At 35.8% G+C, this 72,089-nt stretch overlaps 7 protein-coding genes and 3 non-coding genes across 10 annotated transcripts; 4 read left to right on the top strand and 6 right to left on the bottom strand.

Annotated features, from left to right (window-relative positions):
* The first annotated feature begins 510 nt into the window (after positions 1-510).
* On the top strand, positions 511-673 carry LOC126024829 (U1 spliceosomal RNA). The gene has a single exon (XR_007500929.1). It is a non-coding gene; the product is annotated as a U1 spliceosomal RNA (small nuclear RNA).
* Positions 674-14,372: 13,699 nt separating this feature from the next.
* LOC126024579 (trace amine-associated receptor 6-like) lies at positions 14,373-21,883 on the bottom strand. Its single transcript, XM_049785014.1, has 2 exons — positions 21,842-21,883; positions 14,373-15,428 (listed from the first exon to the last, which is right to left on the bottom strand). The coding sequence occupies exons 1-2, from the start codon at positions 21,881-21,883 to the stop codon at positions 14,373-14,375; spliced, it is 1,098 nt and encodes a 365-aa protein (XP_049640971.1).
* An 809-nt stretch (positions 21,884-22,692) lies between these two features.
* LOC126024745 (trace amine-associated receptor 6) lies at positions 22,693-23,730 on the top strand. The gene has a single exon (XM_049785210.1). The coding sequence runs from the start codon at positions 22,693-22,695 to the stop codon at positions 23,728-23,730; it is 1,038 nt and encodes a 345-aa protein (XP_049641167.1).
* Positions 23,731-33,359: 9,629 nt separating this feature from the next.
* On the bottom strand, positions 33,360-34,373 carry TAAR5 (trace amine associated receptor 5). The gene has a single exon (XM_049785012.1). The coding sequence runs from the start codon at positions 34,371-34,373 to the stop codon at positions 33,360-33,362; it is 1,014 nt and encodes a 337-aa protein (XP_049640969.1).
* A 6,122-nt stretch (positions 34,374-40,495) lies between these two features.
* Positions 40,496-41,593, bottom strand: LOC126024741 (trace amine-associated receptor 4-like). The gene has a single exon (XM_049785204.1). The coding sequence runs from the start codon at positions 41,537-41,539 to the stop codon at positions 40,496-40,498; it is 1,044 nt and encodes a 347-aa protein (XP_049641161.1). The 5' UTR covers positions 41,540-41,593.
* Positions 41,594-46,956: 5,363 nt separating this feature from the next.
* Positions 46,957-48,002, bottom strand: LOC126024742 (trace amine-associated receptor 4-like). The gene is given in 2 exon segments (XM_049785205.1): positions 46,957-47,175; positions 47,178-48,002. Coding segments are annotated over 2 exon segments (1,044 nt in total).
* Positions 48,003-53,469: 5,467 nt separating this feature from the next.
* Positions 53,470-54,501, bottom strand: LOC126024748 (trace amine-associated receptor 3). Its single transcript, XM_049785213.1, has one exon. The coding sequence runs from the start codon at positions 54,499-54,501 to the stop codon at positions 53,470-53,472; it is 1,032 nt and encodes a 343-aa protein (XP_049641170.1).
* A 2,920-nt stretch (positions 54,502-57,421) lies between these two features.
* Positions 57,422-57,483, top strand: LOC126025344 (U7 small nuclear RNA). Its single transcript, XR_007501354.1, has one exon. It is a non-coding gene; the product is annotated as a U7 small nuclear RNA (small nuclear RNA).
* Positions 57,484-64,926: 7,443 nt separating this feature from the next.
* LOC126024766 (trace amine-associated receptor 2) lies at positions 64,927-65,916 on the bottom strand. Its single transcript, XM_049785239.1, has one exon. The coding sequence runs from the start codon at positions 65,845-65,847 to the stop codon at positions 64,927-64,929; it is 921 nt and encodes a 306-aa protein (XP_049641196.1). The 5' UTR covers positions 65,848-65,916.
* Positions 65,917-69,329: 3,413 nt separating this feature from the next.
* Positions 69,330-69,436, top strand: LOC126025047 (U6 spliceosomal RNA). The gene has a single exon (XR_007501096.1). It is a non-coding gene; the product is annotated as a U6 spliceosomal RNA (small nuclear RNA).
* Positions 69,437-72,089: the final 2,653 nt, after the last annotated feature.

The raw sequence follows: 72,089 nt of genomic DNA, 5'->3' as shown, positions 1-72,089 counted from the left end.
CAGAAAAGAGAGAGGAAAAGAAACCTTTAAAAGTGGCTACTCTTAGAGTTACCAAATTTTATTTTCATGACCTGATACATATAGACATAAATTTTAATCTCAGAATATTGAATAGATATATTCAAAGTACATTACTAAATTTCAACATAAAATTTTTACTTGATTTCTATAGTATAAAATTGATTACAATTTGTTGAATCTAATATGAATTTAAATTCAAGTAAATCTAGTAAAATATCATAACAAAATGTTTTTTTCTTGCCATTTACAGGGCCTCTTCTATTACCTGTCTGTGATACTTTGGATATTCTTCTCTGTGAAAGTCAGAGAGAGATGTGATCTTCAATACTTGCTCAGAGCCTTTTGAAAAAACACCTTAGGATGTAGAATTATATCCCATATCGAAAATTATCCAAAGTGGAGTCCCTGCGGTGCTAGGTGTGACAAAGAAGAAATTTGCAGGCAATAATCATCACGAAAGTTTAATTGTTTTGAGTAGAATAGGTTCAAAGATGAACCTGGCAGGGGAGATACCATGACCACGAAGGTGGTTTCCCCAGGGCAAGGCTTACCCATTGCACTCCGGGTGTGCTGACCCCCTGCGATTTCCCCAAATGTGGGAAACTCGACTGCATAATTTGTGGTAGTGGGGGACTGCATTCGCGTTCTCCACTGAAAAATAAAAAGATGAACTCTAAGTGGACCTCTAGATAAAAAAGCAAATGAGAGAAAGTTTCCCTCATAAACAAAAATACTTGAATATATTGTTTACAAATCAATACCTGCAAAAAAAATAAAGATGTGTATGAAAGGAGTCCATGTCAAGAACAGAAGTTTGCTTTAATGTAATAAAAGTTAATATGCAACTAATTAGAATTGTCTGATATATTTGAATTGCAACAAATTACTTAATAAACTTCAAAATTTATTCTAATACAAGAATATTTGTAAATTATCAGAATGTATATGCCAAAATAATCCTATAACCTCTGATACATTGAGATGTTAAATATGTTAAGTATGTTAGCATAGTCTTATTTTTATATATAATTTCTTTCCTTAGGCACCGTGGTCACAAAATTGTTCATACTTGAGTTTCAGTCATAGAATGTACACCAGCAAGGCACATTTCCCACCACCAATGGGTTCTCCCTCGTCTCACATTTTTCTTTTTTTCTTTTTTCTTTCTTTTTTTTTGGGGGGGGGGTCACACATGGCAGCATTCAGGGGTTACTCCTGGCTCTATGCTTAGAAATCACTCCTTGCAGGCTCGGGGGACCATATGGGATGCTGGGATGTGAACCACCGTCCTTCTGCCTGGAAGGCAAATGCCCTACCTCCATGATATCTCTCCAGCCCACAGTTTTTCTTTATTAATGTCTTTATTTATACAATTTCATTACAAACATGATTGTAGTTGGGTTTCACTCATATAAAAAACACCCCCTTCACCAGTGCGACATTCCCATCACCAATGCCCCAAGTCTCCCACCTCCCTACCCACCCCCACCTGTATTTGAGACAGGCTTTCACTTCCCTCATTTATTCACATTCTTATGTTAGTTGTCAGTGTAGTTATTTCTCTAACTGCACTCACTACTCTGGTGAACTTCCTATCATGAGCTGGACTTTCTAGCCCTCATCTCTATTGTCATTGATAATTATTACAAAAATGTCTTTTATTTTTTTAAAACCCATAGATGAGTGATACTATTCTGTGTCTATCTCTCTCCCTCTGACTTATTTCACTCAGCATAATAGATTCCATGTGCATCCATGTATAGGAAAATTTCATGACTTCATCTCTTCTGAGAGCTGCATAATATTCCCTTGTGTATATATACCACAGTTTCTTTAGCCATTCATCTGTTAAAGGACATCTTGGTTGTTTCCAAAGTCTGACTATTGTAAATAGTGCTGCAATGAATATTGGTGTGAGTAACAAAATTTTTAATTGTGTTCTTGCACTCCTAGGGTATATATAGTTGGATCATATAGCTCAATTTCCAGTTTTTTGAGGAATCTCCATATTGTTTTCCATAAAGGCTGGACTAGATGTCATTCCCACCAGCAGTGAATGAGAGTTTCTTTCTCTCCACATCCTCTCCAGCACCGATTATTCTTGTTCTTTGTGATATGTGCCAGTGTCTGTGGTGTGAGTTGATTCCTCATTGTTGTTTTGATTTTCTTCTCCCTGATGATTAGTGATGTGGAGCATTTTTCCATGTGTCTTTTGGCCATTTGTATTTCTTCTTTGAGAAATTGTCTGCTCATTTCTTCTCCCCATTTTTTGATGGGATTAGATATTCTTTTCTTGTAAAGTTCTGTTAGTGCCTTGTATATTTTGGATATTAGCCCCTTATCAGATGTTTCTATTTATTAGGGTAAACACATTCATTGTACATTTACAGGCCTATTCAGATTTCTCTCTTACTCTCACTAAATTTCTATATTTGTAGGTTTTACTTATTTAATGTATGTACCAAAATATATTAGTACAGAATTTTTAAGTTTCATTTATGAGAAGACATGAGATTACCACAAGAAATTCAAGTACAAGACAAAATTTAATGTAATATATGTAAGATTACAGACTTTAAAACTCATTTATGTAAATAAGAATATTCATTATATTTTATTAAATGACTTGAATTTTCATAGTTATATAGATTTAATTCCTATAAGAACCAATCATCACAAACTGGCTTTTACTGATTAATTATCTCATAATCCTAGTTGCCAATTTTTTTTAGTTGAGTTTTGATCATACAATGTCCCAACATCCTACCTTTCAACAATGTTCATGTCCCATCCCCAATGCCAACCTGCCTTTATGGCAGACAATCTTCTTTTTCTCTTTTATTCCATGTTTTTTTTTTCTTTTAGCCACTGTGCTTTGCAACACTGATACTAGAGGGATACCATTATATCACTTTACTTTCTTTCAGTTTCCAGTTTCTGTCCAGAGTGATCATTTCGAACTATTATTGATATAGTGGCCCCTTCTATTTTTTTATTTTGTTTAAACACCTTGATTACATACATGATTGTGTTTGGGTTTCAGTCATGTAAAGAACACCACCCATCACCAGTGCAACATTCCCATCACCAATGTCCCAAGTCTCCCTCCTCCCCACCTGACCCCCACCTGTACTCTAGACAGGCTTTCCATTTCCCTAATTCATTCTCATTATTAGGACAGTTCAAATTGTAGTTATTTCTCAGACTAAACTCATCACTCTTTGTGGTGAGCTTCCTGAGGTGAGCTGGAGCTTCCAGCTCTTTTCTCTTTTGTGTCTGGAAGTTCTTATTGCAAGAATGTCTTTCATTTTTTTCTTTTTTTTTCTTTTTTCATATCTTTTTTTTATTTAAACACCTTGATTACATACATGATTGTGTTGGGTTTCAGTTATGTAAAGAACACCACCCATCACCAGTGCAACATTCCCATCACCAATGTCCCAAGTCTCCCTCCTCCACACCTGACACCCACCTGTTCTCTAAACAGGCTCTCCATATCCCTCATATATTCTCAATATTAGGACAGTTCAAAATGTAGTTATTTCTCTAACTAAACTCATCACTCTTTGTGGTGAGCTTCTTGAATGAGCTAGAACTTCCAGCTCTTTTCTCTTTTGTGTCTGAAATTTATTATTGCAAGAATGTCTTTCATTTTTCTTAAAACCCAAAGATGTGTGAGATCATTCTGCGTTTTTCTCTCTCTGACTTATTTCACTCAGCATAATAGATTCCGTGTACATCCATGTATAAAAAAATTTCATGACTTCATCTCTTCTGACAGCTGCATAATATTCCATTGTGTATATGTACCAGTTTCTTTAGCCATTCGTCTGTTGAAGGGCATCTTGGTTGTTTCCAGAGTCTTGCTATGGTAAATAGTGCTGCAAGGAATATAGGTGTAAGGAAGGGGTTTTTGTATTGTATTTTTGTGTTCCTAGGGTATATTCCTAGAAGTGGTATAGCTGGATCGTATGGGAGCTCAATTTCCAGTTTTTGTAGGAATCTCCATATCGCTTTCCATAAAGGTTGAACTAGACAGCATTCCCACCAGCAGTGGATAAGACTTTCTTTCTCTCCACATCCCCTCCAACACTGTTTATTCTCATTCTTTGTGATGTGCGCCATTCTCTGTGGTGTGAGGTGGTATCTCATCATTGTTTTGATTTACATCTCCCTGATGATTCGTGATGTGGAGCATTTTTTCATGTGTCTTTTGGCCATTTGTATTCTTCTTTGTCAAAGTGTCTGTTCATTTCTTCTCCCCATTTTTTGATGGGATTGGATGTTTATTTCTTGTAAAGTTCTGTCAGTGCCTTGTATATTTTGGAGATTAGCTCCTTATCTGATGGGTATTGGGTGAATAGTTTCTCCCACTCAGTGGGTGTTCTTGTATCCTGGGCACTATTTCCTTTGAAGTGCAGAAGCTTCTCAGCTTAATATATTCCCATCTGTTAATCTCTGCATTCACTTGCTTGGAGAGTGCAGTTTCCTCTTTGAAGATGCCTGTAGTCTCAATGTCCTGGAGTGTTTTGCCTATGTGTTATTCTATATATCTTCTGGTTTTGGGTCTGATATCGAGGTCTTTAATCCATTTGGATTTTACCTTCGTACTTGATGTTAGCTTGGAGTCTAAGTTTAATTTGTTGCAAGTGGCTATCCAGTTGTGCCAACACCACTTGTTGAAGAGGCTTTCCCTGCTCCATTTAGGGTTTCCTGCTCCTTTATCAAAAATTAGGTGATTGTATGTTGGGGAACATTTTATGAGTATTCAAGCTTATTCCACTGATCTGAGGGCCTGTCGTTATTCCAATACCATGCTGTTTTGATAACTATTGCTTTGTAGTAAAATTTAAAGTTGGGGAAAGTAATTCCTCCCATATTCTTTTTCTCAATGATTGCTTTAGCTATTCTAGGGTGTTTATTGTTCCAAACGAATTTCAAAATGCCTGATCCACTTCTTTGAAGGATGTCATGGGTATCTTTAGAGGGATAGCATTAAATCTGTAAAATGCCTTGGGGAGTATTGCCATTTTCATGATGTTAATCCTGCCAATCCATGAGCAGGGTATGCGTTTCCATTTCCACGTGTCCTCTCTTATTTCTTGGAGCAGAGTTTTATAGTTTTCTTTGTATAGGTCCTTCACATTTTTAGTCAAGTTGATTCCAAGATATTTGAGTTTGTGTGGCACTATTGTGAATGGGGTTGTATTCTTAATGTCCATTTCTTCCTTATTACTATTGGTTTATAGAAAGGCCATTGATTTTTGTGTGTTAATTTTGTAGCCTGCCACCTTGCTATATGAGTCTACTGTTTTTAGAAGCTTTTTGATAGAGTCTTTAGAGTTTTCTAAGTAGAGTATCATGTCATCTGCAAACAGTGAGAGCTTGACTTCTTCCTTTCCTATCTGGATTCCCTTGATATCTTTTTCTTGCCTAATCGCTATAGCGAGTACTTCCAGTTCTATGTTGAATAGGAGTGTTGAGAGAGAACAGCTTTGTCTTGTGCCAGAATTTAGAAGGAAGGCTTTTAGTTTTTCTCCATTGAGGATAATATTTGCCACTGGCTTGTGGTAGATGGCCTTAACTATATTGAGAAAGGTTCCTTCCATTCCCATCTTGCTGAGAGTTTTGATCAAGGATGGGTGTTGGACCTTATTAAATGCTTTCTCTGTATCTATTGATATGATCATGTGGTTTTTACTTTTCTTGTTTTTGATGTTGTGTATTATGTTGATAGATTTACAGATGTTAAACCATCCTTGCATTCCTGGGATGAAAACTACTTGATCGTAGTGGATGATCTTCTTAATGAGGCATTGAATCCTATTTGCCTGGATTTTGTTGAGGATCTTTGCATCTGTATTCATCAGCGATATTGGTCTGTAATTGTTACACCCCACTCAGGAAGGGCACACACCAGAAGTGCTTCTTAGCCTTCTTAGGTCTAGTGCACTCCTGAAAAAGTATTATTTGCCAAAAAGGCCTGCTTAGAGTAGTTAAATCAGTTGACCCTTTGCATGGATTGTTTGGCTATAATTCTAAACGTGGCTGTAACTATCTCTCTCTTTATTTCTGACCATTATTAGAAATCAGGCCTCAGTAATTCTTTGCAACAAAGGAGTACAATATCAAATCCCGCCAAAAGTCTCCCACTGTGATCTCTGCTACCTTGGCACCAAGATCATGTTTTTTCCCAAAACTTAGCTCATGAGTAAAGCAATTTTCTGTTTTCCCCAAAACTTTAAAACATTTCTCTCTTCCCACTTCCCTGAAAATTTCCTGGTCTCTCCTGCTTACCCAAAACAAAGCTAACCCACAACAGAACTTCTTTTCACCTTTAGTATTGGTTCTTTAATATACAGATTTTAGCCATGGCCTTTCATTCTCTTTCCCTGACCATCTCCCACTTTCTTTGATCTACAAAATTACACCCCGCATTCCAGAGCTTACCCCTTAAAAGTTACCCAGCTCAAAAAATAAATTTGTCTTCGTCTTTCTAGACACAATTCCCCATGCATTGTGTGTGGTAATTCATTTCTACAATATTGTTCCATCTTTCCGCCCATTTCGTGTTCCCACTCTCTCCCCGTGAAGGTTTCCCGGACTCCACAAAGAAGCTGCTTAGAGGCGCTAGCATCTGCAGCATGTAATTTTCTTTTTTTGTAGCATCTCTGTCTGGTTTAGGTATCAAAGTAATGTTGGCTTCACAAAAGCAATTTGGAAGTGTTTCCATTTGTTCAATTTAATGAAAGAGTCTTGCCAGGATTGGTAGTAGTTCCTCTTGGAAAGTTTGAAAGAATTCATTAGTGAATCCATCTGGGCCTGGGCTTTTGTTTTTCGGCAGACATATGACTACCGTTTTAATTTCATCAATGGTGATGGGGGTGTTTAGATATGCTACATCCTCTTCTTTCAACCGTGGAAGATTATAAGAGTCCAAGAATTTATCCATTTCTTCCAGGTTCTCATTTTTAGTGGCGTAGAGTTTCTCAAAGTAGTTTCTGATTACCCTTTGAATCTCTGTCATATCAGTAGTGATCTCTCCTTTTTCATTCCTAATATGAGTTATCAAGTTTCTCTCTCTTTCTTTGTTAGTTTTGCCAGTGGTCTATCAATCTTATTTATTTTTTCCGAGAACCAACTTCTGTTTTCATTGATCTTTCGAATTGTTTTTTGGGTTTCCACTTAGTTGATTTCTGCTCTCAGCTTTGTTATTTCCTTCTGTCTCCCATTTTTGGGTCCTTTTGTTGAGCACTTTCTAGTTCTATTAGCTGTGTCATTAAGCTACTAAGGTAAGCTCCTTCTTCCTTCCTGATGTGTGCTAGCAAAGCTATAAATTTTCCTCTCGTACTGCTTTTGCTGTGTCCCTTAAATTCTGATAGTTTGTGTCTTTATTGTCATTTATTTCCAGGAATCTTTTGATTTCCTCCTTGATTTCATCTCAGACCCACTGGTTAATGAGTATGATGCTGTTTAACTTCCAGGTGTTAAAGTTTTTCTTCTGAGTCCCTTTGGATTTCACAAATAATTTCAGAGCCTTGTGGTCAGCGAAGGTAGTTTGCAAAATTTCTATCCTCTTGATATTATGGAGGTATGTTTTATGTGCCAGCATGTGTCTATCCTGGAGAATATCCCATGTACATTGGAGAAGAATGTTTATCCAGGTTTCTGGGGATGGAGTGTCCTATATATATCCACTAGGCCTCTTTCTTCCATTTCTCTCCTCAGGTCTAGTATATTCTTGTTGGGTTTCAGTCTGGTTGACCTATCCAGTGTTGAGAAAGCCGTGTTGAGGTCCCCCACAATTATTGTGTCGTTATTGATATTATTTTTCAGAATTGTCAACAGTTGTATTAAATATTTTTCTGGCCCCTCATTCGGTGCATATATGTTTAGGAGAGTTATTTCTTCCTGTTCTACATACCCCTTGTTTAATATAAAATGTCCATCTTTGTCCCTTACAACCTTCCTGAGTATAAAGTTTGCATTATCTGATATTAGTATAGCCACTCCAGCTTTTTTATGGGTGTTGTTTGCTTGGATAATTTTTCTGCAGCCTTTTATTTTGAGTCTATGTTTGTTCTGACTATTCAGGTGCATTTCTTGTAGTCAGCAGAAGGTTGGATTGAGTTTTTTAATCCATTTAAGCCACTCTGTGTCTCTTAACTGGTGCATTTAGTCCATTGACATTGAGAGAATTGTCTTGGGATTTAATGCCATCTTTATATTGAAATTTGGTGTGTCTTTTGGTTAGTCTTGTCTTAAATTAGGTCTTTCAGTGTTTCTCTTAAGACTGCTTTTGAGTCTGTAAAGTTTTGAGCTGTTTTTTGTCTGTGAAACCATGTATTCTTCCATCTAACTGGAAAGTGAGTTTTGCTGGGTACAGTATTCTAGGTGAAGCTTTCATTTCATTCATCTTGTCACAACACCCCACCACTGCTTTCTGGCCTTGAGTGTTTCTGGTGACAGGTCTGCTGTAAATCTCAAGGATGCTCGCTTGAATGTAATTTCCCCTTTTGATCCTGCTGTTTTCAGAATTCTGTCTCTATCTGTGGGATTTGTCATTGTGACTAGGATGTGTCTTGGGGTGGTTTTTCTGGGGCCTCTTTTGGTTGGTACTCTTCAAGCATGCAGCATTTGATCACATATATTGTTTAGCTCTGGAAGTTTCTCTTTAATGATGTTCTTGACCGTTGATTCTTCCTGAAAATTTTTTTCCTGGGTCTCTGGGACTCCAATGATTCTTAAGTTGTTTCTGTTGAGCTTATCATAGACTTCTATTTTCATCTGTTCCCATTCTTTGACTAATTTTTCCATTGTCTGTTCATTTGCTTTAAGTTTTTATTCCAATCTCTCTTGCTGTATAGAATTGTTATGTATCTCATCTTCCACAGCACCAAATCTATTCTCAGCTTCTGATACCCTGTCCCAGAGATTATCCATTTTGTCATTCACTTCTTTTACTGAGTTTTTCAGGCCTGTTAGTTGACATGTTATTTCAGTTTGGAGTTTTGTGATTTTTCTGTCTTCATATTTTTTTGGTTCTTGTTAGTGATCTGTTCAACTCAATCCATGGTTTCTTTGTGTTCTTTGAGCATCTTCCATATTGCTTGTCTAAAGTCCTTATCTGAGAGGTTGATTAGTTGGTTGGTCATTATCTGGTCATCAGAATTGTCATCTTCATTCTCTATGTCTGAGCTGGCCTGCATTGTTTCCCCATTGTCACACTTGTGGGCTTTTTCTACGTGTTGTGGTGGTATTCATTGGCTATATGATGCAGGCGGCACACTCCTCTGGCTCCGCCCTTTCTGGATGGACCGATTTGCCTCTAAAGGGGGGAGTCCTCCGTGGATGAAGCCTCACACAGGATCAAATCTTAGGCCCAAGCACGCAGCAGAGAAGACAGTCCGGAGAGAAATGCTTGCTTCTGTGATCCAGCACAGTTCTTAGTGTGATTTTTTCTTCTTGTTGTGATGGTGTTCTTTTCTTAGAAAGAGAGCTGGGCTGCATCACGTTATGGATTCCCGCCCTGGAATTGGCCTCTGGGAGAGCGAGTTTCTGGAGCCTCTTTTTGGTCCACTCCCAAGAGGTTCACGCAACAGGATAGTAGACAGACACACACAGGCAACACTCACAGTTTTTCACAGTCGGGCCCCACTGGGCAGGTGTTCCCTTCTATTTTTTAATTGCAATTCCCATCCAATGTTTTTATTGTATTTGGGTTTTATTCTCATACTGTGGGTTTTGATTTTGTTATATACCACACCACAGGTGATTGTGATCACTCCATGTCTGTCACTCTCCCTCTGACTCATTTCACTCAGCATGATACTCTTTATTTCTATATAATTATAAATGTTATAATTATAATAACACAATAATAATAATATAATTATAAATAATTTATTGTTTACATAATATATTAATTATAATATAATCATAATTAGAAATAATTTAATAACTTCATTTTCATAATAGCTGTGTAGTGTTCCATTATGTAGATTTACTGTATTTTTTATCCACTCATTGGTTTTTAGTTACTTGGGTTATTTTGAGGTTCTGGCTATTATGAATAGTGCTATAATGAACATAGGAGTGCAGGTGCCTTTTCTTCATTGTGTTTTTGGCCCCTAGGTATATTTTCAGAATACTTGCTGGATAGAAATAAATCTCATTTTCCAGATTTTTTTTTTTTGTTTTTGGGCCACCCAGGGGGTGCTCAGGGAATACTCCTGCCTTATGCTCATGAGTCTTTCCTGGCAGTGCATGGTGAACCATTTGAGATGTTGGGGATCAAATTTAGATTGGCCATGTACAAGACATATGCTATTACTCCAGCTCCTTCTTTTCTATTTTTTTAGGAAAGTTTATATTGTTTTCAAAAATAAAAGTCAATAGTTCCACCATTTTTTTATATTTTTTAAGTTTTGTTGGAGCAAATAATAGAAATAAACTTATGGGGCTGGCGAGGTGGCGCTAGAGGTAAGGTGTCTGCCTTGCAAGCGCTAGCCAAGGAAGGACCGCGGTTCAATCCCCCGGCGTCCCATATGGTCCCTCCAAGCCAGGGGCAATTTCTGAGTGCTTATCCAGGAGTAAACCCTGAGCATCAAATGGGTGTGGGCGAACCCCCCCAAAAGAAATAAACTTATTAAGTGTCTGCTAATGGATAGGCTGTCTGATGGGCATTGGAGCAGAGAAGGTCACACTGGTGGTGGGATAAGTTGTGGAATATTGTCTGCCTAAAACATCTCCATTATAAATGATTTTTCAAATTGCTGTGTCTTAATAAAATATATTTAAAAATAATTAAAATTTGCTTTAACCTTATAGTATCAATAATGTAATCCAGTTCTCAACAAATTAGAATTTTATGATTATATGTTGAATTGTAACAAAATACTTGATAAAGTTCAAATTTTATTCATTTCTAGAAAGTAACAAAATACAAGCATTTCTCTTATGAAGAATATATGTCACAAAACATTTATCACATTTGATATGCTAAAATGCTAAATTTTGCATGCCTTATAAAGCATATTAAAAGATAGGAATTATATAATCATAAAATCTTTATAATATCAATTCTTAAAAGAAATTAGTAAGCCAAGTTGAAATCCAGTCATTTGTGTACTGGGTCATAGTATATGATCTTCTTGATGTAAAATTATTGGAATAGGTAGAAATATTGCAGGTAAAATATTTGCTTTACATGAAACTGATCTGATTTTGATCTCCAACATCTAATTCTCTAAGTCCTGCCAGCAGTGGTTCCTGAGCCTACGTAGGGCCAAGAGTAAGCTGAACATCTCTGGATGGGACTAAAAACCCAAAATAAATGAAAAAGTAGTTTTCACTAAAAAAATTTCAGGAATTCATGGAACCAACATTTACCTGTATTTATAAGGTTTCTACTTGTGTAAGTATGGAAGACACAAAGTAGAAAGAAAATATTTATGCTCTTTGGTGGTATCTCCATCAGTGTGAGAGAAAAATGGAAGCTCATGAATAAAAGAACTAAACCCAGTAAGACTAAAATTCAAGTAAATCTGTTGGGAATTTACTTCTGCCACAGATGATTTCTCTCCTTATCATTTATCAAGCATCCTTTATGTTTCTACATAGTGTACAGTTAGAACTGACTCAGAAAATATTCTTGGGATGAAATGGAATTTATGTTTCAGGGGTTAAGACAAACTTTAAAGGGATCAATGGAAATGTTTGGGGTAAAGAACTTCAAAAAGTTTGAGTAAATTATGTTGCAACTCTTTTTGTTTGATTTGTTTTTGTGTGTGTGTGTGGGGGGGGGCACACTGGTGGTACTCAAGGGCTACTCCGGCCTCTGCACTCAGAAATCGCTCCTGGTTTGAGGGACCATATGGGATGCTGGTAATGGAATCTGTCTGTTCTAGGTCAGCCGCGTGCAAGGCAAACACCCTACAGCTGTGCTACCACTCGGCCCCTATGTTGCAACTTTTACATCATTAAAGGTTTTATCTCTGGGCAATCACCCCTTTAATAATAAGACCACTGTAGGGAAGGTCCCCTAGGCAAAACAAGTTTAGTTTAGTTAGAAATGAGAGCTACAAATATATCTCCAGGAGGGAAGAGAATAGGAGATATGACTTTAATGACAGATATTAAAAGTGCTCGCTAATAGTTGATTTGCCTATGGCCACAGCTATGTCTCCGACTTCACTCTCAATGTGCCATTAACTTTTCTTAACAATTCAATAGTTCACATGCCTGAAACCAGGGAGCCAAGTGATGGAGGGAAGTGTTTCCAATAAATTACCTGCTTATTCCCTTGTTCAGAACTGTACATACAAGTCTGTATATACAAGTCTGCCACCTGGACAAGCAAGCCATCATGTCTACTTCATTCTTATTACTGATTCCGTGTGTCAGTACCAAAGGTGCTGATCCAGCTGATTTTCACTGGTTTTCACATTTACCCTATGAATAGTGCATGGATCAAAAAACACAAATTCCACATTTACTGTAAAGTCAGACTCATCAGAGTACATTTTTTTAGTGTTTTGTAACTGATCTTTTTGTTTTGTTTTGTTTTGTTTTGGGGCCACACCCGGCATTGCTCAGGGGTTACTCCTGGCTGTCTGCTCAGAAATAGCTCCTGGCAGGCACGGGGACCATATGGGACACCTGGATTCTAACCAACCACCTCTGGTCCTGGATCAGCTGCTTGCAAGCCACTGTGCTATCTCTCCGGGCCCTTGTAACTGATCTTTAAGGGTATCATGAATTCCTCTTTCATCGCAGGCAATAAATTTATGTTAATTTCTTTGAGTGTCCCAGTCTGCACAAGGGCAGAATGTACAATACAGAATGTAATGAAATTAATCCAGACTGCACATAAATAGATTTGCATTGTCTTCCTAGGATTATTCTAGTATGAAATGGCATAATGGAAAAAAAAGTTTTCATCTGAAACTCTATAATGTACTTAACAATAAGCCCTCTCGTGGCCACAGAAGAGTTAGGAATCTGGCAATTTCTTCATTGTGTGCTCCTGTCCATGCATGCTTTAGCTATATCCAGATTTTTGGTCAGTAATATCCATGTGCCATGGTCAGTCTTTCTTAGTGTAAATTAGTGTAAATTAAGTCAACTTCCTTGAGAATGAAGAATTATTTATGCAGTTAAATTTTTTCCATTTAATACAATTGGAAGTTTATAGACTGTAAAATTGTAAAATTTTACAGAGAAATTGATAGACTCTGTAAAATTTCCTTTTCATTATCTAGTGCAGTTTGTCTCTTACTATTTTGCAATAGGCTTTTCTATGTAAAAGATATTAAATTTTCTTTCTTCAAAGACTGCCAGTTATCCTTTCAAATGCCACTATTTCTTCTTAACATGGTTGTATTATCTTCAGTACAAGAAAATATTTCAAGACTTTGAAACCTGGGAGAAGGCATCACCCACCTGTCTCCACCACACCACACTACCCTTGGTAAGTTTCTATTTTTGCAAACGGTATACTGAATGAAGGACTTGAAATCAGTACAGCAGAGAGTGTGTTTGACTTGCATACGAATGACTCAGGCTTCATCCCTGGCATCCCATATTGCTCCCCTGAGTAGTCTAGGAGTGATCTCAGAGTGCAAAGCCAGGAGTTAACCCTGGACACTACTAGATGTGCCCCCACAAACACTCCCAAATTTAAAAAAAATTTAGAAAAATGATCCAAAGAACAACATACTACATCCACCTCTTGAAATAAGTGGACTTTTTCCTAATAATTTACTACAAATTGTCACTTTTGTCAGTGACAAAAAAAGAAAAAGAGAAAATTGCCCTCTGTCATGACTGTCATGAATGTAAAATAAAATAAAATTATTTGCTTTTGTGGGATAAGAAATCATATTAAAGGGCAATAATTATTCTACAAATTCTGGTAGCTACCCAAGGTCATTCCAAAATTGGAATAATCTACAAAAATATAAAATATCAATCCTTTCTACACATGAAATGACTGATCTATGTAGCTCAAATATATCTTAGAAGCTACAGAAAAGAAAATGGGGCACCATGAGGCAAGCTACTCAAAATAAAAGCAAATTATAATGAATTTAAGAAAAGAAAAATAAATTTTTAACCAAAGACCCTTTGAAAGTGGCAGAAATTGAGAAAGCAGGAAAATAAGCAGATTTAAGGAAACAAAGCAAAGTCACATTTCAAACATTTTTAAATGACTTTATATGGTCACTTAAAGCATAAAGAATGTCAAGCATAATGTTGTGATACTAAAAGAATTACCATGTCTCCTCCCAATAGAAGTTTTACTTGCTTGCACTTATATTTCATGTAAAAGTCACTGAACCATGCATACTTTAGTTTGAAATAAAAGTGTGTTTTGAAAATAAATTCATGGTTGATGAGCTATCTCTCAAGATTTTTCCCGTTATAGTAAAGGTAATTGCTTTCCTAAACCAAGGGTAAAACAAAGCATAAATTAAAGGATTTAAAGCAGAGTTGTAATAAGCCAACCAGCAAAGTATTTCATAAACATATGAAGGTGTTATATAACCCATGAAACAGTCAATGAATGAATCAATTATATAAGGTAACCAGGAGACCAAAAATGCTATCACTGTGATACTCAGGGTTTTTGCTGCTTTTCTTTCTCTCTTAGTCACTTTGGGTTTGCTAGTCCCTGAGAAAGCTTCTGCTTTGCTGCTAAGGCTTTCTATCACTTTAGCCTGCTTATTAGCCACAAAAAAAATATTACTGTACAATACCAGCATAACAATGGCAGGTATAAAAAATAGTAGTGAATTTATCAAAATGAATAATTGATTTATAACAGGTTGACAACCTCCTACACAGTTGATAGCACTAGATAATTCCTCTAGCCCATCATCATTGGCACCCGTGTAGAACACAGATCCACTGTACACCAAAGCCAGGACCCAGGAAACACAGATACATATCCCTGACACATTCTTAGTGAACTTGGTAGGATACACCAGAGGGTCAGTAACAGCAATATACCTGTCTATGGAGATAAAGCATAAGTGGAATAAGGAAGACAAACAAAATGCAATATCACAGCAAGTGTGGAAAGTACAAAAACTTCTCCCAAAGTACCAGCAGCTCTCCACAGACCTGACCATGCTGAAGGGCATCACAGTCACACCCACCAGAAAGTCTGCACAGGCCAGAGAGGAGATGAGGAAATTGGTTGGAGAATGAAGTTGCTTGAAATGAAGTATTGAAATAGTAACCAGGAGGTTCCCAAACACTGCCAGGGCTGCACCAAAACCAAATACTGCGTAGAGGATCACCCTGGGTCCAGGAGAGTAGGGAGTTTTCACACAGGATCCATTCACATTCTCATAGCAGAGCTGTGGGGCTGCAGGTGAGGATGAGTTGCTGCTCATGATGCTGTGATAAATAGCCTGGAAACACTCAGAGAAGATCTACCCTTTGTCAATCACCTCGAACAAAGCGGATCATATATCCTAAAAGGAGAGCAAAAAGATCCTTTAAAGGTGAATAATGTTGGGGCCGGAGAGTTAGCATGGAGATAAGGCGTCCCATATGGTCCCCCGTGCCTGCCAGGAGCAATTTCTGAGCATGGAGCCAGGAGTAACCCCTGAGCACTGCAGGGTGTGACCCCCTCAAAAAAAGTGAATAATGTTAGTTACCAAATTATCTTCATAGTCTTTTAAACATGAACTTTATTTTGAATCTCTGAACAGATGCTATAATAACATATTAGATTTGATTATAAATAAGTCATACCCGACATCATTTATTAGCATATTTATTCTCATTCTGTGGACTATTATTGAAAATAGTTTCTAAGTCCAGTAAGAATTTAAATATAAGAAATCTCTTGCCCTCTTTGAATTTAAATTCTTACTGGGCTTAGAAAACAAAGAAGTTACTATTTCCACAAAATATTTTTTCATATATCAAATACCCTCTATGACTTGGTCTTCGTATCCTGATTGCACCTCTTTGTGATGTTAGTGAGATCTGCATGATCTGTTACTTATCAACAATCTTTTTATCCATACCCTTCTCAACACTAGCTAAGTAATTAATGACCAAAACCCACAGGACACACAGCAAATTGCATATCCAAAATCATCAAAAGTGTATTCCCTAAAGTTTAAGGTAAGAACAAGGAGAAGAAACTTACATACAATAAATCCCAATTAAAATTTCTTATATCAGCAGCCAGAGAGATGGCATGGAGGTAAGGTGTTTGCCTTGCATGCAGAAGGATGGTGGTTCGAATCCCGGCATCCCATATGGTCCCCCAAGCCTGCCAGGAGCGATTTCTAAGTGTAGAGCCAGGAGTAACCCCTGAGCGCTGCTGGGTGTGACCCACCAAAAATAACCCCCCCAAAAAACTCATCTTATCATAAAGAATTTTATATCAATATAATTTCTGGAAATGGAAAATGAAAACACCCTTCACTCAATATAAAAATACATAAGCAAGGGGCCGGGAAGGTGGCGCTAGAGGTAAGGTGTCTGCCTTGCAAGCACTAGCGTAGGACGGACCACGGTTCGATCCCCCCATGTTCCATATGGTCCCCCTAAGCCAGGGGCGATTTCTGAATGCATAGCCAGGAGTAACCCCTGAGCGTCAAACGGGTGTGGCTCAAAAACCAAAAAAAAAAAAAAAAAAACTTAAGCAAAACGTCTTTTTATTATAAAATCCTTAAGCACCATAATTACAAGTATGATTGTAGTTGGGTTTCAATCATAAACAGAACACCCCCTTCACCAGTGCAATATTCCCACCACCAATGCCCCCGCCATCATCCTTCTCTCCCACCCCGCCTGTATTCGAGATAGGCATTTTTTTTTTCTTTTTGGTTTTTGGGCCACACCCAGCGGTGCTCAGGGGTTACTCCTGGCTGTCTGCTCAGAAATAGCTTCTGGCAGGCAGGGGGGACCATATGGGACACCGGGATTCGAACCAAACACCTTTGGTCCTGGATCGGCTGCTTGCAAAGCAAACGCCGCTGTGCTATTTCTCCGGGCCCGAGATAGGCATTCAATTTCTCTCATTCATTAACTTTGTCATGCTAGTTGTTAGTGTTTTCTGTTGAGGTTTTCTTCTTGGGTCTCTGTGATCCCATTGATTTTTATGTTGTTTCTACTAGGTTTATCACAGAGTTCTATTGTTGTCTGTTCACTTTCTTTGAGGATTATTTTCCAGCCTTTTCTTTTGTATGGAAGTATTATGCAGCTCATCTTCTATATCATTGATTCTGTGATTCTATGGCTGTTTTTCTGTTGACAAGACTATCCAGTGAGGATTTCATGTCACTTACCAAGTTTTTCAGTCCTGCTATTTCAGTTTGAAGTTTTCTCAATTCTACTCGAATATTCTTTGGAGTCTTCTGGGCTGTCTGTTCCATCATTTCTCTATGTTCGTTGAACATTTATAACATTTCTTCTCTAAAGTCCTGATCAGAAATGTTATGTAGGTTGCAGGTGTTGCTTGGGTCTCCAGAACTAGCTTCTTTAGTCACAAGGTGTGGTGGGATTCTGTATCATTTTCCCATAGTCAACTTTGATGCATCGTACTCGTATTAAGTGTTTGGTACAGTTCCTTGGCTGGAAGAAATGTGCAGCCATGGAGATAAGCAGAGTCATTCCATTGTTGTTGACCTCACTCTGCTGAGCTCAAGGTGGGGATTGTTCCTTTTTAAGCTTTACAATACTGTCTTGGGTGCTGCCAAATAGATGAACCTTTTTGCCTCAGTCCTTGGTGGTGTTATTTTGTTTTTTATGCCACACCTAGGAATGTTAAGAGTTTTCTTCCTTCTGTTTCTGCACCCAGGAATTTCTTCTGACTTCAACAGTGTACATTTCCTACCACCAATATTTCCAGTTTCCCTCCCACACTCTACCTCTCAGCCTCTATGGCAGACACTCTCTCTTTCTCTCTCTCTCTCTCTCTCACTCTCTGAGTGCCCATCCATTTTTAGTGATCATATTTATTTATCATTGTCATAAAGATCTTTTCTCTGTCCTAACTGCAGTTGCCCACACCCCCCCATACCATTTGTGTCAAGCTTCCTACCATGGACCAGTTCTCTTTGCCTTAATTTTAATTGTCTTTTGTCTATTATTCTTATACTTTTCTTAATATCTCATATGAGTCTATTCTTCCTATAGATTTCCTTCTCTCTGACTCATTTCACTCAGAATGATACTTTCCATGTATAAATATATACATATATATGCAAAATTCATGACTTCATTTTTCCTTATGGTTGTGTAATACTCATTGTGCAGATGTTCCTTTATCCACTCACCTGTTCTCGGACACTTGGATTGTTTTCAGATTCTAGCAATTGTGAATAGTGCTTCAATGAACATAGGAATGCAGATGCCTTTTATGCTTTATGCTTTGTGTACCCCTAGAGTTTATTCCCAGGAACATTACAGCTGGGTCATTTTGATAAATGTCCATTTAGCTGACATTCTAATAATCAATGAATTAAGTCCCCACATCCTGGCCAGCAAATGGATATTCTTGTTATTTTTGATGTGTGCCAATCCCTGTGATATGAGGTGATGTTTCTCTCTCTCTTGTTTTGATTTATATATCCCTGATGATTAATAATAATATGGAGCACTGTTTCATGTGCCTTTGGCTATTTATATTTTTTCTTTAAGGAAATTTATGTTCATCTTGTCTCCATTTTGTTATGTTTTGGATATTTTTTTTCTTGTAAACTCTACAATATACAAGTCATTGTATATCTGTAATATTAATCCCTTTATAAAATGTGTATTGGATAAATAATAAATAATCTTTCCCACTTGTTGGATTACTGGTCCACCCTAGGATGTGATCTGGTGATGTGATTATTGGATTATTCTTACTTGGTATTTCTCTCCCACCCTAAGGTATAGCCTGGTTCTTGTCAATAAAAGCAGGGGTCTGAGGAAGGCAGGTTGGTCCTGTTTGGTCCTCTTCCTCTAAGCTGCATTCATTCTTAGGAGCAGAAAGCTTGTGTGGTTGAATTAATTGCCTAAGTGCTGGATTTCCTGAACCCATTCTTGTACCTTTTTGCTATGTGGATTATTTCCTGTGTAATGATTGCTTCCAGATCTCATTTAGGAGCCCTGGGTTCCACTAGCACCATTCCGTAGGCAATTTAAGTATTCTGGTCATTATTCCCTTTGAGGTACAGAAACTTCTTAATTTAATTGTAGTCATATTTGTTTATCTATGTTTCACTTGCTAATCAGTATTGTTTGATTAGCTGTTTGAGGGTAGAGGGAGTATATTATTCCATAAGAATTTCAAAAGTTCTGGTCTAACTTTGAAAAATAGAACTTTTACCTTTTTTTTTTTTTCGGTTTTTGGGCCACACCTGGCGGTGCTCAGGGTTTACTCCTGGCTATCTGCTCAGAAATAGCTCCTGGCAGGCACGGGGGACCATATGGGACGCCGGGATTCGAACCAACCACCTTAGGTCCTGGATCAGCTGCTTGCAAGGCAAACACCACTGTGAACTTTTACTTTTATACGTTACATTCATTTCACATTTTCTAAACTTTTACTTTGTGACTACCTACATTACAGTGTTTTTTATGGAATCAATATATATTTCTATAGAAATATATAAGAATACATTTCTGGCAATGACTACACCATAGTTTTCTAAAATTCATACTATTTTGCATTCAAATACAAATATTATTACTTACTACAGGATAAAGGATTTTTAGATGTTTTCTATAAACACATTAATGATTTTGACTTTTATCCAGATATATTTGGAAAAAGTTTTAAAAATAGTAAATTAATACAAATTGTATAGCTTCACGAGATAGATTAATGCTAAAAATAAGGTAACTAATTAGAGAAGCCAATATGTGTAAATTCTTAGAGATTGGGTAGGGCAGATATTAAGATTTATTGAGTTGATATTAAAGGTATCTTGTGAGGCCAGTATGAAATAATAGTAATGCCAATACAAGGTTAAAATTGATCTTATCTTTGGCCAACAGGCCTATGAAAAAATATTCATTGCTATTTATAATTAGGGAAATGAAAATAAAAACAACAAATAAAAACACCTGTGAGAAAGACAAATATCAAAAAGTCTTGAAACAGACAATGTTGTCAGGACTGTGCTGAGCAAGGATCCTCATCCACTGTTGGTGGTTATATTAACTGTTTCAATCTCTAAGGAAAGCAATGGCGTTCTATTCACAAAGATCTTATTTCTTTAGGAACAAAGCTACCATATTACCCAGTGACACCACTTCCTGGTTTCTATCCCCCCAAAACAAAAAATTTATTCAAAAAGACACATGCACACTTATGTTCATTGTCACAATTAGTGTAAGAACAAAGATGTGGAAACAACTCAAACGCCGAACTACAGATGAGTGAATAAAGAAGTTATGATACACACACACACACGCACGCACACACACACACACAGAAGAATATGTTGAATGAATACAGTAAAAAAATAAAGTAGGGGGCTTGAGCAATAGCACAGCAGTAGGGTGTTTGCCTTGCACATGGCTGACCCTGGACGGACCTCAGTTTGATCCTCTGGCATCCTTATGGTCCCCTGAGCCAGGAACAATTTCTGAGCATCTATCCAGTAGTAACCCCTGAGCATCACCATATGCAACCTCCCCCCCAAAAAAAAGTAGAGCCAAAGTGATGGCACAAGTAGGAGATTTACCTTACACACTGTGGACCACAGCTTGATCCCTGGCATCCCATATGGTTCCACAAGTCTGCCAGGAATACTGGTCCATCCTCCCAAAGAAAAGTAATAGATATAGACTCATCTTTCTCATATGTGAACTTAAAAATACACAGCAAAGTAGCAACAAAGATTCAAAAGAAACACAATTAGACTGTGAGGAAAGGAACAGGCAATGAAGTTCTTGAGGGGAAGAATGTGAGTGCTGAGTATGTGTTGTGAGTGATGAGTATGGTGTTGGTTTCGTAAATGGCAGAATTTCAAAAAAAAAAATGAAGAATTGGAACAGTTTTGTAAACTGCAGAATTTCAAAAAAAATGAAAAATTGGAATGGTTGTGACAATGGTTGTGACATCAGTAGAAATGTAAAAAAATTCAGCTATCATGAAAAAATGTTTTGGTTCCTCAGAAACTTAAACCCATGATTACCACAAAATCCACAATTTTACCCTTAGGAAAATACCTAAAAGAACTGGCTACATGGGTCCAAACATTTATGCACTGTGCTCAGAGCACTTGCTTTCACGACACTAAAAAGAACTCGGGGCCTGGAGAGATAGCACAGCAGTGTTTGCCTTGCAAGCAGCTGATCCAGGACCAAAGGTGGTTGGTTCGAATCCCGGTGTCCCATATGGTCCCCCGTGCCTGCCAGGAGCTATTTCTGAGCAGACAGCCAGGAGTAACCCCTGAGCACCGCCGGGTGTGGCCCCCCCCCATAAAAAAAGATCGAAAAAACTCAAAGTCTGTTAATTAATAAATATATGAACCAAATGTGGTATATGTATTCAATATAACAGAAAAGTTAATGAAGGACTGACAAAGTTACTATTTTCTTGTCCTTTCCTGAATATTAACTCAATCTAAGAATTCCATTTTGCTTTTGTTTTCTGTTTCTTTCAGTTTGTTACAATCATCTTTTCTGTTCAATCATTAAAAGGCATTTGTAGACTCTCTGAACACACTTCAATGGTCTTCTGATGTTCTGCCAAACTGAGATCCCATTTTAACTCTTCATTAGAGTCCTCTAGTGTCATTCATATCTATGACTCTAAGTTCCATATTAGAAAACCATAGCAATGCATATTATTAATATCAAATTGCACCCAAGTATATTTCTGTTTGTTGGTAGACATAGTGTAGATACAAAAATTATTCTGAAGAGGAGAGAAAATGCTGTACAGTTTTGCATTTTAGTAACGAATATCTATTATAATTGCTAAGTCAGAAAAGGAGAAGTATCAAGTTGATATAAGAAAAACTAGTTCTTTAGCCCAAGTAACATAATGATTAACGTAATTAGATTCAAAAGGGTTGTTTTGTAGTATAGCTGTCCTAATGAGCACTCTAGAAAATAGTTTTTCAAATTCACACCTTGACCTGTTGGGATTTCATCTGGGGATTTCCCATTGATTTATCTATAAGAGTAAGTGACTTGCTTATTGAGTATATATAGTAGGTCAATTGTTACAGAGAAAAAGTGATGATTAAATACATATTCACAACTGGTGAATGTTGCAAAAAGAAATTATGGAGGTAAAAATAAAAAAATAAAAGCATATACTTCTTAAAGGAGTTATATATAAAGGTAATCATGAATTTGTTGATTGAAAACAACCATTCTTGTCCTATATGACTTTTACTAGATTTTATTTTATTATAACAGAGTTTAGGGAGAGGTACTAAGATAATGATGAAGGAAAGTAGTATGGGAATGAAACATTTTATACATGAAAACTATCATTAATTGTATTATTAATCATAGTGACTAAATTAAAAAATATTTAGCTATTAAGATCTGTGATATAAATGGAAAAAGAATGTACTAGTAATTACATTTGACCATTTTCTCAGGTATTATTATTTTTCAGGTGTAATGAAAATTGGATCTTCTTTTGCTTTAAGATAATTAAGAATAAAATTTTCAAATGCGAATAGAATCATCATGAGCAGCAACAACTCATCCTTCCCTGGAGCCTCACAGCTCTGCTATGAGAATGTGAATGGATCCTGTGTGAAAACTCCCTACTCTCCCGGACCCAGGGTGATCCTCTATGCAGTGTTTGGCTTGGGGGCTGTGCTGGCAGTGTTTGGGAACCTCCTGGTTATGGTTTCAATTTTTCATTTCAAGCAGCTGCACTCTCCAACCAACTTCCTCATCTCCTCTCTGGCCTGTGCAGACTTTCTGGTGGGCGTGACTGTGATGCCCTTCAGCATGGTCAGGTCTGTGGAGAGCTGCTGGTACTTTGGGAGAAGTTTCTGTACTTTCCACACTTGCTGTGATGTGGCATTTTGTTATTCTTCTCTCTTTCACTTGTGCTTCATCTCCATAGACAGGTACATTGCTGTTACTGACCCCCTTGTGTATCCTACCAAGTTCACAGTGAATGTTTCAGGGATATGCATCAGTATCTCCTGGATTTTCCCCCTAGTATACAGTGGAACTGTGTTCTACACAGGTGCCAATGATGATGGGCTGGAGGAATTATCTAGTGCTGTCAACTGTGTAGGAGGTTGTCAGACAATTGTAAATCAAAATTGGGTTTTGGTAGATTTTCTAGCCTTCTTTCTACCTTCACTTATTATGATAATCCTCTATAGTAATATTTTTCTAGTGGCTAGACAACAGGCTAAGAAGATTGAAAATACCAGTAGCAAAACAGAATCATCAGATAGTTATAAATCTAGAGTGGCAAGAAGAGAGAGAAAAGCAGCAAAAACTCTTGGCATCACCGTAATAGCATTTATGATTTCATGGCTTCCATATAGCATTGATTCATTAATTGATGCCTTTGTGGGATTCATAACACCAGCCTATATTTATGAGATTTGTGTCTGGTGTGCTTATTATAACTCAGCCATGAACCCTTTGATTTATGCTCTATTTTACCCATGGTTTAGAAAAGCCATATACATTGTTGTGAGTGGTAAGATTTTCAAGGACAGTTCAGCAACAATGAGCTTATCTTCTGAACAAACATAAGCAATTACTTTGAGGAAGATGAAGATATCTTTAGATTCTGAAAATAAAATTTTAAAAAATATGTAAGATTTTTTAATGAAAACTAATCAAACTTCTTCAAATTTAATGATATAAAATGTTTTTCAATCTCTTTATAATATCTACTTTTTATCACATCTCAAAAATGCATACTTAACTAATAACAAAGTTTAAATTTATAATAGTTCTATCTGCTTCAAACATTGCATACCTTTAAAGATATTTCTTCCCCAATTTCTCTAATTCAATTACCTCTTTTTTTGACTCCGGTATGTCATCTGAAAACATTGTTTTTTCTTAGTGACTTTCATCTTTTCTTACAATATAGTCTGTCAAAAGTTTCACCTGCATATATTTTCCAGATTATTGATTAATATTTCTTTATTAAAAGTCCCAGGAAATGCCTTTGGGAAATAATGTATTGTGCTTAACATCTGAGGAAAGGGAGCTAGAATATCTGTCTATAAACTTTTAGCACAACTATTATGTATAGCTGAAAACCAGGAGAGATCTCAGTATATGAAATGAGGTGAGAGTATTTACAAATGTAAACGACATTTTATGAATTTTGTGATAACCTACCAACTTATTCTTATCCTAAGTAACATTTTTCCCACTTCCCATACAAGAAGTTATTGTTCATCTAGAATTCATTGTAATCTAAGGGTGATTATTTTTTTGACTTTCTTGCTATCTTTTGCTTTTTTTAGATGTAAGCATGCATAAGTATATCACATATTTTATACATACACAAATTCATACAAGTTGTGAAAATATTAGAGCATGAACAGAAGATCATCCGGTATCAAATCTAGACATTGAGACCTCTAAGTAATCTGTTCTACAAATTGAACATCCCTAGCCTCCTCCTCTTTCTCCCTTTTCTTTTCTCGTCTTTTTTCCTCTCTTTCTTTTCTTCTTCCTCTTTCTCCCCCTCTTCTTGTTCTTCATCCTCTTCCTCCTCCTCCTCTTCTTCTTCCTCTTTTTTCTCACAACCTTTTTTGTGTGTGTGTGTTTGTTTCTGGGGCACACCTGGTGACACACTCAGGGGTTACTCCTGGCTAAGCACTCAGAAAACGCTCCTGGCTTGGGGGACCATATGGGACTCCAGGGAATCGAACCATCCTAGATCAGCGTGTGCAAGGCCTGCCACTTGTGCCACTGCTCCAGTCCCTCCTCCTCCTCCTCCTCATCATCATCATAATCATCATCATTATCATCATCATCTTCTTATCTTCTTTCTTTTTCTTCTTCCCATTTTTCTTCTTCCTCTTTTTCTTTCTATTCTTCTTCCCATTTTCTTCTTCTTCCTCCTCTTCCTCTTCCTCTTCTTATTTTCTTCTTCCCCTTCTTCTTCCTCCTCTTCCTCTATTCATTCTTCCTCCAAGTCCCCTTATTATTATTCTCTTCCTGGGTCCCTGGGAGCCAGTGATTCCTATATTGTTTCTGTTGAGTTTATCAAAGACTTCTATTTTCATCTGTTCACAGTCTTTGAGTAGTTTACCCATTGTTTGATCATTTGCTTAAAGGTTCTTTTCCAATCTCTTCCACTGTATGGAGTTGTTCTGCATTTTGTCCTCCAGCTCATTGACCCTGTCCTCAGCTGCTGTTACTTTGTTGGAGAGGATTTCCATTGAGGTTTTCAATTTATCTACCAAGTTTTTCAGAACTGTTATTTCAGTATGAAGTTTTCTGATTTCTATCTTTATATTCTCTTGATTCTTATTTGTGTTCCATTCAATTTGATCTATGCTTTCTTTGAGCTCCATGAACATCCTCCATATTTTTTCTCTAAACACCTTATCTGAGAGGATACCTAGCTGGTTGGTATTTTTCGAGTAATCAGAGCTGCCATCTTCATTCAATATACTTTGGATTGTCCTTCATTGTTTTCCTATTGACACACTTGTAGTGTGATTTTCACTATGTGTGGGTTTGGGCCCTGAAAAGATTATGTTGGCTGGCTTCTTCTTGGCTGCCTCACATAGAAAAACAGGCAGAGAACAAGGCTGCAGTCTTTTATAATGGCTCTCTTGTGCCCAAACACATGGCAGGAGTCAGCACCCACCTTTATTTGGTGGGGACAGCTTACCAGGTTTGGACCTTGAAGAGATTATGTTGGCTGGTACCATCTTGGCTGCCTCATGCAGAAAAGCAGGCTCCTATCTTTATTTTTTCTCAGAAAATATTTATAGCTAACATATCATATTATTCTGTTAATAGACATTGAATACTACACGTTTCAGGAAGCTAAATATAATACATACTCTCAGCTTTTCTTTTTCAAAAACAAAACTTATTTCTGGTATAAAATTTGCAAGTTTTGGGCCTGGAGAGATAGCACAGCGACGTTTGCGTTGCAAGCAGCCTATCCAGGAGCAAAGGTGATTGGTTCAAATCCCGATGTCCCACATGGTCCCCCGTGCCTGCCAGGAGTTATTTCTGAGCAGACAGCCAGGAGTAACTCCTGAGCACCACCGGGTGTGACCCCCCCCCCAAATTGCAAGTTTTAGAGTATAGATGAAATATACTTCAATAAAAATAATGCAGAAATTTGCTTATATTTTATAAATTTTACAACTAGAACTCATGATGGCATTGTACTAAAATTGGTGCTAGATGGTGTAAAATTAAATAATAAAAACTAAGCTTTATCTTTAATAAGACATGCAAATAATCAATGTTCTTAATTGTGGATATTTGTAAACATATAAATACTAGCTTGGCCAGAAGATTAAGGCTGACAGAAGTGGTATGTGATTTTGACAAAATGACATGATTTTCTCATGATGTGATAAAAATGGCATGTAACTTCTATAATATTTCCAAAAATCCATTTAAAACCTTATACTTATAGACAAATACTCTTTTGGTAGTGGAGGTGACATGAGAGTGAATGAGACCCAGTTACTTCAAAAGGTTTTTGAAATAATACATACTCCATAATATGTGTTGACATGCAAAGTAAATCTTGGTCTTTTTTTGATATTGATGTCTTTCTGGAAATCACAAAAGAAGTCAGAATTAGGGACAAAGGCTTAATTATGCGAAACTCTTTCATCCAAGTTCACGGTGTTTCATCTATGTTTTACTGCTAACACATCAGCTACTCCTATTAAAAGCCTCAAAAACTTAAGGGCTACATTTTATCTACATGCTTCTCTCTTTCCAAAGAAATTTATAGACATAGCTCTTTGTTGTATTTTAGGCATCAGCTTTAAAATTGTTTTATTTGAAAAAAGGTCCTGTTGCCAGGATTGTGGCTCATGTGGTGGATCACATACTTGACATGTACAAGACCCTGTGTTTGATACCCAGAACTGCCTATCCCCCAGGCTTCATACCACATAACCCTAGCACTGATAGCAATAGTATCAGACCTTTAAATATTGTGAAGAGTGATCTTACACATGAAACACAACACAGAGTAAACCAGTTTTGTTGTTAATTTCATAATTTTATTTTGTTTTCTTTTACGTAAACCAGGAGATAAATTAATGAAAATCACTCTGCCAAAATTAGCAGAATGCATGCAAATGAAATGTAAAGAATTAAGTATCTGTTTGCTTTGTGTAAATACTTCTGTACAAGTACCATCAAGTGGTTTAGCAATTTGGGATTCAGCAAGCCATGCCATCCTTAGGACTCAGTCAATAAATACTATGGAATTTTATTTCAGAATATCTTAACATAACAACGCTATCTTTGCTTGTTAAGTATTTTTAGAGAAACTTCAAAAATTATTGTGCAATCATGGGGTTGGAGAGATAGCATGGAGGTAAGGCGTTTGCATTTCATGCAGAAGGTCATCAGTTCGAATCTGGTGTCCCATATGGTCCCCCGTGCCTGCCAGGAGCAATTTCTGAGCATGGAGCCAGGAGTTTCCCCTGAGCGCTGACCCAAAAACCACAAAAAAAGGCAAAACAAAATTATTGTGCAATCTTACAGAAAGATTATGGAAGCCTGGCCATGACAAGCAGCCTGTGCCAGACCACTATGATGCTTTAGGGATAATTGGCATTGGGATTCAGGTATTTCCAAATTATATCCAAAAGTATATGGGTTCTAGTTTGCAGTGCTTGTTTGAACCAGTTTTGTTTGTCAATGCAATAGATTATTATTACTAAACTTTATCGTTGCTGGGGGGGTTAAACTGTTATGATTGTTATATCCCCCTATGAATGTACTGAGAATTTTTACCTAAGAAACTGGGCTGATATACTCAACCATAAAAAATTTTCCCTGCTCCAAATTCTGTTTTTTTTTTTTTAGTGTTGTTTACTAGATGTTTGTGGTTCTAAACTAAACCTATATTGTCTCAACCATGAATTGATCACTTTCAACCAGAAATCAAAGATTTATTTATGAGTGTAAGTTTTGAATTTTATTGTAGTTCAGAAAACATATTTACAATGGTATTGACATTTATGTTATTAATGAACAAACTCATTGCACATTGCTACCAATATGTCCAAGATCCCTCACCACAGTCTTTGACTCAACTCAATAGTACATAAAAAAACAAGAAACCATAAAACCTAAAGTAAAAACAAAAAGGTGAATTCTATGTTCTATGGTAGCCTAACAATGACTTCCAAAAATGTCCGTGTTCTAGCTTTCAAATACTCCACCTGAAAAATGGAACTTTCGGTTCTGAGTCTGAGAGGGGGAGATAATACAGGACTATCATCCACTTGGGTTCCATATGATAACTAAGGTTCTAATAATGGTGACAAAAAGGTAGACATTTAGGCAGATGAGGTTTATTTATTCTTGATGGATTCCCTCCAGAAGAAATCAATTTATGGAATAAATATATTCAGAAAAAATAAGACATGACCAGGCTAATGAAAAATCCTCTGTTCAAACCCCTTGATTTGGCTTTTGATTTAGATACTTATATATCCCTACATAGTGTTGAATAACAGCCCTGGATGGGGCTGGATGATGGTGGATGGATGAAGGGGCCTTTCTCTGCCAGCCCAGGCCGCTGGTCTGCTAGACCCTCAGCGGGTCTGAGGGTTCAGGGTGGTGGCGAGGAAGACTCACATCAGTCAGGTTTCAGGAAACATCAGCTTTATTCAAGGCCCTAGCCTAAACATTTAAGCAACCTATTCCACTGCCCTGTCATCTTAACATGTTTCGTCTACCTCCACCCTGCCAACTCTCCTGCTTCTCTCTCCATCTCTCATACCTTTTCCTGCCCTTGAGGCTATCTTGATATTTCCCAAGACCCCTCCAAGAAATGGGCAGGTCTTACTAGCAGGCAAGGTTACAAAGGAAGAATGAGGGATAGAGTAACACATAGTTACATATGTGTTCATATATATATTGTAATTATACATACTGCATGTTGAGATGAACTATAACCTGACTTTACTAATTGTGGTAAAAGAATGTCATTGAATTTAGAAGTGTTTAGAGAAAAATTGAGATTAAGTTTATCTAAGTGGAGCTGGAATGATAGCTCAGCAGTAGGGCATTTGTCTTGTACACAGCCAAGCCAGGAGGTTTGATCCCTGGCATATCATAAGGACTCCTGAGCCTGCCAGGGACGATTTCGAGAGCACAGCCAGGAGTAACCCCTGAGCTTTGCTGGGCGTGGCACAAAATTTTATTTGTCCTCATCCTCACTTTAAATTACAATAGTTAATACTTCCTAGAGAAGCATATATGATTATATTACAAACTTTATAGATGATAATTTTGATCATTGTAGTTCAATATTGTTTTAATCCTTTATAAAGCTATGCTTTAAATTATTCCCTATGTAAAGTTTTATTGAAATAACTTCCTTTGTTATTACGAGATCTCTGAAAGTTTTCATGGCATAAAATATTAAAAATATGGGTCAAAGAAATGGTACAAAGGGGTTACAGTATTTTCTTTACAAGTGGCAGATCCCAGTTCAATCCACAATACTTCATCAGGTTCCTTGTACACCAGTGGGTGTGAGTCCTGAACATATAGAGTCATAAGAAATCTCTAAAAGCTTATGAGTGTGATCTTCCCCCAATATTTTTTAATAATAGTAAGAATGCCTACCTTAGAAGAGCGCAGGAGTTAAAGCATTTGCCTTGTGCCTTGTGCCTGACCAAATCTAATGCAAGCCTTGGCACAACATAGAGTCCTGCAAGCTACGCCAGGAATTATTCCTGAGTAAGGAGAAAGCCCTGAGCATAGCTGTGTGTGACCCAAAAAGTAAAGGAAAGAGAAAGAAAGAAAATGAAAGAACAAAAGAGGGGCCCGGAGAGATAGCACAGCGGTGTTTGCCTTGCAAGCAGCCGATCCAGGACCTAAGGTGGTTGGTTCGAATCCCGGTCCCCCGTGGTTGCCAGGAGCTATTTCTGAGCAGACAGCCAGGAGTAAACCCTGAGCACTGCCGGGTGTAGCCCAAAAACCAAAAGAAAAAAGAATGAATGAATGAATGAATGAATGAATGAAAAGAAAGAAGAGAGAGGAAAAAGAAAAAAAGAAAGGAAGGAAGGAAGGAAGGAAGAAGAAAGAAAGAAAGAAAGAAAGGAAAGAAAGAAAGAAAGAAAGAAAGAAAGAAGGAAAGAAGAAAAGAAGGAAAGAAAGAAAGAAAATGAAAGAACAAAGAGAAGAAAGAAAGAAGAAAGAAAGAAAGAAAGAAAAAGAAAGAAAGAACAAAAGAAATTTGAAAGCAAGAAAGAAATAAATGAAAGATAAAAAAAACCATTTACTTCAAATTTAGTTAGTTCTCACTGAACCAGAGAAAACTACGAAAAGACATTCTTTTCCAAGCTTACAGGGAATATTTAAACAGCTCTTTTCTTTTGTCTGAAGGCCTTTCCCAAATTTCTGAATGCAACATTTATGCTTCTCTTATTTTCTCATTTCAAAGATAATGTCGGGTTTCAAACCCTGAAGTTCCAATCCTGGCCTGTCACCTGCTAAGGTAGCTTTCTGTTCTGCAGAGTCCATCACAGCTATGATTCTAGTTCTCATTTTGCTCCAATTCATTGTTCATATTATTATTGTTGTACCATGGCACTTATTTTCCTGTGTTTCTAGGGTTTACAGGAAATTTGTGTCCCTGACATACATTTTACATTTTAATCCTATGAACTTCCTGTTCTATTATCAGTTCTATTTCTTTCATGATATATATTTGTATATGTGTCTGTGTGGTTGGCAGTTTTGGGCAGGGATTGTTGAGCCACACCTGATGGTGCTCATGGCTATTTTCATCTCTGTGTTTGAGTATAGATTCAGGGAACCATGCAATGTCAGACACCAAACATGAGTGCAAAGCACACTCAGCCCACTGAGCTCTCTTTTTGCCTAGTGTCTAATTTCCTGAAAATTTCCTGAAAGCACAAAGATAAAGTAGATTCATTAGAGATTTCAAAAAGGAGAAGAAAAATCACTGAATTTTACTTATTTTGTTTGCAAACCAAAGACTAATTATAAGTGAGATGCAGGACATTATAGGTCCTTAAAAATATTAGTTCTTTTATATCAATTATTTTTCTCTTGAAAGTAAACCTGGATACAAAAACCTTTTACAGAAACAGCATTTTCTGTTTCTGAAAAAAGTAAGAAATACACAGTTTCACGTTGTGAAGTTTCTGAGTCTTATTCTCAGCACAGAAAGTATTAGAATTAGATATGGTTGAGAATTTACTTCTAGGAAGGTAAGGGGAAAATGTTGAACATAGCTTGCAAATTGAACTTGCTATACTTAAGTCTTTATTGATATAAAGGAAGGAAATATTATTAAAATACATTTAAAACTTCATTTAGCAATTAACTTGTAATAATACTTACGAGTTTGTAAGTTGTTTTTTAATTGAAGTATAATGTACAAAATATGTTAATTCCATTTTTACAACAGTAATTTAAAATTTTTACACATTGCAAAGAGTTAAATGGGAAATAAAAGATAGTACTTCCAGGGCTGGAGTGATAGTGCAGTGAAGTGGTAGGGCATTTGCCTTGCACACGGCTGACCCAGGATGAACCTGAATTCGATCCCCAGCGTCCCCTATGGTCCCCGAAACCAGGAGCTATTTCTGAGCCCATAGCCAGGAGTAACCCAGGAGTAACTGCTGACCATCACTAGGTGTGGCCCAAAAACCAAAAAAACAAACAAAAAAAGGATGGTACTTCCAAAGAAAAGTTAAACTTTTTTTTTTTTTTTTACAAATATTTTAACTAGGAAAATAATTTGGAAAATAAAAGGTATCTCTCTAGCAAAAAAAAAAAAAAGAAAAAAAAGAAAAAGAAAGAAAGAAAAACACTAGTTCACTAACAGTAAATCACTTATTCACCAACAATTGTTAACTAAATAAAATAAATAAAAATTCATGAATTGTGTTGACAAAGTAAACATTCCTTGCTTTTCAGATTTATAAATCTATGCTATCAAATTAATATGTAAGTGCAGTTCCCAAATAAATAAAAATTTTTTTTTGATTTTTGGGCCATATCCATTTGACGCTCAGCGGTTACTTCTGGCTATGAGCTTAGAAATCGCTCCTAGCTTCGGGGGACCATATGGGACGCAGGGGAATCGAACCACTGTCTGTCCTACGCTAGCACTTGCAAGGCAGATACCTTACCTCTAGCGCCATCTTCCCGGCCCCAGCCCATTCGGAATGACTTCAACAATAAATATGAAATTAAAGTGACAAGAGTTCTGTAGAATAGATGTATAAAAGAAGAAAAACAGAAATTGGGTGCAATGTTTTTTCAAAAGAAGGACAAATCAAAGTGGCAAAATGTGAATCATTTCAACTTTACAAATATTTTGAACTTTTTAAGTTTCTATTACTCAAAAAATAAGATTTTTTAATAACTTCATACATATACTCAGTCATCACTGAAATAGATAAACCATACTTACAAATCTGCTTCGTGATGGGGCTCCAAGAAGATAGGGATTTTTAAAAGCACATTGAAAAAAAATAAAAGAAGTTGTAAACTCTGGGCCCGGAGAGTTAGCACAGAGGTGTTTGCCTTGCAAGCAGCCGATCCAGGACCTAAGGTGGTTGGTTCGAATCCAGGTGTCCCATATGGTCCCCCCTTGCCTGCCAGGAGCTATTTCTGAGCAGACAGCCAGGAGTAACCCCTGAGCACCGCTGGGTGTGGCCCAAAATCCAAAAAAAAAAAAAAAAGTTGTAAACTCCTAAGTTTATATTAAATAAGATTAGAATTCGAAGTATGCAAAAATAGATTTTAAATATCTGAAAAATTAGAGAGCAAACATACAAGTCCCTGATTGTCTACTTGAGATCACTCACTCTGTGACCAATGAAGGAAGGTTGTAAGAATTGCTGAAATCTGACCAGGCACTATAAGGTGACAGACATAAGCCAAGAACTCAGAAACCTTGACCTTGGTGCTATTTTCCTCTATCTGCATAACTGTTTTCTCAAGGAGATAATGAATAAGGAGCCAAATATTTGCACAAATCTTTGTCTTTTTTTTTTCTCTAAACATAGAAACAAAGAATAAAGAGAATTCTGTGTCTATTTCTAAACTAAGTTGTTTTTTCCTTCACGTACATTTTGCAGGTCCTCCGATAGCCCAAACAACACATATCCTTCCTGTAAAGCGATCCCTTTCCTGCACTCAGCAGGCAAGAGTCATTCTTGGTACAAATCAATAGTAGGTGTCCTTGGTGAGAAGATTTCTCGGCTCAAAATGAGTTTCAGGGCCTTTCTGAACCATCGGTAGGAGAAAACATAAATGATGGGGTTGCAGGCTGAGTTGAAGTAAGCAAACCAGATAAAAATGTCAAATACCAATGGGGGTGTGATGAAGTTTAGGAGGCTGTCAACCAGCGTATCGATGGTGAAAGGCAGCCAGCACAAGAGATAGATGCCTACAGCGATGCCCAGGGTCTTCGCAGCTTTTCTTTCACGCTTGGACGCCCCAGCCTGACTTTTGCTCAAGGTGCTTATCTGCTGAGCCTGTTTTGTAGCAACTATGAATATCTTCACATATAAGCTGATCATGATCAGACAGGGGAAAAAGAACACAGGGAAGTTTAACCAGCCCCAAAATTTATTGAAAAGCAGCTGGCAGCTGCCCACACAAGGCATCTCCTCCAGCCACTGGCTGAGAGCTTGGTCTACCACATCTGTGTAGAGGAAGAAGGCAGTGTAAGTTGCTGGAATGCCCCAGCCTGCTAGGATGTACCTAAAGGCAACCCTGACTGTGAACTTGGTGGGATAGATCAGCGGCTCACAGATAGCACAGTGGCGGTCAATGGAAATAAAACAGAGGTGGAAAATAGAGGTGAGGCAGAAGAGGGTGTCCAGGTAAGTGTGCAGGCGACAGAGAAAGTCTCCGAAGAACCAGCAGCTTTCTACTGAGCGAACTGTGCTGAGGGGCAGCACAAGCAGACCCAGAAACATGTCAGCGAGGGCCAGGGAAAGCAACAAAAAGTTGGTGGGTGTGTGAAGTGCTTTGAAGTAGGACACAGCAAATACCACAAACAAATTTCCCAGAACTGTTATTAGCATACCAAACACACAAATCAGATAGATGGTCAACTGGATACCCAGAGGATGGATGGTCCTGGGACAAGACCCATTCACCTGGTAGCACAGTGCCACAGCGTGTTCTTCAACATCTGGTGTGCCGGCAATGTTCATTGGTGCTCTTCACTCTCCCCTCTTCTCTAGGAAATGCCCACCTATTTACACACACACACACACACACACACACACACACACACACACACAAACAAAAAATCCTGCAACTGATTAATAATTAGAAAATGATATCTGGAAGCAAAATTTAATGAAGATATGTCTCATTTTAATGTTATCAAAAGTCAAATAAAATGTAAACTTTTGATTCTGAAATGAGTTTATAATAAATTTTTATTAACTATTACTTGGGGATGAAGTACCTTCTGAACTCCTTTCTTCAAAAATTAAGTCAATAAACAAAAAACATTGGAAAATAAAGGAGATTTTAATCATATCAACTCTTCCTAAAGAAAGAATATGAACATAAAATATTTAAAATATCAATAAGATGTGCCTATGCAAAAGAGGATCAATGCCACAAGGTATTATTGGTACACCTGTCACTTGGTTCTAACATGAATTCTATAGAGAGACTTTCCTACCAGAATTCCTTATTGAATAGATACCAAAGGGGGGAAAAACAAACAAACAGCAAAAACAGTGGGCAAAATTGTCACTATATAAGAGGATATTCAAAAAGAGTTATAAATGTTAAGAGAATACATATGTCCCTTTTGTCTTTAGAAATAGTCAGGGGAGGGGAGGGTGCTAAGTCAGGGTGTTGGTTTGTGATTTGGCCACCTGGAGGATGCAAAGGACTCCCAGCAGTCCCATATCAGGAATTGTCTTTGAGTGAGTCGAGGTTTCTCAGAAACTGACTATGGTAGCAAGTACAGTTTACACTGTGAAGGAAGTTGGAGGACAGGAGGCCACTGGGAGTATATTAATAGGAACAGAGTATTGATTTTTTTCTCAGGGTGAGATTCTAGTTTTTCACTTTGGGAGCTGGCTGGAAGCTGGCTTGAGTGTGGATAATGATCTTTTGCATAGGCACATTAAAATGGGAAAATATTACATTATGCAAACAAGTTCTTACCTAATAGAGATGGGAACACAAATTTTGTAATGCAGTTAGACCTTATACCCTGAACACTGGCATAATAACTTGGTTCAGGCCTCAGAAGAATGAGCATTGCCTATACACCCCTGAACCATGGATACCATTTATGGAAACAACCACAATTTTCTATAACATTACCAGAAAGTAAACCTCTACCAGGGAAGATCCTACCACTGCTCTGGCATTGACTTACTACAAAGAGTGCTCTCTTAACACCTAGACGACTTATCAATAGTAACAACCTGCTTTCAGGGCAGGTGTCTCCTCATCTAATGGTGAAGTGAAACTAGAAGACGCTCCACATCAACCTGACTCAATGAAGGAATGCACAGAAACCAGAATCTTTAACTACAGGAACCTGGTACCAACAACAGCTAATATGCAAAAAGGTTTCACAGGGACCACGGAGAATGACTCAGGGGGTGGGCAGCCTGGTATGCCTGGAGCCCAGAGTTGGTCTTATGCCAGAAAATTTCAGGGGTGAGGCCTCCTTGTAATTAGGCCAAGGCTTTTTTCCATTTTCCCCATATTTTGCTGGGCCTATGCAAACAATGGCGATTGCCACTCTCATGCCATTGTTACTACTGTATTTTTTTTTAACACATCCTTTAAGAAAGAAAGAAACAAAAGCAACTTACTAAACTAGAAAAAAAATAACTGTAGTAAAATGCCTGTCTTGAATTCAGGCAGGGGATGGGAAGGAGGGAGGTGGGCATCAGTGGTGGGAATGTTGCACTGGTGAAGGGGGTGCTCTGTTTATGACTGAAACCCAACTATAATCATGTTTGTAATCATGGTGCTTAAATAAAGAATTTATATTAAAATATCAATAAATGGTAAAAAGAATAAAAAGATGAATATACTATAAATATTGTGGTGATCAACTTGATGTTTAATTAAAATATTTAATTGTAGGCTTCATACCTGAAACTGTATAATGACAAGTGACAGTTATATATTAATTACAGATTATTGCACTGAAATTGCTAAAATATGACATAAGCTCAGACATTAAAAAACACATAGGCTAAGAAATTGTAGCCATCATTTATTTAATATATTGTTATGTTTTTCACTTTATCTCTTCTAGTCACATTGCATAACAAAATAGATAACAATATGCTATATTAAAGAATATTAAAATTAAAGAATTTCTCAAAGTTAGTTTTGTATGCTTTAGGTTTTCTAAAATATAAGTTTGCACATGTTCAGGAACTATTTGATATGAAAAAATTCTTTATCTGAAAACTATTGAAATTCAAAACAAATTGAATCGTGTTTATGTACTACTTACAGAGGTAGAAATCTAAATCACTTCATAGGAAGAAGTTGTTTTCTATCAGCAAAGAAGAGAAACGTGCAAGCTGTAGGTGATTTTATACTCCAAATGAAAACTATTTCTTCATGTCATATGCTATCTAAATGGGCAGTGGAGGAGTATCAAGGGACCTAGTTTGCACTATCAGTAAGTCTCAGTAGTTTAAGAGTCCTTTCCTATATGTGATTATGTAGTCTGGCAATTAATTGCATCCAAAATGCAGAGATTTTAGATTTGTATATTGTTTTGCTTAATTTTGTCCTTTCATGGACCACCTCTGCATTTGGATTCTTTGTTCATCTTTCCTCAATATGAAAAATAATTGATCATAAGTGACATATTGTGACATTCCCCCCATACTGGTGAATTCATGATAATAAAGCTCTTCACCTACCAAAAAAAAATCTCAGATTTATGAAATGATGGGGCCAGAAAATTGTTCTATGAACATTTGCACTTAAGAAATTTCCCAAATGAATACTGATAAAGGTTGGTGTTGAAGAATTCATTGTATGACTAAAACTCAAGTATCAATAACTTTTTGACTCTGTATCTCACTGTGATTAAAGAGAGAAGAAAGAGAGAGTAAGAAAGAAAGAAGAAAGGAAAGATAGAGAAATAAAGAGAGAAAGAAGAAAGAAAGAATGAATGAATGAATGAATGAAAGGAAAGAAAGAAGAGAAAGAAAGAGAAAAAAAGAAAGAAAGAAAGAAAGAAGAAAGAAAGAAAGAAAGAAAGAAAGAAAGAAAGAAAAAGTGATAATGCAGTAGCAAAAACAAAAAAAGAAAAAAAAGAAAAAAGCAGGATGGAAGGAAGGGAGGGGGAGGGAGGGAGAAATTAAGGAAGGGAGGGAGAAGAAAGGAAGTAATTATTTTATCTTTATTTAAACACCTTGATTGCAAACATGATTGTGATTGGGTTTCAGTCATGTAAAGAACACACACCTTCACCAGTGCAAAATTCCAATCACCAATGTCCAAAATCTCCCTCCTTCCCACCCCACTCCACTGTACTCTAGACAGGCTTTCTACTTCCCATATGTATTCACATTGTTATGATAGTTCTCAGTTAATTATTTCTCTAACTGCACTAATCACTTTGTGGTGAGCTTCATGTAGTGATCTGGAACTCCCAGCCCTCCTGTCTTTTGTCTCTGAAAATTATTGCAAGAATGTCTTTTATTTTTCTTAAAACCCATAGATGAGTGAGACTACTGTGTGTCAATCTCTCTCCCTCTGACTTATTTCACTCAGCATAATAGATGCCTTGTACATCCATGCATAGGATAATTTCATGACTTCTCTCCTGATGGCTACATACTATTCCATTGTGTATATGTACCACAGTTTCTTTAGCCATTCATCTGTTGAAGGGCATCTTGGTTGTTTTCAGAGTCTGGCTATTGTAAATAGTGCTGCATCTTGGTTGTTTTCAGAGTCTGGCTATTGTAAATAGTGCTGCAATGAATGTAGGTGTGAGGCTAAATGGAGCAGGGAAAGCCTCTTCAACAAGTGGTATTGGCACAACTGGTTAGTCATTTGCAAAAAAGCGAACTTAGGCCCCCAGCTAACATTGTGTTCGTAGGTAAAATCTAAATGGATTAAAGTCTTGGATGTCAGACCTGATACGATAAGGTATATAAAACAACATGTAGGTAAAACACTCCATGACATTGAGACTAAAGGCATATTCAAGGAGGAAACTGCACTCTCCAAACAAGTGGAAGCAGAGATAAACAGATTGGAATATATCAAGCTCAGAAGCTTCTGCACCTCAAAGGAATTGGTGCCCAGGATACAATAGCCACCCACTGAGTGAGAGAAACTATTCCCCCAATACCCATCAGATAAGGGGCTAATATCCAAAATATAAAAGGCACTGACAGAACTTTACAAGAAAAAAATCTAATCCCATCAATAAATGGAGAGAAGAAATGGACAGATACTTTGACAAAAAAGAAATACAAATGGCCCAAAAATGCACATGAACTATGCTCCACATCACTAATCATCAGGGAGATGCAAATCAAAACAACTATGAGGTACCATCTCACACCACAGAGATTGGCACACATCACAAAGAATGAGAACAAACAGTGCTGGCGGGGATATGGAGAGAAAGGAACTCTTATCCATTGCTGGTTGGAATGCCGTCTAGTCCAACTTTTATGGAAAGCGATATGAAGATTCCTCCAAAAACTGGAAAGTGAGCTTCCATATGATCCAGCTATACCACTCTTAGGGAACACAAAAATACAATGCAAAAATCCCTTCCTCAGACCAAACATTCTAAAGCATTTTTAGGCATAATGAAAAAAGAAAGGAAGACTTAACCTATATCCATAAAACTTCCTTCTACAAAGACAAACTTTTTATTATGAATCATGTGAGTTTTTGAGCTGTTGGGTCATTTTCTAGTTGATTCCTCTGCTGGTCCTATCTCCAGTTCCCCATAAAATTATTTATGTGAATTTGAGTAATCCTTCCTCAATGTCCACAACAATTACTCATCCAGTGTATTGTTTAAATTTTTTTATTTTATTTACTATTTTTTCTTTTTTGGTTTTTGGGTCACATCCAGTAGCGCTCAGGGGTTACTTCTGGCAGGCTGTGGGACCATATAGGATGCTGTGATTTATACCACCATCCTTCTGCATGCAAGGCAAATGCCCTACCTCCATGCTATCTCTCCGGTCCCCCTATTGTTTAAACTTTTAATGCAAAAATAATATTATATGGAGTGATGGGTGGAGAGATGGATACTAGAAATATATTTTCTAATTTTCTTAACCCAACTCTGATACAAATCAGTAGTCAGACAAGAGAAATAGGAAATAATTGAGAGGACATAGAAAATGTTGAATGTGTTAAGTATGAGCCAGGGGTAGAATATCAAAAAAGTTACTGGTAGTAAAAACATGTAAAAAAAAAAAACATGTAAAAAACAGGTACTGAAATCAGGGTGAAAGAAACTTAGCAGAATACTTGACTTTTACTCTTTATTTTGCAGGAGACAAATTAACAGATTTTAACAATCAAAACCATACACGGATAAAAGAAAAAAATTATATTGTTGGTGGAGAACAAATTACTTGCAAAAACAAAATGCTCCTGTTAAGGATGAACATCAATGTAAATCATAAATTGTGTTAGGTATGTTTGGGGGTGTGTAAAAAGAAAACAAAGAAAAGCCAAAAGAACACAGAAAAGGTGCATTCATTTAGGAAGTAAATATAACTATAAACTTCTGGGAAAAGAAAACAAGATCTTACTGTCAATGCAGTACTCATCTAGGTGGACAATATGCATAAAATTTAGCCAAAGATATTATCAACAGTGAACAAACTGAATATATATGTAGGTATATACTGAGAAAATAATATGTTTTTAAATTTTACTTATTCTTCTTATCTAATGAGACATTCCAATTTATCAAGATATATTGAAACTAATGATAACAATTCAAGGAAAGATTTAGGATTTAGTCTAAGAGTCTAAGGATCATTAAATTTTCACTACCAATGTGCATAAGAAAAAAATACAATTATGGTTTAAGTCAAAGAAAAAAAATTAATTTTTAGAAATTCAGGAAAAAACAGACTGTGAAAAAATATTTTCAGATTCACATACATGGCTTACTTTCCAGATTAAGTTTACCATAAAAATAGGTCTATTTCTTCTGTAAATATATATTATAATAATGAGAAGAATATCATTATCTAGTAAAATATCATGCCTACACTTGGTGAGAAAGTTCATCCAGAAAACAGTTAAAGTAAGAAATTCAAGTAACAGGAAACACTGACTAAGCATGGGCAGGAAATAAACTTAGTGTGGAAGAATCAGGGCGAAATATCATTCCCGTGATAATCATCCTCAAAGCCTTGCGAAACCAAGGATAAAACATGCCATATATAATGGGATTGAATGTAGAATTGAAATAACCCAGCCAGAGGAAGGCATTGTATAAGTCTTCAGGCGTTGAAAAATTAACAAAAGGGTCTGTGATTGTCATGAGGAAAAAAGGCAGCCAGCACAACACAAACACTCCCATGACTATGCTGAGAGTCTTCGTGGCTTTGCTTTCTTTCTTGGATGAAGCCTTCATTTTACTCTCTGACCCAGCCTGTTTTACTGCAGGACCTGTGCCAATTTGCTTAGCATGCTTTCTGGCTACTGTGAAAATATGTATATAAATCCCCACCATAATAGTCCCAGGAAGAAAGAAAGCTATGACTGAGGCTAACACCCCCCATAATTTGTTAAATACCAACATGCACAATCCTGTGCAGCTAATAGCTGCAACAAAGTCTTCAGCACCAATTAAGTTTAATTCTGAGAACACCAAACCATAAGCAAAAACGAGTGGAACAGACCAACTGATAAACAGAAAGACCTCTATAACAGGGATGGTGATTTTGGTAACATAATGCAAAGGGTCACACACAGCATAGTAGCGGTCCACTGAGATGAAGCACAGGTGGAAAATGGAGGTGGTACAGAGCATCATGTCAAAACTGCTGTGTAGTTTGCAAAAGAGGTCTCCAAAGTACCAGCAGGACTCAATGGACCTGATCATACTGAAGGGCATGACTATGCAGCTCAGCAAGAAGTCAGTGGTGGCCATGGAGAGGATCAGGAAGTTGGTTGGGGAGTGGAGCTGCTTGAAGTGGGAAATAGAAACAATCACAAATATGTTGCCCAGCATAGTCAACATAATAGCACCTATCATCACAAAGTACATCGTACTGACACTCAACAAAGACCTCTTATTCCTTGGGCAAGAATTGTTCACCAAAGCAAAACAAAACTCTACTTCTGGGGGATTCCATTGGTCAGGTGAATTCATTGGCTCTGTCTTGTGAGCACAATGATAGTTTGACAGAAATATTGTGCTCCTTTCCTTTCTGCAAATGAAAAAGGAAATTTAAGAAAACTTGTTTGACATCACTCAATCGCATTCATCTGCTACATAGAAATTTAGTCTGAATTTCATAATGACAATGTGGACTTCTTCCAAAACTTTTGTGATTGGGACTTATTTGGGACCTATTTAAATACAGATAATAATAATAATCCGAGGACTAAGAGTTTTTGTTCTTCATTGCTTGTTAAAAACCTTCATGATCTTAGCATAAGGAATTTCCCTTAATTAGAAAGGAACTAAAGATAAGTTTCCCAAATTCTAATTAAAACAAGTTTTTTTTTTTAATTTTATTTTTATTTTTGGGTCACATCGGCAGTGCTCAGGGGTTACTCCTGGCTCAATGCTCAGAAATCACTCCTGACAGACCCGGTGGACCATATGGGATGCGGGGATTCAAACTACCATCCTTCTGCATGCAAGGCAAACACCCTACCTCCATGCAATCTCTCTGGCCCCAACAGTTTTTTTTAAAAGTTTGTTTGTTTGTTTGTTTGGGTCACACCTGGCAGCACTCAGGGTCTATTTTTAGCTCTGCACTCAAAAATCACTCTTGGCAAGCACAGGGGATCATATGTCAGAATTCGAACCACCATCCTTCCTGATCTTCTGCATGCAAGGCAATCGCCCTACATCTCTTGCTATATTTCTGGACCCCTAATTAACACAGTTTAAACAATCTAAATAAACCCAAGTAAATATTTTCTTGAAGTTACCAACATTATCTTTTACAACACATGTGCATTTCTTAAAGATTTCTTGGTCCAATAAAATTATTTAGTACATAGCATAGAAAAAAAAGAGTCTGAGAAGTGTGTCTTTAAAAAATATGTGCGTACTTGCAAATACTTTTAACCCTACTATTTGCTTATTTTGTTGGGTGAGAAGCACACCCAGCATCGTTTAGGACTTATTCCTTGCAATGTGCTCAATCACTTCTGGCAGAGCTCAGGGGATTTTATATGGTGCTGCAGCTAGAACCCAGGCCTGTCAAGTGCAATGCAAGTACCCTACCTAAAATTTTGTCTCTCAGATCCTAATGCTCTTAATCAGAACATAATATTAAATTAATAAAATATTTCTCTCATAAACATTTTTTAGAACTATGAGCAGTATGTGCTTAATTAAAGAAGCCTATAGTTTTGTACATAAGTAATTTGGAATAATGGGGAAATACCTCCAGTGTTAGTATCTGTAAATCTCCTGTGGTATCTCTCTACCATTAGTAGCTGCATTTATGAACTGAAGAAGTAGCAGGGTAGCTTCCCTGGCACACTGCTGACCAGTGTTCTATCCAGAGAACCCGTGATGGTCACCCTAGCGATTCTTCTAGGAGAGAGCACAGGCCAGCCATAAGCCCTGAATGTTGCTTGGTGTTGCCCTTTAAACAAAGCAAAACAACAAAAGCATTACATTTATAAATTAAAATTCTGGCTGATTTGGTCTCCTTCTGAGATTTCAATTTTGCAACAAACTGGAAATATAACATTCACATAATATAAATTTGTATAAATTATTCTATTGCCCTTAAAGATGGGAAATAAAGGGACTGACTCTCAGACAGTATATCATGGGCTTAATTTGTTTTCTAGTATTAAAAACTACATAGAAACTCTGATGACCAATGTCAAGAATTTGTGATATATAAAACAAAGATGAAAGATGGACTTTTACATGAGCCAATGCTCTTTTCCTCACTAAAATAAACAAACATTTTTTTTGTTATAGATATTACAATTCAGTTCTCAGAACAGTATATTTTCTTATATACATTTAATTAAATATAATGCCATTAATTTGAACTTGGGAAACAAAGACCTAGAAAAGTAGAATTTAAAAAGACAAGGATTTACTCGATCTGGTTATCTCTCTTTATATCTGAAGTTCTAATATACTGAATATAATAAAATTCCAAACTCATATACATATTAATTAATAGATTAATTAATTTTATATTGTTTCTTAACTTCTATTTTTGAAGAATTTTTAAATCTTTTAACATTGTTTTTCTTCAATCATTAATAATTCTTTAAAATAAATAACAATACAAAATTATACATTACAGTGCTTTAAAGATAAAGCATTATACATATTAAGTAATATGCTCTTCAATAATTCATAATAAAATTTCATTTGAAAGTACAAACATTTAATGAGTAGTTACATTTGTTGTCCTAGAGTTGTCAAGACGATTTCATTTATTATGATTTAAGCAATGGTTCTACAAAACATTTTAAAATAAATTACAGATTCTGTTTCTGGTGCATGGCTACAAATGTCAATGAATATTTTAAACTTTAATATTATTAAATTATTAATATAATAAATAAATTAAATATTAATACACAAGAAAGATAGAGGCACTTATTTGTTTAAATACATGCATGGATTATGACAATAGCGTCAAAGATAATGAACTACACACCTATATTATCAACCTTCCAACAATTACAAAACAAGAAAGCAAATGCGTATATGACTGCCTTTCCCTTAATTTTCAAAAGTGATTATTATCAAAATAAAATGCATCTTTTATTTACAACTTGAAAGTTTCACAGAAAAGAAGTTTCTTTCCTTTGAAAATCTATCACAGTAAAGGAACATTTTTAATAAAATGAAGTTGAACTTTATATTAAGTTACACATTTACATCTGCTAGGACTTTTCAGCTTCATACCTATAAAATTTCAAAAAGAGACAAAACTAATGACAGTACTTCAAACTACCATCAATCACAAATATACATTAATTTTTTGTCAAAAGATAAAAAATCCTTCACTTGCTTTTTTGAAACAACCAAGTATTGCATTACACTTTTAATTTTAATTTAGTTGTTCTTCATTGGAAATTATTACAAAATAAAAAAGCACAAATATCATGAAATCAAATTTTTTATTTTATTTTATTTTTTTTTTGTGGTGTTTGAGTCACCCCGGCAGTGCTCAGGGTAAACTCCTGGCTCCATGCTCAGAAATTGCTCCTGGCAGGCACGGGGGACCACATGGGAAGCCAAATTCGAACTGATGACATTCTGCATGAAAGGCAAACGCCTTACATCCATGCTATCTCTCCGGCCCTGAAATCAAATTTTTAGTGAAAATATTCTTTCTAATTTTAAGGAACATTTTTGGGAAATCCATTCTTCAAATATTAGAAATCAAATTTAATTAATCAACTTGTAAATACAACATGTATTTCCTTCAATTAAGAGGAGGGTATTTTGCAAGATTAGTAATTCATTCTAAATAAGCTGGAAAGCCAGGAGTGGTCAAAACATGGACTTATTTGAACATACGGTTTGTACTGATGATAATCTGGATCACTTTTAACTTGAAAAATATTCATGAAATTATTGCTGTGATAGCTTTCTCACTTAAAGTAAGTTAGACATTAAGAGAAATTATATGAGAGTTCTTTTTTAAAAAAGATCTGCTCTAGGCTTTCCAATAATTTGCTATTATTAGTGTAGTTATTTTAATGATTCAAATTTAATTCATGTCTCTATATCATATAGACATATCTCATATATATTTTTAGAGTATCTACCAAAATTAATTTGGATAAAATATTAGAAAACTTAAAGTTCAAAATTTTGAAAAGTTCTATCTCTCCTGTGCCAAGATTTCTGAGCATAAAAAGAAACAGTAATGTCTATATCTCACCTCCCTGTGGATTTCCCTGCAGAAAAGATACTAGGGCCTATGTTCTTATAGGGGCCTCTTCACTTCTGTGCTGCCATGAGTATTTATACAGAAAATGCACCTCTTGAGGCTGTATTACACTTGTTGGAGTTTGGATGGGTGTGTCTGCTAACAACCTTCAGTTGTTAAGTCACCAGAGATTTGGCTCTGGGAGCATGGGTCAGTTTTGTACTTTTTTCCCTGAGAGCAGAGAGCTAAAGTGGACAAACCAGCTCTATAATAGTATGTCAGTCATGGAGAAAAGAATGAGGGGAAGAAGAACAGGGAATCAAAGAAGGGATAAAATGCAGTTAAAAGTTAGCAACTATCGGGCCGGAGAGATAGCACAGCGGCGTTTGCCTTGCAAGCAGTCGATCCAGGACCAAAGGTGGTTGGTTTGAATCCTGGTGTCCCATATGGTCCCCCGTGCCTGCCAGGAGCTATTTCTGAGCAGACAGCCAGGAGTAACCCCTGAGCACTGCCGGGTGTGACCCCCCCCCCAAAAAAAAGTTAGCAACTATCCCTCTACACATTGCCAAATGTGAAAAGTTTTCAATTAGGGGTTCCTTTGAAAGTGAAAGCTGGACTCATTTTCTATCTTTTCCTTTTGCTTCCAGGCTCTTTCGATCATTGACATTTATTTATGCTAATTTTCTTACCTCCACTAAATTTCCCTTACTACTGTTTCTTAAAGACCAAAATCTTCTTCAGAATATAGTGAAGCTCACACTCAGTATAGATGCATTGCTTGTCGGGGTCACATATTTTTGGAGGGCAACAGGAAACCCCCAAATGAGAAAAGGTAGGATTGCACCTGGACATGCCTCTTGTTGACAAGGCAGTGGACCTGCTGGAGAGCTATACCAGGGTTATTTAAACAAATTTTCTATAGCGATCACAGCCAGAGATGCTCCACCCCAAGGTTCCTCTCTGAGGCTTTGGTGCTCAGTTTAGTGTGAGGACACACCTGGCAGTTCTGAAGTCGGGACAGCACTTTTTTTGGTGTTTATGCCATACCCGGTGATGCTTAGGGGTTACTCATGGCTATGCGCTCAGAAATTGCTCCTGGCCTGGGAGACCATATGGGATGCCGGGGATCGAACTGCAGCCTGTCCTAGGCTAGCATGCCCAAGGAAGATGCCTTACACCCTGTGCTATGCTGGCCCCTAAAATAAATTTTTTAACTACTTTAGCCTTCCACTACATTTCCAAGTTTATGACATTAATTGCTCTATAATTCAGATTCCAGTTTGCACAAACTTTCTGTTTATTTCAATAATGTGGAACATTTTGAATAAAGTCAGTTAAGCAGGATTGTCAATTAATATGTCAATTAACTATATTTCCTCTCTATGTTTATTTTAAAAAGTTTCACTCTTGTTAAAACCAAAGAAACAAACCATTAAGTTGCTCTCTTTTTTGATTTATTTCAGAGCAGAAGGTTATAGGAGAATTCTTTTTATTGAAAACCTGCTTCATACATCCAGAAATGGATTACTCTCATAGGCTTGATTTACAATGGATGTATAATCTACTGATTCTACTTACATATTTATTATATATCTAGATGTTGTCCCTTTCTAGTAAATTAACATTCCTACCTTTTACTGCGAAAACACCTCCAAATTTTTCTTAAAGTAAAATCCTTTGGGAACAGAGAACACTAAGTATGGACAGGAAATAGATTTAGTGTGGAAGAATCGGGGCGAAATATCATTCCCATGATAATCATCCTCAAAGCCTTGCGAAACCAAGGATAAAACATGCCATATATAATGGGATTGAAAGTGGAATTGAAATAAGCTAGCCAGATGAAGACATTGTACAAATACTCAGGTGTCAAAAAATTAACAAAAGGGTCTGTGATTGTCATGAGAAAAAAAAAGACAGCCAACACAACAGAAACACTCCCATGACTATGCTGAGAGTTTTTGTGGCTTTGTTTTCTTTCTTAGAAGAGGTATTTATTATACTATCAGACCCACCCTGTTTTAATGCAGGTCCTATGCCAATTTTCTTAGCATGCTTTTTGGCTACTGTGAAAATATGTATATAAATCCCCACCATAATAGTCCCAGGAAGAAAGAAGGCTATAACTGAGCCCAGTACACCCCACAGTTTGTTAAATACCAGCATACATAAACCTTTGCAATCAATGGTTGCAATAAAATCTTCAGCGCCAATTAAGTTTAATTCTGAGAACACCAAACCATAAGCAAAAACGAGTGGAACAGACCAACTGATAAACAGAAAGACCTCTATAACAGGGATGGTGATTTTGGTAACATAATGCAAAGGGTCACACACAGCATAGTAGCGGTCCACTGAGATGAAGCACAGGTGGAAAATGGAGGTGGTACAGAGCACCATGCCAAAACTGCTGTGTAGTTTGCAAAAGAGGTCTCCAAAGTACCAGCAGGACTCAATGGACCTGATCATACTGAAGGGCATGACTATGCAGCTCAGCAAGAAGTCAGTGGTGGCCATGGAGAGGATCAGGATGTTGGTTGGGGAGTGGAGCTGCTTGAAGTGGGAAATAGAAACAATCACAAATATGTTGCCCAGCATAGTCAACATAATAGCACCTATCATCACAAAGTACATAGTACTGACACTCAACAAAGACCTCTCATTCCTTGGGCAAGAATTGTTCACCAAAGCAAGGTAAAACCCTACTTCTGGGGGTTTCCATTGATCAGGTGAGTTCATTGTGTTTGTGAGTCCAATGAGTGTTTTCAAAAATAGTGTGCTCCTCTACTTTCTGAAAAGGAAAAAGGAAAAGTAAGTAAGCTTATTTCGGTATCATGCAGTCTCGTTAAGCAGGTACTTTCTGATTTATTCTGATTTTCTTGAAGTAGACAATGTAGACTTCCCAAACTTAACGTGATTGAGCATCACTGGGGACCTTTATGGATCATGCTTTTGGAGTAGAAATTATAAGTGTATTTTTCTTTAGCAGTTTTTAGGTTTTTCCAATGCTGTTAGTCTAAGAACTAATCCTAAGGGACTAAAGATCAGTTACCCGACATAAATAAAGACTAAAAATAAACACTAAAATAAATAAACACTAAATAAACACTAAAAATGCAGGTTTAAACTGCACTATCTTTTAGCTTGTATCATTTAGCTCAGACTTTTATAACAGGTGGTCAGTTCACTGTCCCTCAGACCTTTCGAGTTATAATCTATATTTTGAAAAATTTTTATGCACTCTGCACGTATTTTAATTTAAAGTTAAAATTAAAGAAAACAGGGGCCAGACACATAGCATGGAAGTAGGGTGTTTGCCCTATATGCAGAAGGACTGTGGTTCGAATCCCAGAATTCCACATGGTTCTTGAGCCTGCCAGGGGAGATTTCTGAGCATAGAGCTAGAAGTAACCCCTGAGCACTGCCGGGTGTGACCCAAAAAACAAACAAACAAAAATTAAAGGGAACAAATACAATATTTAATATGAAGAACAAATAAAGTTAAATCAACAAACTCATAGTATTTCAATGGAAACTATGGGTCTGCTTTTGAGGGCCACACTTTGAGGACCCCTTCCAGAAACTAAGAGGAGTAGTGAAGAGAAAGACAAAAGGAGATAAATCAGAGAGTGCAGCATACATCCCACACATGCGAGCTGGTGGTTAGGGATGAGTTGGCCGCTCTAAACAGGACAGGCAAGACAGGCAGTGACTGAAAAAAATACCTCAAGAATTTGTAGGTCCAAAATGACTGTAACATAGTACTTAGGGAATAGTCAGTATCTGAAAACTGTTTTTTTTTTTCAAATATAGTTGTGGGTATTTGCAAATATTGTAATTAATAAAATATCTTTTAATGTTGACAATTTGGGAGACTTAGAACACTATATGCAAAACTAAATAACTATTAAAGTTTCAATGGGGTTAGAGCAGATGAGCTCTTGTCTTGCATGCAACCAGCTGGTATTAAATCCCATCCCAGCAGCCCATGTTTTACCCAGAGCTTCACCAGAACTGATTCCTGAGCACAGTGTCATAATAAACCCTAAACACCTCAGAATATGATACAAAAGTAAACAAATAAATAAAATCTAGTTGGATGTTTATAAATTGAGATCTAGTCTCTAATTTTCTTTTGGTATTTAGCTTATCAGTAACAGTTTATTTACAAATGGAAATTCTTTTTAAAATAGCCATCTCCACATATTTCAATTGTTAAATTTGCAACATCCTGGAAATAGAAGCATGTTATTTGTTTAAACAGTCACAAAGTATCAATTTCTATGTTTTTGTTATTTCCTTAAAATGTGGAAACAATTAGACTGATTCACTCAGAGAATGTAAAACTGTATTTGCAAATCTGATGATCATACAAGCATTTCTGAGATATAATGCCAAATTGGATAAGTGGATTTTGCCTGTGAATAGATATAAATAGATATTTTTAGGGGAAATGAAAAAATGCATACACTAATCAGATTTATTTGAAAAGAATATCAATGAAAATATTGCTTCTATTTTTTGAAGGGAATACGAGGACTACTCAGAGCTAACTCCTAACTCATGTGTCACTCCTGGGAGGAGTCTCAGGACCATGTGGATGCTGGAAATTGAATCCTCCGAGGCCAGAGGAAAGTTCTAGTTCCCAAACACTACTGTTTTGAAAATTAAATTTATAGTATCTGATACTATGTATTACAGCTATATTTTCAGTATTTAAATCTTAACATAACACATTCTGTCTCCTGTGAAATAACAATTCTAATTCTCATACCATTATATTTTCTTCCAGATAACTTTGTACCAATTAAATGTCATTAAATTATATAAATTTAGAAATGATAATATAAGGAGAACATAATTTAAGAAAGTCAAAAACATACTTAAACTTTTTATAAACTGGTGACTATCAATTCTGGAATACAATATGAATTATATTTTTACTTCACTCTTTGGTTCCTTAGTTTGAAGAAACTGGATATAATAAAATTTGAAATACCTAAATATCTTCTGTAGTGAGTCAGCTTTATAATGTCTTCTAGTTTCATTCTTTGTGAAATTTTAAGTGTTGATTCAACATTAAAACCTTTATAAAGACTGGGGCTGGCGAGATAGCATGGAGGTAAGGCATTTGCCTTCCATGCAGGAGGACAGTGGTTCGAATCCCGGTATCCCATATGATCCCCCGTGCCTGCCAGAGGCGATTTCTGAACATAGAGCCAGAAGTAACCCCTGAGCGTGCCAGGTGTGACCCAAAATACAAAAACAAACAAACAAAAAGCCTTTATAAAGATAACTGACAATTATTAGAAATTGCTATGTTTTTGTACTGAATCATAGACAAAACACTTCATATAAATAATGTCTTCACCAATTTTTATTAACTTTTAAAGCTTTAAACTTCATTTTAAAAGCAATCATTGTATTGATTGTAATAAATACATTACAACATATAAGTTGTAAATGATTCACTTACTTGAATATATCATATGCTTTTAAATAATGGTTAAGTACGTTATTGAAATATGTAAGCTTTTATACAGCATATTTATACAAAAGTAAGATAGTTCCTTGTAACTTTAAGGGAAAATTATATGCATTAGATTTTTGTGTTAGATGTCAAAAATCATATTAACCCACTTGTATAAAAGTATGTATTTTCTTTACGTAAGAAAAGAGATATTTTGCAATAACTAAGATGGGAAAATCAGTAAAGGTCATATCATACCAACTACCAGACAAAATTCTTGTTGTTTTGCTGTTTAGCGTGTGATTCAAACACTATTTGAGATTATCTCTGAGAAATAGTGATTTTGCTTAATTATTTTGACAATAATTTATTGTTGACTATGAGAAATTATCTATGAATTATATTTTAGAAAGATATGTTCTAAACTTTACTATCATTCCATTTAATAATTTTAGCTGTTTTAATTTAATGATCCAGATTTACTTATAGACCCATATTTTTTTTTCAATTTCAACAGGTAAAAAATAAAACATATACATCTAGTATGGTTTTTTCCTTTTAAAATGTTCTTATGAATTTGCTAGGATTTATATGGTCAATAGGAAATTTAAACTTCAAATAAATGAAAAGTAAATTTTTTTCCTGTCCCAAGGTTTTTCACCATATGTAAAAGCATTGTATTATATGTCTCACCTCATTGTGGATTTCCTTACAAAAAGTATAAGACAGGTATTCTTATTTATAGGCTTTTTACTTCTGTGCAGTCATCAATATTTATACATGAAATGTAACCCATGAGGCTCATATTTGGGGCTACTACAAGCCACCAGAGATTTAATTCTGGGAAGATAGATCATTTTAGTGCCTTGAGATTTTTCCCTTGAGATTAAAGAGCTAAAATGGACAAACTAGCCCTACTAGGTCAATTATGGAGGAAAGAATGAGAAAAGGAAAAAACAAAGGGTCAAAGAGAGAAAACTTAGTTCAACGTTAACAAATGTTCCCCTTATTTATTGCCAAAGTGTAGGGTATTCATTGAAATGTAGGGTGTTTGTTTACCTCTAATAAAAAAAAGCTGGAATAATTTTCTATCTAACTTTTCTTTTTTTGTATGTACAATGCATGTACATTGCCATTGATTTAACCTACCCTGTTTCTGAAAAGATGTGGGGTCTCACAGTTAGCTTTGAGCTCACATCTATTTTACATGCATGATTCTTCAGGAGTTACACATTTTCCTTGGACACCAGGAAACCCCAATGACATAGAAACTGAGATTGTAGCCAGATATGTGGGGTGGATTTAAGAAAGTAATTCATCACCATATTTTACTTTATATTGACCATATGCTGTTGTTATCCCCATGTTCTTAAAGAAAATTGTTACATAGGTGGAGTGCTCCACCCCAAGGCTCCTACCAGAAGATTGGTGTCCAATTTAATGCTGTTTTCAGGACCATCAGGACTCGCCTTGAATCCTGAATTGGTGTCAGGGTTTAAAACTGTGTTTTAAAGTGGGATTTAAAGAGGGATCAAACTCAGAATCTTGCATTTGCTAGGCATGTGATATGCTCTATCACTTAAGGCTTAAGTTTTAAGCTTTCTCCTAGGCCATGCAACCATTTTATTCTATACATTTAAAAAATAATATTTCAACCCAAACAAAAAAGCAATAAAAGCCATATTTCAAAATAAAGGGAAAATGAGAACTTCCATCATATGTGACTCTTTTGAACCAAAATTCCACACTTAATGAAGTTTCAAGCAATTTCCAGTGGCACTTTTAAAATATCCAGGCAACAAAATCATCACATTATCCATTAATGTGGAGATCCTCTAAACTTGAGTATTTATAAAAACAGATGCTTGCCTTGCAAGCATTCGATCCAGGACCAAAGGTGGTTGTCCCATATGGCCCCCGTGCCTGCCAGGAGCTATTTCTGAGCAGCCAGCCAGGACTAACCCCTGAGTACTGCCAGGTGTGGCCCCCCAAAAAATATTTAAAAGAAAAAAGCATTGATGAGATTTTCCAAAGTACAGGGAAATTGCTCTGTAGTCAGGCTGATGCCACATCCTGCTAATGGAGAAATTACAGTCGGAAGAAACAGAAAGTCATTTGAAACATAAACCACAAAAAAATCACAAATATAAAAAAATAAAATTGTATATAATCATAATCATTTATAATCAACTGTTTCCTCCTTGGTTGATATTTGGAGTAAATTAGAAAATATCTTGCAAAAATATTATTTGCAATAGTGACTAATTATTATCCCAATATCAATACTAACTTGAAGGGACTACTATTGATTGTAAAATTATGACCTCCATTGATCTGTAATCACAAGAATCTTCCTTTTTCTGAAGAACTTCTCTTGTCTAACGCAGAATCAGCTAAAAACTAAAACTATTAGCACTTAGTTTTCTATATTGTTATATTGGTCGCTTATTACTTCAGTGCAAATTGAGGCCAACCTGTTCTAAAATAGATTTTGTATTTCTTTTATACATTCTTTCAACCATTCAGAAGTGAATGTCAATTGGATACAGAGTTCATAATTATTTAATGATAGATTGGCTGATCAAAGATAGTGACTGCAGATCTTGTACAGACTAAGCACACCACACTTGATAGAATATTTTTAGGAACCAGAGTATATAAAGTATGTGCTTTAAGTCAAAATAATAACGGTTTTCTCTTAGTAGTCTACAAATGTTTGGAATAACATATTATTTATTAATGTGCTTCAAGAAACAAATTTGCAGTTTCTGAATTAGAGCTAAATATTTTTCCTGACACTATATGCTTGAGAGCTTTTCGAAACCATGGATAAAAAAAGCCATGAATGAGGGGGTTGCATGTAGAGTTGAAATATCCAAGCCACACTAAAACATCAAGTATTATTATGGGAGTGGAGTAGCCTAGATATGGGTCAATCAAAACAGCAAGAAAACAAGGTAACCAGCAAGCTAGAAATACTCCCATCACTATACCTAGTGTTTTGGCTGCTTTTCTATCCTTTTTCTTTGATAAGCTTTTTTTTACCTCCCCCTTTTTATTTTCAGGCATGTTGCTGATGACACGAGCATGTCTTTTAGAAACAACAAAGATTTTCCCATAAATACCTACCATGATAGAGCCAGGAGTAAAGAAACATGTGGTGAACAATATTGTTCCCCAAAACTTGTTAAAAGTAAGTGCACAGAAATTAAAACAAGCAACTAGTATCTCATAGCTCTGCATACCAGAAACATTGGCCTCTGACAGGACTAAAGTAAAAGAAAAAAGAGCAGGGGCAGACCAGCAAAATGCCAGCAACCTCTTTATCTTGGAGGTGGTCATTGTAGTTGTGTAGTGTAATGGATAACACACAGCATAAAATCTATCAATGGCAATGGAACAAAGATGGAAAATGGAGGTCAGGCTCAACATCATATCAAAACTTGCATGGAATTTGCAAAAACCATCCCCAAAATACCAACAGCTCTCTACTGATCGAACCATGCTATAGGGCATAATGACAAAACCAAGCAGAAAGTCCGTTGTTGCCATGGAGAGAATTAGAAAATTTGTGGGAGAGTGAAGCTGTTTGAAATGTGATATGGAAATCATTATAACCAAGTTTCCAAAGATAGTGATAACCATGGCTCCAGTCATGACTGAATACATCATCACACGGACGTGAAAAGGTCTGTTGGTGGGAGGACAGGATTTATTTCCAAATTTGGGGCAACTGGATATGTCTTCGGGAATGTAAGTTAGATCCATGGAATATTTTCACTATGAATTCTTTTCTAGAAAGATGAGTCAATGTCTCTTTTCTTCTTAAAATGTTTCAGATAAATTTCAGCTCCTAATAGTAAAATGAAGTTCAATGACATCTATTATTAACTCATTTTTATTAGGGTTCATTTAAAAATTACATTATATTAATAGAGCTTTTCTTCTATTCATTTTCCACATTTTAAATTTAAAAACTTAGCTGCTTGTTTTTATTGTATTTTACTCCATTTTATTCACCCATATATTCAACAGGGGTTTATATATCAACTGGTGGTGTATTACAACATTTTCAAGAGATTATTGCACATTTTTGGTATCTAAAGAAGACTTGCAAAATAGAGAATATAATATTGGTTATCAGAGACTTAAGAGGAAATAAGGCTTTTTCCAGCAAGCATAAAGTTTCTTGTGATGGATGAGCAAGTTTTAGCAGTTATCTACAAAATAGTGCCTATATTGCACACTTCAAAATTTGCTTAGAGGTGAGAGCAATAACACAGTGCGGAGGGCTCTTGCCTTGCATGCACCCAACTGGAGTTCAATCTGTAGCATTCTATATGATGCCCCTGAGCACTACCAGGAATAATTTCTGAGCATAGGATATGAGTAAACCCTGAGCATGGCCAAGTTTCACCCCCCAAAAAGTGATCTCATGTTATTATTAGTTATTCACAAGAAACTTGGGAAAGTATTGAATTTGTTTACTATCTTAATTATACTGTTAATATTGCATTAGTTATTTGCATATGCCCAAATTAATCGAATGATACTACTATTTATAGTGTATAAATTATGCCTCAGTAGTTGACTTTTTTTACTTTTTATTCTTTTAAAGAATATATGGCCACTTTTCACATTTTTTATCTTGAGTAGCTGCTCTTCAGTAAATAAACTCCTTTGAGCACTAGGCAAGAAGGGGCTGAAATGAGGGGAGAAATTTTTTATAAGAAAGGATGAGTGATAGTAGAATTTTTTCCAATTCTACTAAATTTTTTATTAGCTACTAAGTACTATTCTCACTCAAGTCAATTCACTTCTACTGCTTTGTATGGTGGCTGAAATTACAGCTCTAAAAAAATTGGGAGTTCAAGTATTTCTTCCTCTCATTGTTCTCCTGAGCAAAGTACTTAACTTGTCTGTTTCTAGAGACTTATTTTATTCCCATAGAAGAGGAAATAAAGTTTGAAAATTCCTGTCCTATGCTAAGTACCACCTCTGGTTAGCTGTGAGCTCCTGGTAAGATGAGGAATACTGGAGTCGATGGGACTTGGAGGTCCCATCACAAATTATATTCACAAATTATAGCTTGTAAATAATGAATAAAAGTTTATTAGCTTCAAGTCTTCTTGTAAGTAACAGGAAAGAACAAAATAATGTATGTAGAATTTGGCTGTAGTTTAATATCAGAATTCACTGAATATTGCTTTCAGTACTGGAGTTTGTTAGATCAGATATTGGATATGCTTTTCTCCACTATCAATGTCTTACTTTCTCTTTGTTATTTGTTTGTTTGTTTTGCTTTTGTTTTGGGCCACACCCAGTGACGCTCAGAGGTTACTCCTGGCTATGTGCTCAGAAATCGCACCTGGCTTGGGGGCCCTTATGGACGCCAGGGATCGAACCGAGGTCCTTCCTGGGTCAGCTGCATGCAAGGCAAACGCCCTACCACTGTGCTATAGCTCTGACCCATACTTCCCCTTTGTTTTTGCACCAAGAAAAGAGTTGTGAGAATCTAACCTAGCCTACACTTTAGAAAATAAATGAAAGCATTCTTCACACAACGTTGCTATGCCGGTAAGTCCATTTTTGTGTACAGAGGTTTAATACATTAGTTTTGTTTGTTTACTTTTACATGCCAGAATAAACTAACAAGCACAACTTATCAGAATTTCTATTTATATGTTACTACCATGAGACAAAAGTCTTTCTAGTCTGTTTAAGCCCAAACTCTCAGTGCTAAGGGGTCTCAAACTCGTGGCCCACGGGCCGTTTGCGGCCATCCGTACAACATTTTGTGGCCCTGCCCTAGAGGAATCTATTTTTGTTTTGTTTTGTTTTAGTTGTTTTGGTCACACCCCCCAATGTTCAAGGCTTGCTACTGACTTTGCACTCAAGGATCACCCCAACTTTGCCTTCTGCGGCCCCCAGGTAAATTGAGTTTGAGACCCCTGGCTTAGGGTTATGCATGTAAAAAAAGTATTAGATGTATATTTTTAACAAATAGCTACACAAATAAATGATTTTTGTGGACATTAAAAATATTTCACTAAAAGCAACTTATTCTATTTTGATTTAAGCTTTGCTATAGATAGATTTATTCGGGAATCATTGTTCATGAAAATATCTTTCAGGAACAAGTGGTTTTTAGTGCTGTTATGAAAATAGCCTTTTGAGAGGTAGAACAAAATGTGCTATATTTTACACATATTTTACACTGCTAGTGCAGTGAAAAGTATAGATGAAAAAGCCAAATATAGGTACAAAGGCAGTAATGAAAAGGAAAAACTGCTAAGTGATTTAGTTAAATACACTTGGGAGGTGGAGATGAGAGTATCTATTTATCTGTAGCCATTTATAAGATGGGTTTATGCTGACTCTTAGTCCCTTAAACAATAATCGAAGTCTCTTCCAATGACTGAGGGAAGTTCAGAATTTTGTCCCCTCTGGGGTTTTCCTCCTAGCTAAAAATCACATATGCAGCAAAATGTAAGAAAATACTGCCCAGGATAGGACAGGCTTACTATACCTGTATAGTATTTAAGTTAATGAAATATATATGCAATTAAATTAGATCATTGCCCATAAAACTCTCTATTATAACCAATTTTATTATATAAACTTCAGGGCCACTTTAGAGTTTTCCAGTGATACTGAACCTCAGTTTTCTCCTTAATAAAATAAAACACAGTGTTGCAGCTCTTTTAGAATTTGTCCAGCAGGCCTTCTAGTCTCCACTGGAAGGCCCAAGGGAAAAAAAGTCTCCTATGTTACACATTAAATTTATAGCTCTAAAATAACATCTTATTTTATGTTTTTTAACACGTGTTAACAAAAATAACAATGTTCTTTTGGAAAACTACATTATAATTTCAAAATCATTGACTAATACATTTCTTCCTGATATGATTTTGAGTGATAGCACCGTGGGTAGGATATATGCCTGGATGAGTGAGGCCTACCTGTGTTTGCTCTTCTGTATCTCATATGGTCCCCAAACCCTACTAGGAGTGATCCTTGAGTGCAGAAAAAGAAGTAAGTCCTGAGCATAGGTGTGATCCAAGCACCAAAGAAAATTTAAAAACTGAAAGTAGTCTCTATAGTCTCTTAAGCTGAACTGTTGCCTTTAATCATCATTTTATGTTAAATTGTTCAAATACTAATACTTTCAAAAGATCTCCCATTGATTTAAAAAATTCTGACTGTTGCTTAATTGTCGAGCTAAATAAAATGATATATCTCCAGTGATTTGCATTTCAATGAATCTTTTTTTTTTAAGTGTCTGTGCCATATCTGGCATGCTCAAATATCAGAGATTACTCCTGCCTCTGTGTTCAGTGATTACTCTTGGAGGTGCTTGCGGGGCCATATTCGGATGCTGGGGATCAAACCCAGGCCAGCTGAACGCAAGAAGGAAATTGTTCTATCCATTGTGCTATCTCTATGGTCCCAGGAATCATATTTCCATGGCAAGATTATATCACTTAGCTAAAGATTATTTTTTAAAATTTCAATGAAATTCAATTATTTTCAGAAGGAGAAAGAACACTCTGGGTTCTGAATCTAATTTTCAAGTTTGAAATATTGGTGTCACATAAATGTCATAAAGTGTGTGGTGTTGCATCTTTCTAAAAGAAAAGGCAAATATTTCCACATGCCTCAACATATACAATTGTCATCATTTCTACAATACATATTCCCCTTATACTTGAACCTAATTATCTGGGAAAGAACTGGAAATTACTGTTACCACCTACATGCATATTGTTGGGAAAGCATCAGGTGTTATTTAGTATTAGTCATTTAAGGAGATAAGCAGCAAATTTTAAAGTTTTTAAATTTGAACACAAATTTGGAGAAAGTATGAACAATATCCCTCCTCTTCCTCTTTTAAATTCTTTTGAACCACAATTTCTAGGGTTTAAGGATGAAGTTCTAAATGTATTAGCTAATTAGATAACTGCTTAATAAAGAAACATACAAGTTCAAAATAACCCCCACATTCATGTTCTTTTGATGCCTCTTCATAAATTGTTAGAAGTTTCTTTAATAACAGAGCCAATATAAAAAGAAAAGGAAACATAACCAACAATGATTATTCCATCATTTCTCTTTCAATAATTAAAAAAGGTATTAATTTATAAAAATGCATGAGATTGAATTTTCTTTTTTTAGTCTCTAATATATAATAGGAAACATCATGAATCTTTAAATATTACAATTACAAAGACCACTTGGAACTTATTTTAGAAATAGTAATAAATAGCAATATTCAAAACAAAGCATTGAAAATTAACCAGACAGAATATTTTATCAGTCATGAAATTTGCTTACACATAGATGGTTTGGGGACTATTGTGCTGAGAAAAATGAGTTATAAAGAAAGAGATAAACATAAAATGGCTGCACCCATTTGTGTGATTTATAAAAATTTATGTTATGGTAATAATACCTAAAGACAATAGGAACAAGGGCCTGGAGGAAGCTTGCTACAAAAAGCAGGATAGTGTAGTTTGGGCAGAGAAGGAACCACTATGACAATGATCACTCTGAAACAATAACTGGGTGCTGAAAGGAGATAAAGGTATTTGCATGATTCCCCTTCAATAACAATATTGCAGACCACAGTATCTAAAATGAAAAACAATGAGAGAGAGACACAGACAGATAGACAGAGAGCGAGAGAGTGAGAGAGGAGAAGAAGAAGAAGAAGAAGAAGAAGAAGAAGAAGAAGAAGAAGAAGAAGAAGAAGAAGAAGAAGAAGAAGAAGAAGAAGAAGAAGAAGAGAAGAAGAAGAAGAAGAAGAAGAAGAAGAAGAAGAAGAAGGAGAAGGAGAAGGAGAAGGAGAAGAAGAAGAAGAAGAAGAAGAGGAAGAAGAAGAAGAAGAAGAAGAAGAAGAAGAAGAAGAAGAAGAAGAAGAAGAACAACATGAAGAAGAAGAAGAAGAAGAAGAAGAACAAGAAGAAGAAGAAGAACAAGAAGAAAAGTAGTTTTTCAGGTCACACCGATTTGATGCTCAGGAATTACTCCTGACTAAGTGCTCAGAAATCGCTCCTGGCTTGGGGGGGATCATATGGGACGCCGGGGGATTGAACTGCGGTCCTTCCTTGGCTAGCGCTTACAAGGCAGATACCTTCTAGCGCCGCTTCACCGGCTCCTCAACTTACTATTAATCTAAAAATGTTTGTATATTTTGACATCAGAAAGTTAAATAATTATCACATGTAAATATTAATTTGTCCCATATTTGCTCACAGTCTTATAAAGCCATGTGGTAATTAAAAATGAGTAAAACATCTTGAAAAAGTTTATTTCTAAAAGCAATAAGGAAAACATTTAAATAAAGTAGTATTACATACACAGCAAATTGAGTAAGTGATCAAAATTTCCAAGAAAGAAGAGAGGGCCTGGAGAGATAGCACAGCGGCATTTGCCTTACAAGCAGCCAATCCAGGACCAAAGGTGGTTGGTTCAAATCCCGTTGTCCCATATGGTCCCCCGTGCCTGCCAGGATCAATTTCTGAGCAGACAGCCAGGAGTAACCCCTGAGCACCGCCAGGTGTGACCCCCCCCCCCAAAAAAAAGAGAGAGAATATAAAAATTCAAAGCAGATCAAGACTTCTTTGTTATTATTAGCAATGAGGTAGCACTCTAACTAACTCTAACTAACACTAACTCCTTGATAAACTCCTAGACTATCCTGAACTTACTTACTTACTTACTTACTTACTTATTTATTTATTTATTTATTTATTTATTTATTTATTTATTTATTTATTTTGGCTTTTGGGCCATACCTGGTGACACTCAGAAGTTACTCCTGGCTATGCGCTCAGAAATTGCTTCTGGCTTGGGGGATCATATGGGATGTGGGGGGATCCAACCACGGTCTTCCTAGCCTAGTGCAGGCAAGGTAGATGCCTTACCGCTTGCGCTACCACTCATGAACGTTTTAAAACTACCTAGTTAAGCTTCAAATCGTATGAAAAATAGTATCCTAATTTTCTCTCTGACTCTTTAATACTTAACAGAGCTGGACAAATGAAGGTTATATGGTAATAGCTTAAGTTAATAAAAAAATAGTTCTAAGACTTCATTAATACAAGTATAAGGCTTTTTTGTCTATGGCATTTTCCTTGAAGCTTGTCTCTGGGGAGGGATGATAGGATAAATTAGGGTCAGACTAGGACAAAGATGAAAGGAGAAAGTGCTGTTCTAAGAGGGAGGCTAGGGTGAAGGGTGAGAGAGAAATTGGGATATTAGCAAAGTAAACTGAGCACTGATGACAGAACGTTGTAAACCTGAAATGTTGTATTTATTGTATTGGAAGATTTTTAGCCTGAAAGTTAGATAAATAAGCACTGGAACACTGTAAGCCTGAAACTTATTAATAAACAACTTTGTAACTCTGTAATTCACAGTGATTAAATATCTAAAAATTATATAAAAATCTTCCTTGAGAAAGACTGGTTTATAAGACTATAATTGCTATTTTGAAAATTGCTAACAAATTTCTTCACAAAAGAAAAGAAACAGCTTTCTCATTAAAGCACAATCTCAGTAAAATCTCGGTGTCTTAAGGTTTCTAAATTACATGAAAGGAACATTTCAACTGCCTCTTCTTGTTTCATTCCAAAAAATTAACTAAAGTCCAACAAGATAATCTAGGCTTTCTAGTTTCTATTCCAGGAAACTTCTCACCACCTTTTACCAATTCTAATAATGGTCAGAAAATTATTTCCAATCAATTTCAGCAACATAAATGTCAATAGCTTCAAATGCTTATATTAGCTTATCATTTATCTAAATCTTACTAATCAAAATCTGGTCCAGAGACCAGCCAATGATTATGTACTGTAAATTTTTATTTTATTTTATTTTATTTATTTATTTGGTTTTTGTGTCACACCTGGCAGCGCATAGGGGTTACTCCTGGCTCTCTCAGAAATCGCTCCTGGCAGGCTCAGGGAACCATATGAGATGCCAAAATTCAAAACACTAATCTTCTGCATGCCAACCAAATGCCCTACCTGGTCCCATACTGTGAATTTTTTAAATAAAAAGTCTCAGACATTCTAAAAAATGAAAGCCTTGGTAAGATATGGACATTATTGAATTAGAGAGTAGTTCTCAACAATAGAGAAACTCACTTTTCCTTCTGTCATTGAGTCTGAAATGTGTGAACAGTTTTAAAGAGCAACTAAGAAAATAGAAAATCTTTCCACAAGAGGAAAATATACCAAAAAAATAAAAAGTTATCACCTGATATTAAATTAGAATGCATATGGTTTTATTTTATTAAGATACAATGCCAAAATATGTTCTAGCATTATTAAACTACATTAATACCTTACACATACTTTAGATTAAATGATGTCTTGCATAGATCATGTAATTCTTATTTTTATATACCACTATATAGAAACAGGTTTTGACAAATTTTGCATAAGTTTGAGTCCTCTATTTCACTAAAATATCACTATGATTATTTTTAACTTGAGAGAAAAACTTACCTCTTTTGCAGTCTATTTATAAAAATTTTCTAACTTTCTATAAAAATTCATTCAACAATTCAATTTTCTGAAGAAGAGTATAAATTATCATTTTTAATAGATTATATATGCATTTCCTTTTTGTATTGAGACAATATCTTCCTTTTCCTGAAAGGTTAGTTGTAAGGCATTACTTGTCTTCTAGAGGCTCTGTAGGCATGTGGTCAGGAAATTCTGAAGAAGTATTGTCAATGATTAAGTTATCTGATTCATAAAAGTTTGTGCTTTTCTCAGGAGAACTGGAGTACAGAAATAAAATCCACAAGCCCCAAAAGAGAATTTGTAAGAATCCCAGAAGAATGGTTCTTTCTACTATTTTCCTGGGAGGTATAACAATAGTCTGTGTTTTTTTAATTCCCAGATATCTTTCACATTTTTTCAAATAATGAACAATTATTTCATTGGTAGGTTTAATTGAACCTCATATTGGGAAGCTAAAGTACTGAAATTACAAATGTATTACATGTGTTACAAATACACAGACAAATATAAACTAATAATTTGATTTTGTATCACACCTGAAAATACTCGGGCATTGCTGATCTCAGCAATTACTCCCGTGGTTATGCTCAAGAGACCATATGCTCAGGGATACCAGGGACTCAATCCTGATTGGCCACATGCAAGTCTTGCTGTTCTATCACTCCAGCTCTGTAAGATAAATTAAATGTAGACTTTGACCAAGAAAAAAATAATTGGCTCATAAAAGGCATCTGTTTATATTTTGATTTCTAAATGTAATGAAATGCTGGGGTGATTTATTTGTGTTAAAGTAGTTTGTACTTAGGTTCTTAATTTACAGAAAAAATCAGTGTCACAAACTATATATTAACAAAAATTGGGACAATAAACATAACTTTACAGGGGGCTAATTTCAGGGGTTGTGATATAAAAATAATCATATTCTCAAAAGAGAAGAAAATATGAAGAGATTCTAATAAAAGAAACATCATAAGAAATTGTATGGACCACAAGGAATTGACATTTTTTTCATTAAACAACAGAATACAACCCACATCTTCAATAAAATTCAGAATAATTCTCCTTACAGAAATGTGAAAAAATTATCCTTTTTATACAAAAAAACAGAAATAGGCAGTTTATATGTGTGTATTTATATGCTAAAATGGCACATTCTAGGAAAAATTGCCTTTAAGACTCAATAGCATGGAATATAGTACATTACCTTTCATAATAGACCTTAGCTTTAATAATGCTACTTTAATAATGCTATTTCAGAAGGTCCACTCAACCATTTTTACCCTATCAATCAAGAGGAATCAGCCTACCAGCCATCAGCAAGGATCCAAGGATAGAAGAAGGTTAGACATTAGGATGCCAATAAGTGTCAGTCCCATCTCTAAACAGTCAGTCAAGACAGTTAACTGAGTGTACACTACTTAGTTGTGATCTGTGCAGTGAACTAAACTCAAAGCAAATTTGGGCATTATTAACACTTTCCACAAAGAGAAAAACGATCATTTGTTCATTCATATAAATTAAAAAAACAATTACTTCAATATCATTTACATAAAAGAAGCACAGTATACCCATATATAGAATAATAAACTAAATGTTTCACAAAGCAATATTTACCTTCAATGAAAGTGACATATTCTGAGATTTTCTTCTAGTATGCTTTCATTAAAAATGTTGCTTTCAGCCAGTGGCATATTGGAATCACACATGTCCACTTTTCCTCTGTGTTATTTCCTCCTCTTTTTAGAACCAGGTGTTAATGTTTTACTGGTTACAGATCAGTACAGCAATTTCATTAGTTATTAATGGGTATCAACTTACGCTTTAAAAGAAACCAAATAACAAATAAGAAGTTTTTAGCACCCAGAAAATCCCTTATAGTTAATTATTAGTTTGTGTCTTTGATTTCTCTTGCTTATTGTTTTTAAAATATGTGCATAAATATTAATCAAAAAAGATAGAATACCCAAAACACTTTCTTTGTATATATTTTACATTTATTAACAGCCACCAACTAAGTAGTATAAAACATGAAAGACACTGAGTAGTAGGAAGATTCCAACTTGAATAGAATGTTCTTATAATACATTAGAAAACTGCCAAGTGCTTTGATTAAGAAGGTACATGAATAAAAATATTGGAAAACTGAAACATCAGTCACACAAGTTTTGTTTTACTCTTTCAGATATTAAGCATAAATTTCACAATAGTAAAATCAACTGAAGGCTTAACTTGGCAAACAAATAAGTCATTCCTGGCAAGATGGTTTTTAAAATTATATTTACTTAATTATAAAATAGCATGTTGGCATTTCCAAAGAATACTTTGCCAGGAATTGATGATAATAACAACCAAATATGTGTACAATGTGCATGGTAATAAAAAAGTTAGGGGAATTTTTAAACTCAACTTATGTTTTGATTTCTTCCAATAGCATACAAGTTCTGTGCCTTTTCTTCCTCTTTATGGCTTTTACTTACATTTCCTCTATTTTTATTTTCCTTTTAGTTGTGAGTATATATGGAGGTTTGAGTTTAATGACTTTTTCCTCAAGTCTTAGAAACTAAGAGCTTTCCATTATAGCTAAATAGGACACAAACATATAAATACTTTATGTAACTTCAAATTTTTCTATATTCTAATTTTTTCACTTCATCTCACTTTATTCCGTTTCTTTTTGAACAAACAAATTAGTATTGTGGAAATGTGAGCTGAAAATTTTGCCTACCAAAATGTATTTCAAGGCTCTACGAAACCAAGGATAGAAGAAACCATATATTAAGGGATTACAGGTGGAGTTAAAATAACCAAACCATGTCAAAGCATCAAACAAAACTGCAGGTGTAGAGAAGTTCAAAAAGGGATCCAACAAAATTGTAAAGAAACAGGGAAACCAACATAACAAGAAAATACCCATTACTATTCCTAATGTTTTGGCAGCTTTTTTGTCTTTTCTTATTTGATTATTTTGATTTTCTGGCAAGCTATTGATTGCACGAGCATGTTTCCTAGATACTGAGAAAATTTTGCCATAAATTCCCACCATAACAGATCCAGGAGTGAAGAAACCTGCCATAAACAATGTAGTTCCCCAGAGTTTGTTGAACATCACTGGGCAGGAGCTGGAGCAAGCCACCAAGACGTTGTAGCCTTCTATGCCCTCCGCGTAGGCCTCTGAGATGACCACCCCAAATGCAAATGCTCCTGGGACAGACCAACAGAAAAATAGCAATCTTTTGATGACTGGAATTGTCATTTTTGTAGAATAGCGTAAAGGGTAACAAATAGCATAAAATCTATCAATAGCCACTGAGCAAAGATGGAAGATGGATGTTATGCTAAGCATTAGATCAAAACTATAATGAATCTTGCAAAATGTGATCCCAAAATACCAGCAATTCTCCACCGATCTAATCATACTGTAGGGCATAATGGTAAATCCTAGGAGAAAATCAGTGACAGCCATGGAGAGAATGAGGAAGTTGGTTGGTGTGTGAAGCTGTTTGAAGTAAGCAATGGAAATGATCATGGCAAGATTGCCAAATACCGTGATGAATATGGCTACTGCCATAAATGAATACATTGCAGCTCTGACACCCAATGGCCTTTCATTTTCAGTGCAAGATCCATTTTCATAATCTGAGCAATCAAATGTGTCCTTCAAAAAAAAAAAACGGCAAAAGATGGTATTTTTGTCAAATAATAATTATTCTAATTTTATAGTAGCTTTTATATACTAACTCAAGAATACAGAGACAACTGATTCAAGATCACTTATGCAGAAACATTACTTATGGTAGTATTCTTATTTACCCTTTCTTTATCTGCTGCTGCATAATATTCTACCTCATGTACATATGAAATTATATTCTTTTGTTTTGTTTTTTTTTGTTTTTTGGGCCACACCCGGCGGTGCTCAGGGGTTACTCCTGGCTGTCTGCTCAGAAATAGCTCCTGGCAGGCACGGGGGACCATATGGGACACCGGGATTCGAACCAACCACCTTTGGTCCTGGATAGGCTGCTTGCAAGGCAAACACCTCTGTGCTATCTCTCCAGGTCCCGAAATTATATTCTTATACAAGGTATACAATAGTTTTAAATTTATTTTTGATTTAATTGTGTTGGGGTCAATGATCTTACATGACCAGGAACATATTATTTGAAAACAATTTATTCATGTGTTCTATTATTTATTTTCACCATTTTTTTCACCATTATTTTCAATTTTTTAAGTTAAATTTGTTTGAAAGAGAAATGATCATTTAGGATGTCTAATTGTCTGGCAGAATATTTCTCTTCAATCACTGAGTATTGATAATCATTACTTGTCAAGCAGCATAGAGATGGTCAGTGGTCAAAGCAAGACATAGTTCTCTTCTTTATGAAGAGTAAAGTGCATGTCTCCTGATCATCTCAGAATGCTGTGCCATGCGCAATGAGCAAAACCTAAGCCTGACAAGTTCTGGTGGATGGAATCATTCAAGTAAGGCAAGTAAGTCCACTCCACTACAAGCAAAACAAGTAGCAAATGTCCTCTGTTTTGATTTTATGTCTTCATTCAGCACAATAAAATCTATGTTAACTAAGATAACTATTTTTAATTAAAATTAGAGCTATATTCTCTAAATACATCGCATAACTAGTAATAATGCAGAAATTCTTTGTTCACTAATGATCCACTACTTTTGTACAGTTCCTTATAAATAAATCTGCCTATAATACATAAGATACAATTGAAGATATAAGAAAGCATGACCCTAGTTGTAAAGAGTCTATAAAATAACTAAAAAGCTAATACCTACCTAAATACATAAAATATAGCCAATACATATTAAAAATGCATTGGTGACAAATGGTCACATAAGTTGTACTTATGATTAAGTACCAAAAATCAAAGATTTTCAGATTGAAGTAGTATAGAAAGATCAGTGATTAATATAGCTTAGAAATTACAACAAAACCTTAGATTTTTCATATTACTTTTGTGTTTTCGCAAGAAACTTGGCCAAAAAAATGAAAGATTTTAAACTAAGTAAATTTTTTTCTCATTCAATTTATAAACACAGTGGATCAAAGTTTTATTGTACTAATTGTGGAGATAGATGTGACTTCCACATCCCCTAAAAATGTATTGAAATAAAAGACATTCTTGCAATAATTTTCAGAGACAAAATAGAGGACTAGAAGTTCCAGCCCACTACACGAAGCTCACCACAAAGTGTGGTGAGTGCAGTTAGAGAAATAACAACATGAATGAATGAGGGAAGTAGAAAGCCTGTCTAGAGCAATAAGGAGATTTGGGACATTGATGATGGTAATGTTGCACTGGTGAAGGGGGTGTTCTTTACATGACTGAAACCCAACCACAATTATGTTTGTAATCAAGGTGTTCGAATCAAGATATTAATATATTAAATGAATAATAAGTAGATATTAAAATGAGATATTAAACTGATATTAAAATGAAACATTTTTTCTCAGATGTCCACTTAATATGCAGAAAATAAATTATGAATATAGGACCTTTATTGAAATTTTTAATCATCATTAAAATTCATCAGTGCTTTCGTATTTTATTTTCCTATGCTTCAGCAGTCCCTTTTTTGTTAAGACTGTAAAAAAGACTTTATAGGGGCCGGAAAGGTGGTGCTAGAAGTAAGGTGTCTTCCTTGCAAGCCTGGGATGGACCACAATTCTATCCCCTGGCATCCAATATGGTCCCCCCAAGCCTGGGGCGATTTCTGAGCACATAGCCAGGAGTAACCCCTAAGCATCAAACAGGTGTGGTCCCCCCCCCAAATAAACAAAGAAACGACTTTATAAACTTTTTTATGCTAATCATTCATTTTTTTTACTTATTTATTTGATGGTACAAGTTATGAGCACTATCACTTGATTTTAGAAAAGGCCCAGACGTGATTCTGTAAGCACTATCAAGGGTGGCATTTTCCTTCTCTCCTTTTGATTCTTGTTGGGTATGAGCACTACTAACTTCAAGAAAGGTTTGACCAGAATAAAAAAAATATTTTTAAGAAAGTAAAGGAAAATAATTGTTGTAAAGAGCCCAGGCAACAATCTATTCCTCTGCTTTTCTTAGGTGAATTCCTGTGAAAAGTAATTAGTCACTCATGAAAAGATAATCTTTCCAGAATTCTCAATCTTTTTAGGAACAATATACAACTATAAAAAAAAGTAGTTCATTATATTGCTCAAATATTTAAAACACTCTGCCTTTTATTGTTTATTTGTTTAAGGTCCTACTCCTTGATCTGTCTGATGACATTCCTTTTTAAGCAAGTCCTTATCTGCTACATCCCTTCATATTTTCTCTGCACATGACTAAGATATTTTTAAAAAAAAAATCAAAGCAACAATTCCACTGCATTGTTTGGGTGAATTTTTACTTTAAAAAAAACAGTTTTATTCTTAATTTCTACACATACCTGTTGCTCTGTAGAAGATGTCATTGTAAATGGATCCCTTTAAAAAAAGCACTTTCTCATCTATCTACTGTAAATTTTTCTATGATGCTAGAAGACTTGAACTATGTGAATTGTCCTGTTCTATAACTTAACCATTATTCTCAAGAGATTTGGTTCTTATTTTTTTAAGAAGGAAAAAAACACAGTCTTTGTCATTCTAAAGTTTAATAGCTTAATGAACTCAAAGTAGTCCTCCATCCTCTCAGGAGTTTCTGCTTACCGAGCTTTTCCTCACCTATATCTCTGGCGTGTTAAATATGCTATTAAAGTACAACTATAAAAGCAAATATGAACTGTTGAGTAATCCTAAGGAATCTGATCCCAAGCAACATAAATGGGATCAGTGCTTCAAATAGAAATAAATACTCCCAAAATATAAGACTGTCACAGACCAATTTATGGTCTCAGATTTCAGTTACTGAAGAAAAGACTTCCCTGTAATGTATAAAACAGATGGAACAAAAGGACAAATATCATCAGCTCTTAGATTAGAAAGAATAGACATAATTATTTTCTCTTTGAGGAATTTACACTCTGCTACTAAAATCTCAATTGTTGTTGACTTTAAAACACCCAGATGTGTGCTCGCTTCGGCAGCACATATACTAAAATTGGAACGATACAGAGAAGATTAGCATAGCCCCTGCGCAAGGATGACACGCAAATTCGTGAAGCGTTCCATATTTAAAAAAAAAAAACACCCAGATGTTAAATCTTCTCATTTTTCTGGTTTGTCTGCCTGTGTTTTTTTAAATTGCAAGTTCATATTTCACTAATAAGACAGCCTACAGAAACAACAACCTAAATGTATATGTAATACAGTACCAGTTAATAGACATTGACAAGATCCTGCTCAAATTAAGATGTAAGCCTGCATAACTACCATGCATGACTTCAGTCAGCATGGTTCTAGCCTCCTGCAAGGCCATGGATTGCAAACTCAGGGTATCTGAACTTTCAAAGACTCTATATATGTTGCAGCAAATTGCATGTTTGCATCATTCCTTACAGCTATGTAGTATTCCACTATATATATAAATGACATCATCAAGATCCACTCATCTGTCGTTGGACATCTAGGTTGATTCCAAGTCTTAGCTATTGTACTGTGTGCTGCAATGAATAGCGGTGTGCATACATTCTTTTGGATGAATGTTTTTTTCTGTCCTATGGATAGATTCCCAAAAGGGAGATTGCTGGGTTATATGTCAGCTCAATTTTAAGTGTAGTGAGAACCCTCTATATTGTTTCCATAGGGGTTAGTTAGACCAGACAGCATTACCACCAGCAGTGGATGAGAGTTGCTCTCTTGCCACATACCCACCAACACAGATTGTTCCAAGTATTTCTGATATGTACCATCCTCATTGTTGTCTTCATTTATATTTCCCTAATGATAAGTGATGATGAGCATTTTTTTCAAGTGCTTCTTGGCCATCTGTTGATTTTCCTCATAGAATTAACTGCTCATTTCCTCTTCCCATTTTTGACAAGGTTTTTAGGTTTATCTGGTTAACCTTTGTGAGTAATTTATCTACTCTAGATATCAAAACTTGACTAGATTTGTTGAATGCAAATATTTTCTCCCACTCAGTTAACTGTCTTTTGTTTTTAGCCCATGTTTCTTTTGCCATACAGAAACTTAGTCTAGTCCCATTTATTCAGATTTAATTCTATAGTTCTTTCCATTGGTGTCCTATCATTGAAGACTTCTAAGGCATATTCTGCATGTTTTCCTCAATGAATTTTATGGATATGGTTATAATACCAAGTTCTTTAATTCACTCTGAGTTGGCTTTTATGTAATGTGTGAAATCTTTAATTTCTTATATGTGGATATTCAGTTTTCCAACAATTTTTAATATAATTTTTATTTTACTTATATTGGCTTACATATCATTGACAATAATATTTTAGAGAAATTCCCATTGCCAAATTGTCCTCCCTCCACCTCTGTTCCCCTCCTACCTCACATATCCTCCTCCCTCACCCCCGAGGCTGCTAGAATAAGTGGTCCCCTCTGTGCCTAGCTTACTACTTAGTGGTCTTACACCTGTTTGGTCTTGGTACCTCCCTTATTTCCCACTCTAATTGGGAGGCGGGGACTGGATAGTTCAAGTTATGTGGTTTTGTTTGAAGAAGAGAAAAGTAATAAACTGGGAAAAAAATAAAATACGCCGAAAATGGGCGGAGTCCTTCTAGAGGCTCTCATCCTAGGTTTAAGAGACGAAGGAGAAAAAGAAGGTGAAACACCACAACAGTACAAAAAGAAGTGTCAAGTAAAATATCTAATGAGCACTCCAATAATAAAGATAAGTACCACATAAAAGCCATGGTCTTGAGATAAAAAACATGGCAGAGCACATAAAGAAAGAAAACAAAGGAAGAAAAAATAAATAAATATAGATAAATTTTCCAACAATTTTTATGATGACTGTCTTTATTCCATTTCAAGTTCCTGACTCCTTTGTCAAAGATTAATTGACCATATATACTTGAGTTTGTCACTGGATATTCTACTTCGATTTATTTGTCTGAAAGTCTGTCTTCTAATACTATGCTGTTTTGTTCACTACATCTTTATAGTAAAGCTTCAAGTTAGGTAATGAGATGCCTCCCGGTTTCTTGTTTTTCAATATGAATTTAGCTATCCTAGGTCTTTATAACTGATTGTCCTAAGTCCTTAAAGAATTTTGTCTAGATTTGGGTAGGGATTGCAGTGAATATATAGTAATTTATATAAGGGGATGATTTTGATAATATTGACTCAATTCATGAGCATAGATAAATATTCTGAAACACTTATTATTTTATTTCATTGTAGTCACCAGTGTTCATTATGTTAGAAACAAACAAAACAAACATGTGTGTTGCATGATTTTGGTTAAATTCAAATTATGTTTATCTGCTTTCTAATTAGAGATGTATACACTTGAAATACTGGTATTTCCATTTTCTTCACCTTAAAGTACAAAATTAGAGCATATCAATTTCTATTATTTAAACTAATTAGGCAGTTTCCTTTTTTATATCAAATTTTTTCTTCCTTTGTGTCCTTATAGTTTTTTTTATTTAAACATATTGATCACATACATGATTGTGTTTGGGTTTCAGTCATGTAAAGAACACCACCCATCACCAGTGCAACATTCCCATCACCAATGTCCTAAGTCTCCTTCCTCCACACCCGACCCCGCCTGTACTCTAAACAGGCTCTCCATTTCCCTCATACATTTTCATTATTAGGAAAGTTCAAAATGTAGTTATTTCTCTAACTAAACTCATCACTCTTTGTGGTGAGCTTCCTGTAGTGAGCTGGAACTTCCAGCTCTTTTCTCTTT

This window comes from Suncus etruscus, chromosome 12 (genome assembly GCF_024139225.1).
Source record: "Suncus etruscus isolate mSunEtr1 chromosome 12, mSunEtr1.pri.cur, whole genome shotgun sequence".
NCBI classification, from domain to species: domain Eukaryota; kingdom Metazoa; phylum Chordata; class Mammalia; order Eulipotyphla; family Soricidae; genus Suncus; species Suncus etruscus.
Note: the sequence above shows the minus strand (reverse complement) of the source record. Positions and strands in the feature narration are given on the sequence as shown.

Bases quoted from the DNA above. Each gene is read 5' to 3' on its own strand.
- LOC126024741 (XM_049785204.1), bottom strand. From the start codon at position 41,539: ATGAATTCACCTGACCAATGGAATCCCCCAGAAGTAGAGTTTTGTTTT.
- TAAR5 (XM_049785012.1), bottom strand. From the start codon at position 34,373: ATGAACATTGCCGGCACACCAGATGTTGAAGAACACGCTGTGGCACTG.
- LOC126024579 (XM_049785014.1), bottom strand. From the start codon at position 21,883: ATGTCTACCAACAAACAGAAATATACTTGGGTGCAATTTGAT. The intron at 15,429-21,841 runs ATTAATAATATG...GCTATTTATCAC, and splicing joins ATACTTGGGTGCAATTTGAT to AGCATCATGAGCAGCAACTC.
- LOC126024745 (XM_049785210.1), top strand. From the start codon at position 22,693: ATGAGCAGCAACAACTCATCCTTCCCTGGAGCCTCACAGCTCTGCTAT.
- LOC126024766 (XM_049785239.1), bottom strand. From the start codon at position 65,847: ATGTATTCATTTATGGCAGTAGCCATATTCATCACGGTATTTGGCAAT.
- LOC126024748 (XM_049785213.1), bottom strand. From the start codon at position 54,501: ATGGATCTAACTTACATTCCCGAAGACATATCCAGTTGCCCCAAATTT.